The sequence below is a fragment of the Rhinolophus sinicus genome, linkage group LG16 (genome assembly GCF_036562045.2).
Source record: "Rhinolophus sinicus isolate RSC01 linkage group LG16, ASM3656204v1, whole genome shotgun sequence".
Classification (NCBI taxonomy): Eukaryota; Metazoa; Chordata; class Mammalia; order Chiroptera; family Rhinolophidae; genus Rhinolophus; species Rhinolophus sinicus.
In genome coordinates, this window is record NC_133765.1 from 25,975,135 (window position 1) to 26,028,583 (window position 53,449).

The 53,449-nt window shown below is 41.5% G+C and overlaps 1 protein-coding gene across 9 annotated transcripts; it reads right to left on the bottom strand.

The window, feature by feature from the left end:
- Positions 1-3,836: 3,836 nt before the first annotated feature.
- GIT2 (GIT ArfGAP 2) lies at positions 3,837-51,470 on the bottom strand. 9 transcript variants are annotated; one of them, XM_019757451.2, is made up of 20 exons: positions 51,255-51,461; positions 47,059-47,192; positions 45,345-45,457; positions 44,612-44,717; positions 42,953-43,039; positions 42,686-42,816; positions 40,904-40,998; positions 33,677-33,722; positions 32,515-32,566; positions 29,076-29,148; positions 28,727-28,824; positions 27,828-27,939; positions 25,244-25,386; positions 23,101-23,250; positions 19,146-19,394; positions 17,412-17,501; positions 13,289-13,371; positions 12,489-12,674; positions 7,769-7,832; positions 3,837-7,262 (listed from the first exon to the last, which is right to left on the bottom strand). In XM_019757451.2, the coding sequence occupies exons 1-20, from the start codon at positions 51,304-51,306 to the stop codon at positions 7,050-7,052; spliced, it is 2,277 nt and encodes a 758-aa protein (XP_019613010.2). In that variant the 5' UTR covers positions 51,307-51,461; the 3' UTR covers positions 3,837-7,049. The 9 variants fall into 9 exon arrangements, with proteins under 9 accessions (XP_019613010.2, XP_019613011.2, XP_074177670.1 ...); XM_019757452.2 differs by having other exon boundaries at positions 32,515-32,563; positions 51,255-51,446; XM_074321569.1 differs by having other exon boundaries at positions 23,146-23,250; positions 51,255-51,446.
- Between the last annotated feature and the right edge of the window lie 1,979 nt (positions 51,471-53,449).

Consider the following 53,449-nt stretch of genomic DNA (forward strand, 5'->3'; position numbering starts at 1 on the left):
ACCGTGTTTCCCTGAAAATAAGACCTAACTGGAAAATAAACTCTACCATGATTTTTCAGGATTTCCCCTGAACATAAGCCATAATGTGTCTTTTGGAGCAAAACTTAATATAAGACCTGGTCTTATTTTCAGGGAAACACAGTATATGCACCAAAAGGCAATTTTCATAGCAGGTGTTTTCATAAAACCCAATACCTAAAAATAACTCAAATACTCAACAATAAAATATTAGATAAATCAATCGTGTTGTATACATTCAATGGGTACTACACGACATGAAAAACATAGTACTAGCTAGAGGTAGGTGCATCAACTTAGTTGCATCTCATGATGTTGAGAGAAGGTTCCATTTACATGTTTAAAAACAAAGCTCTTACGTAGGGGTGTGTGTATAGGTGTTGACCCAAAAGCAAGGAAGTAATTAATACTAAAATCTAGAAGGAGGGATCCAAAGGACCGGGGTGGTGGGTACACAGGTGACCCCTGTATGGATGTGTCAGACACATTTCTGCATTGAGAGTTCACCAGTGGGGGCAGAATTGGAGGGGGTGAAGAGCAAGGGCTGTGGCCCAGGCTGGCACCCGACCACTCAGAGGCCAGGTGACCCCTCTTGGGGCCCTGTGATTCGTCTGTGAAATGTACAGAACGGTGATGTGTGGGTGTGGTGAGATAAATATAGAAAGCTCAAAGCTCAAATGGACCTATTCTTCCTGTCAAGAGGGTGCCACCCCACCCCCAGGAAATAACCTGCCTACATGGAAAGACCCTTGTCTCTGTCCTTGGACTTGGGCAGGATTTGCATCTTGTATTAATCGATAGAAAGCAGCAGGTCAGACTCAGGCCACACCCCTCAATGAGTCAGGCTCCCACCCTCAGTGAGGGGAGCTCTCCCCCTACTCTGAGGATGGGATGGGTCCCTCCTATGCTGTACCCTGAAGGGAGCCCTCCTGCTTCTAGCAGCAGGCACAGGGCTGCTCCTTCCAGAATGGCCAATTTGGGGTGAGGCAATGTGCCACGTGGAATCTGTGAAGTCCCCAAATCACTCAAACAGTTGAACTGGGCAACGTCCTCCACTCATAGATCAGTCTTATTGAGCAGTGGTTGCCAAGTGTCTCAGTTTGAAACAGAGAAGATGAGGAATATTTGTGGCAAAGATAAGGAACTGGAAGACAAACACAACTTGGCCACCCAAGAACCCCCCCCATCCCGCAAGGCGGACAGAGGGCCACACAGAGACCAGCATCCCAGCCTTCCTGCTCTGACACACCAAGTCTGCTCCACGTCTCCCTCCCACCTTACCTCTGCTGAGGTTGCGGCCATGGCCATTCCTCACCCTCTGCTGCTTCCACAAGTTCTGCAGTCTGCCACGTTCCTCCAGCCCTTCTCATCCTGGATGGTCCCCTGTGCCAGTGGAGTGCTGTGGTTAAGAGCACAGGCCCTGTGATCTAACTTTCCTACCACCACTAACTGGGCTCTAAGGGCTGAGCCTCAGTTTCCTCATCTGCAAAATGGGGGTAGTTTCAGTTGCTCCTTTATGAAGCTGTACTTAGCCCAGTAGTGCTAAGAAAGTGAGGGTAGAGAAGTATTGAAAGAATGAGGTCTTGGGAAGGAGAGGGCTGGAAGATGTGGTACCAAGGCTGGCTAAGAGCCCAACCTTATATCCCAGGGTGCGGGTGGCGTGGTCCACATCGGATTGCAAAACTTCCCTGTCCATAACGTGTCCTGGGGCTCATGAGGAAAAACAAGACCTGGGGGAGGAGATGGGGCTTATAGGACTGAGCCAAGAGAGGAGGTAAAGGAAAATTACTTGGGGGTTCTGAAAGGGAAGGGGAAGGGAGAGCTGGCAAAAGGGAAGGGCAGGACACAGAGCGGTCCCAGCTACAAGGGCTGGGATGGAGGGGGTTGGCGGGGAAAGCCTGAGAGAGAAGGGGGAAGATGAGGCCCGAGAAGAGAAGGTGATGGGAAGAGGTGAGGCGTGAGAAGAGGGACTTTGGAGGAGGAGATGTGGGTCCTCGGAGAGAAGCTGCATTTGGAAGAAATGGGGCTGAGATAGTTTGGGGACCTGGGAAGACAGTGCAGTCAGGAAGCTGTGCGAGCAAATGCCTGGGTATGGGAAAGGGAAGATGGTGGTGGGGCAGGATGAAGCAAGGGTTCCCAAAGCCTCGCCTGTTCCCAGCGGCTCCTCCCCTGGGGACCTGCTCTGCAGAGAGCTGACGCATTACCCCTGTAAAGTGGTGAAGCAATCTGACCCACCTTGTGTGGGTCTAGCTTCTGGCTAGATGGCTGGCAGAGATGGGGACCATGAAGTCTCCTCTGCCTGGCATCCATGGGCCACAGGGACCGGCTCCGGGACGATCTTGCACGCCAGGCTGCTGGGCAGTGGGTCAGCCTCAGATGCTCACTGCGCTGTCCCTGTGTTGAGGCCGCCCCTGCTCAGCCCTGGGCGCCAGAGGACAGGAAAGTGCTCTTAAGGTACCTGGGAGCCAGAGGACGGTCCTTCCAGTTGGTCACTCAACAAATGCTGGAGGGGTTCTGGTGCTTGGGGCTCAAAGATGAGACACAACCTCCACTCAAGGGCCACAAGCAGACTGTGCCCCATTTTTTCAATAAAGCCACGTATTCACAGTCTCATGTCACCCACTGGCCCCACTCTGATCTAGAGCTTCAGCGGAATGTAGCCGCCCCAAGGCTTCATCTCCACATGAGGCCACATTCTCTGGGATGCCTCGTCACAGACCCCGTTGGGGTCACCCATGCTGGAATCACTGTAACTGCCATGCTCCCCTCTTCCCTCGATGTGGGCCTTCACCTCCTCATCTGTCCAATAGGAATGCCTCCTGCTTCAGAGAGTTGTCGTGAGGATTACAGGAGTTCAGCCATACAAAGAACCCAGCACAGTACCTTGGAGCAGAGTAAAATAGCTGATAAATGTGAGCTGTAATTAGAATCATTATAAAAACAAGTTTACAAACAGAAAGGCAAGGAGCTGCGTGGTAGGGAAGGAGGCCCTGAAAATGGTCTACAGCAATGCTTCTGGGAGTGTGGTCGCAACCAGCGACCATCCCCGTGGGACCCCATTAGAAATGCAACTCCCAGGCCCCAGCCTGGAGCTGCTGAATCAGAGATGCACCCGAGGCTGTTTCAGCGGCCCTCCAGGCCTGGATGCGGGCTCACCGGAGAACCCCTGCCCTGGGGGTGCTTCTGGGTGTGAGCCGATGGCTCTGCTCTGCTGGTTCTGGATCCTCAGACAAGCTGGATCACACAGTGAGGGGACTCCACCTTTCCCAGACTTCTCCCGTGGAAAGACACCTGTGATGACCAGGTCCTGCCCGACCCCTTCTTCTGTTTGGGAGAAGAGCCCCAAGTCACCAGCCCCGAGATGACAACTGTTGGGGTCTGAGTTTGGCCCTGATGAACCCAGGTATAAATCTATATTCCACAGTTCCCCATGCGAACCTGCACAATAGGTTTTGCTCTGAAATTAAAAGGAGACCGGTGGCCTGTAAGAGACTGAACTAACTCCAGGACCAGACCACCTGGGAAGAGGTGAGAGCACCTGTGCTTGGCTGGCTTTCATTGAATTTGAAAAATTAAACTTAAGGAGTAAATACATCGTGACAAGATACCTGGCACTGATACCCTGATGCAGGATTTCTTGTAATAAAGCACAGAGGATGAAAAAGTCATCATTCCTGGAAACTGATAAAACGTCCAGAGCACAAGCATATTCAATACTGTCTCATTAAAGACGGGGTTATGTTGGGAGAACTTTCTCAGAACTTGGACAGAGTTATGTGGGGGCATCAACTAACTGATGGAAACACAGCATTACCACAGACACTTACAGAGCCTGTTTATTGCATAACTAGCAGGCACAAATTCCAAAACGATTTTACAACGCTTAAAGGGTTGTACAATAATTAATTACAGGAATAGAATGTACAATAAAAACAAAAAATAAGTACAGAACAATGGGTGACATGGCTAAAACACATCTGAATAAAAGGCATTTCATTTTTCCTATGCAGCATTTTCTTTTGTAAAAACAAGGGAGACCTTCCACCGGGACAAGGAAAGAATGAAAACGGTTTGGAAAACTCACAGCTGCTGTGAGGACAAACACATGCCAGTCTCACTCTCGGTTCCGCAGTGTGAATCTCTAGAGGAATTGGATAACAGCTCCTGAGTTGTGCGTTTCCAGTTCCAATTACGTGAAATGCTGTATTTGATCTTTGGGCCTGATTCATTGTTCTTTGGCAAATAAGAACTATTTGCATTTGAGGCAGAAGATGACTTCAGTTGAAGGAGCTTAGGGGTGGAGCTGTCTCCTCTTCAGCAAGTGCCAGTTTTGTAAAGTGCACCTCTGTCCTATCAGCTTGGGGAGGGGGAGGGGGATTTGAGAATAAAGGGTAACAAAATGACATTACAGAACACAGACATTAGTGCAAGGCTATGGAACCCCTGTGCAAAAGGCGGTGAACAACCGTTCAGACAAGGTGCGATCTGCCAACAGGACCAGAGAACATCTGGCACCGATCTCAGATGAGGCCGAGGAAACGTGCAGGGCACTTCAGGAGAAGGAAGACTTGCAGCCCTCCTCTCACCGCACGTCACTCCCCCGGGAACTTCTTTCCGGAGTTTTGGCACTGGATTAACAGAGCAAACTTCTGTGGTGTTCTTAGACCTGGAAATGCTTTCTTCGTCCCCATGTTCCTTGACTTTCTCTAGGGGCACAGAAGCAATGTCCTCCATCACAGGTCTTTGAGTGTTCAAGTGAAGACGCCACTTCACCCACTGCAGAGACTCATTACTCAGAAGCCCGTCCTCCCTGGGAGGCCAAAGGCACCAGCGCAACACTGCTGCTGGGCCTTTTCGGAGGACCCCACGTGGGCTCAACAGGAGGGTGGGTGTTTGCGAGAAAGAGGAGGGACAGCTAAATACATGTCGCGTGCAGAAAAGGTTATCAGATGGTGCTGGAACTTAAGGTAAGACGTCCTGTGAGAAGGCATCCCCTCAGCAGCCGACAGGAGCACGGCACTTAGGGTTGTACAGACAATCAAGTGGATGAGTCGTGTGGAGATGTGGACCCTTTCCCCACGCGACTCAGTGTAGCAAAACCCAGCAAAAGCATTCACACACAGTGACTCAGGAAACCAAACACCATCGTCGTGTTCCTCTCATGACAGCTTACGGTCAAGCTATAAAGGTGACTGTAAATAGAACAGTTCTGTGAAAATACAGGCTTATTTAGCATGGATTTAGGCAACTCTGATTATTTTGATTCCTTCACGTGTGTAAATGAGCAAAGTGGGACAGAACATATGGGTAAAACAAGGACTAACAGCAACTTAACAAAGGTAGGGAGGCCACGTTACAGGTAAGGCTCAGAGGCTAAACCAGGTGTGACGAGGGAAGCCAGGCCCTCACACTGCAGTTTATAGGGTCCCGGGGAGGAGGCTATGAGCTGGTAACCTCGAGGCCACAGCTCACCCACATGTGCGCTGTGAAGATGTTTAGATCGGTTGCCAATATTTATACACAGAGAGATGGCACAAAAAACATCCAGATTCCCGGTGTCTCTTGAGAAATGAAAGCTCTGGCAATGCCAGGCCCACTTTTGCACGTGGCAGCATGAGTGGAGCTGGGGAGCTGCTGTGCCCACGGGGTGTGCCATGGGCGCCCTCACTGTCCTCACCCCCCCTCTGCACTTGGCTCACTTCATTCCCCTTCATCTCTACTGCGTGGCCCCTCTGGCCTAGGTCCGGGTCTGAGCCACACCCACGCAACATGGCTGCAAGAAGCAGGGAGAGGAATATGCATTAGCATTCAGAACCAGAAAGGTCTTTTGAGCAACTCAGAAAACAATCTCAGTATGTTCCAGGACTTAAACATGTATGCTTTCGGATAGCTGGTGGGCAGCTAGAACCGCCTCTCTAAGGCATTCTCGAAAGTTGATGTCTAATTTTTAAGTACCAGTGAGGTAATGGAAGAGAAACAAACTCAGATGATTGTATAAATCTTACCTTATAAGAAGTGCTTAAAGGTGACGCGCTCTGCAGAGCAGGTCGTGTGAGAAAGCCTAAAATGGCTACAGAAGTTAACTGCGTTTTGGATGAGAGGTACAATACAAGGTCAGGGAGTAGATGATTTCTCTTCCACGGTTTGCGGCAGTGAGAGCAGAATGGGGTGGTACAGACTGAGTTACGGCCTGGCAGGCTGACGCTCCTCTTTGCTGCACGTCAGGAATGAAACATCTAGTTTCCTGTGTAAGGCAGAGCCGTGGCCTGACTGCGTCATAACGTGCTGGTCCTCCTACCTGGACGTGACCAAATGACACGTGCATGGAGGGTGAGCGCATGGTTACCAGACGCCACGGAGACTTCAGGATGACAGTAAAATACAGAGACAGAGGATCAAGATAGAAAAATTACAGAACATCTAACGTGATAAGAAGAAATGGAGTTAAAAGAAATGGAGCGATGCATCGTTTCCTTCCAAGAGAGATCGTTACACTATTTTTAGAAAGTGGCAAAGTCCTGTCTCTACATCCACGCTTGGAGATCCTCCAAACTTAGAGAGTCTTACAATAGGGTGGAAAATTTGCTTATTGCACAATGCTTGGTAGGGAACAGATAATATTGATTTCTTTTTTTTTTTAACCCAACTGTCTCAAGAAAATGTTTCACTAAAAATCTCATTTATAGTTTTAACCACAGGCAGGGAGTTTTAAGGGCTGGAAAAGTTCTAACAAACTTGAAACGAGGAAGCTATGCTTTCGGATGTCTATGATCTTTAACTCAATAGTCACTGACAGCACGACAGGACATCAGAAAGAAAGCTGGCAAACAGGCACAAAATAAGGCAAGTGGGTTAAATTAATAGTTGAAAATTTGTTAGAAAACATGCAAAAATAATACTGAGTTTTTTTTAAAAAAAGTTTTAAACTTTCATTAAATGTTTGCTTCTATAAAAATCGGAAGAGTTCCATGTCTAAATTTGAAACCGGACTTGGAAAAGCCTAGAAAATAGAAGGGCCAGCACTCCGCTGTTCAGTTGTTGTTCTCTTTGGTGGTGATGGTGACCAGCTGTTTGGCGGCCTTGGCGATGTCATACGCACACTGGATGACCTGCTGCGTGACCAGCTGGATGTCCGTGGGCGGGCCTGAGTCCCCCGGGAGGGTCTTCTTGCATTCTGACTGAAGTCGATAGGCACTGGACGTCAGTAAGGGAAGGGAAGTCCTCACCATGTCAGACTTGGGTTTCTAAACAGAAAACACAGCCGTTCGCCAAGAACTGCAGGGTAGACATCCAAGAGCAGGGACAAGCATTCTTCTGAAAACAAGCTATTCCATAGACAGCAGTTTTTTTGCACTTTTTCACAGGGGGTGCTCAGAACACCCCAAGCATTGCCAACCCCGGTGTGAGAGATGCTGAAGGACTCTGCCTCAGAGGTCAAAGTGCACGCAGTGTCATTTTAGTCATCTGTGCTATTCTGAGGCAGGTTTTGAAAAATATTAATCCACTACGGTGAAATATTCCAGAAAAAAATTTGTTTTATTAATGCTTTGCTATTTTAGCACAGGGCTCAGGCATTCTTATAAAACCAATATTCATGTAGAACAAAAATATTTCAATGCCCTATATCACCGTTTGCATATTTAAGACTCTTTTTGTGCTACAAAAAGATTAATATGATGTAAAGGTCAAAACGAAATTTCTTGCAGTTCATTTAAAAGGATCTGAACCAAGTAAGTAGGGAGTGACTTACTTTGGGGAATAATGCTGCCATTTCTGTAACAGCTATGTGTATCCTCTCTGAGCATGGAATATAACTGCAAGAATAGAGAAGAGGTTATTTAAAGACAGTAAAAATAATTCAGAGAACACTCAGGGGCTAGCACAGGTTCCATTTATTTCCCTTAACGAAGGGGTTAAGGCACAGCCAGCTGCTGTGGATCCCGCACAAATAGAAGAAGGCACTAGGTTTTAAAGCAGGGTCCCCATACTTTTTTGAAAGTTCATTCAATCTGATAAAATCAGTCTCCAGGTAAGAAGCATAGGCAGCATATACTACTAGCCAGGTGAGGCCATAAAACAGTTAATCTATGAAGATATTCACACCTCCTTAAGTTGATCTTTTATTTCTCATGTTTCATCTTCCCAATTTCTTGAAAGTGAAACAGGGATTTCCATGCAAAAGGCCACGGAAGTTAAAAATAAAGAAGTTACAAATATTCCTTAGAATTGGCGCGTACACCTCAACACCCATGTCTTAACCAAGTGACACTTCTAATCTGCTTCCATTCAATGCATTTGAATTATTGAGATGTCAAAAGCTTTACTTCAGATAAAGAGGAAACACTGAGGTCGGCTTCACATACTTGTTCAGACACTTACCCACTTTCTCATGAAATCACCCTGACTTTGTTTGTAATAAAATGCTGTGAGCAGTCATCACTCTGCTTGGTGACAAGCTCCAAGAAGACAAGCACATTAAGTCTACCTGTCCTCGTCCTTTCTTCCAGGCCACAGGGCCTCTTAAGGGCCTGAGATGACACCATGAGAGCTGAGGCTGCAGGAGCGCTGGCCGCACGCCAGGCTCCCTCCTCAGTGCTTTGCAGAGACCCCCCGTCATCCTCCCAACAGCCCTATGAGGTTGGCACTATTATCTCACCCATTTTTCACATGAGTGGGAGCGAGCTGAGATCAACCCTGGCCCTCCAGCGCCTGAGCCCGGGACCCTCTCTGCCACACCACAGGCCTCGCCTGGCACCAGAGAGGCAACTGATTCACCTCTTTTTTACAGCAAGCCTCTTTCCACTGATGACTGGTGATTCTGACTTCTTAAGGGATAAGAATTGAAAGAAGTGAGACTTTGGTTTCATTCTTGATTCTTATTCTTAGCATTATGACAAGCAACACGGGGGCTAGTTCCCTGGACCTTAAAAATGTTAGGTTTCTGCCCTGAGTAGTACGTGTTACAAGGCGCAGAGACAAAGACAAATTGAAGATGGTATTAGTGACAGTTCTTAGATACCACATTGCCACCAGACCTGGGTTCTGCTTCTAGGAGAACTGACCCACACAGCCCAGCAGGGAATCAGACATGGCAAAAGCACTTTTAGGAGCCTGTTTGTAGCATGTTGGGAAATATGGTGTGAATACACAGTTTGGGCTTGACACGAGAACCCATGTGGTGTGTTTTAAAATTTCCCTTGTAAGATACAAAACCAATGCTGTTTGGCATCCATCCTAGCATGTAAAGCCCTCAAGTGACACACTACCCCCATATTTTATGTCATGAAGTTGGCTTCTGCTTAAAGATTGTCATCAGCAACCTCTGTACTTCATCTTTGTAAGAAATCTAGTATCAAAACTACTTTAATAAAGATTGCCTACATTTTAATGAAACCATTACATTTCAAGAAAATGGTTTACATGATCTCAAAATGCCTTCAAACAGGAAATCCTGACTTTTACTTTTGTTAGCAATTAGAACTATATACCATGTAATAACAAAAATGCCAATGCATGAGTTACTTAACTTGCAAACACGAAGGGGAAACAACCCATGTGGTCACACAGATGCTCAGAGAAAAAGGCAATGTCCACAGCAACCATTGTTATCAGACAAAAGTGTTTCTAAACAGTATGTCCATTAATATCACAGTAACTGAGAACCACACCTAAGAGTTTTATGTTTTGCTGGGTAGGGTTTTCATTTTGACCCAGAAATATAACTCCCCCTGCTCCATAGAGAAGACATTTTTCCTAAGGACAGCTCTCAAAAGCTCACTATAAGATATTTGAGGAAGTCCTCAATAAGCCACAAAAGAAAGCATGTAATTTAATGAGAAAGTCTTCCTCCTCTTCCAGAGAGAGTTCATGTTCACAACTTTCGAGTATCTTTCCTCAAAAATGCTTTTGTGCATAATATGTAGTAATCCCGAATTGTGTAATTGTGTGCGAGTGTGCGCACGCATGCATGAGAGAGAGAAAAAGAGAGAGAGAGAGAGAGAGAGAGAGAGAGAGAGAGAGAGAGAGAGAACAAGGCTGGAGGCCCAGGGGATGGGACCAGGCTTAGGCAAGGTCAGGGGCTGGGGGAGCTTGCTTGGCCCAGAGGACCAGGACCAAACCTTAATGTGCACACATGAGCTACTGGTCTACTTAGGATGGACGGACGTAAGCGATGGCTCAACAAGAGGGAAAGACATGGGTTTAATTTGTACAACGCAAGGTCATAAATGGAAGCGTCTTGGATAGGTAAGTAACCGGAGAGTTTACCAAAACATTGAACAATTTGTAAAATATAAATTCTCTAGACCAATTCTGGTTTAAAGTAAAAGAATGAGCTAATGAGTCAAATCGCTGCATCACTGTCTCACGGTCTTCAAAAAAAACAATCAGATCATGGCACTTATTGAATTTGTACATTAAAAAAAAAAAAAACAGGGCCGGCCCGGTGGCTCAGGCGGTTAGAGCTCCATGCTCCTAACTCCGAAGGTTGCTGGCTGGATTCCCACATGGGCCAGTGGGCTCTCAACCACAAGGCTGCCGGTTCAACTCCTCGAGTCCCGCAAGGGATGGTGGGCTCTGCCCCCTGCAACTAAGATTGAACACGGCACCTTGAGCTGAGCTGCCGCTGAGCTCCTGGATGGCTCAGTTGGTTGGAGCGCGTCCTCTCAACCACAAGGTTGCGGGTTCAACTCCTGCAAGGGATGGTGGGCTGTGCCCCCTGCAACTAGCAACAGCAACTGGACCTGGAGCTGAGCTGCGCCCTCCACAACTACGACTGAAAGGACAACAACTTGAAGCTGAACAGCACCCTCCACAACTGAGATTGAAAGGACAACTTGACTTGGAAAAAAGGCCTGAAAGTACACACTGTTCCCCAATAAAGTCCTGTTCCCCTTCCCCAATAAAAAATCTTAAAAAAAAAAACTTCCCCTATTGTACCAAGCACCATATTGCAATCTTTGAAGCTAGAAATGGCCTCAGGGCAGATATTTATATTTTTGACAACTATCGAAGAGAGCAATGCAACATAAGCACTTTTTTTTTTTAGTTTGAAATGTAAGCATAGCACTTGTAGGGGAAATGGAAAGTGAAGCATGTTGTTCAATGGAGGGAGAGAGCACCAGGAAACGAGTTCATCTGGTACTGAGATCATTTTAAAGACTGTACTTGAAAGCCATGCCACATTTTGCTTTAGTAATAAGATAATGAAGTTGCTTGTTGCCAAGGCTGTGGTGGCTGAGGGAAGGAACCTGTAGCCTGTGAGGCATGAAAAGCGTGCGATACAGAGGATGCCTAAGAAGGAAGATAAACAGCTTATAATTTTCATGGAAGGAGGCCAAGAAATTATGCAGGTTCCTCTTTTTCTCTGAGGATCCTCCAGCAGTCCAGCCATGAAGACTAACTCTTATCCTTCAATAAACACTGACTCTTCCTCTCCTACCGGGTGGGACATAATGACACTGGGAGAAGTCTTAGCTGGATAAAAAAAAGGGAAAAGGGCAGGAAAAGGGAAGGTTAGCACGGCAGTGTCAGGAACTCAGAGAACACAAAAGACACTGAGACACCTTTACGTGGAAGAAGACAACAGAGAGGAGAAAGAAGGAGCAGCACTGTGGTCCCTGAACAACTCGTTTGTGCAAGGCACAGAGAGAATTCTTCACAGAGGACCCTAACCTTTGCTGACCTAACGAAAAGAATGAGATTGTTCTTCGGTTTTGACAGAACTCTGTCATTTTCTTAAACTCAGTGGGGTGATGTTACACAGTGTTTTATCCATGTGTCTAGATCAGGCCGGCCATGTGAAACTGGGACGTCACCCAGAACAGTTAACAACTTACCAGAAGTTCTCAGAGGACCAAAGGATGAATTAGAATTAGAGTTTGTAAGAAGGAACTCTGCCGACAATATGGTTCTGCTCAGAGTGAGCAGATGCTTCTGTTGCGGGCAGCCTTATCTGGGTGGTGATTTGATCAACTTTGACTTGTAAACGGCTTGTTTCTTAGACTTTTACACACACACACACAAACACACGCACACACACACAGGAGACAGGTAAGAAACCAGGTTCATCTCAGGATAGCTTTTATGTCAGCAGACTTATTCCTAGCTGAGGAGAGCACAGGGAGCTGCAGTGGTGGGAAGAGTCAAGTGCAAGTTCTCAGGTAGCTTCTTCCCCCTCTCCATCTAGAATTAGGAATATCACCACCCCAGCTGTGCTGGAATTTTATTCCTAAAGGCATTTATTTTCAGAGCACTTCATAACAAGATGAAACCTGAAAATACCATGTAAGAAAAAAACTCCCACATTTACAAATTTGTTCTTAAGCCTGTTACATAACCCTGAATTTTTCAAAAACCTTTAAAATCAGCACATTAAAAAAAAAAAAAAATTCCCTGATCGTAACTGGATGAGCATGTCTTCCAGAGCATGCCCACGCGTTCTCCCAGGCAGGATGTTCAAGCCCCCTTACCTGTCATGTTTATTTTCTTGGGCTGCTCTTAAGAGCTCCTGTATGTTTTTGGTGATCTGTTCAGTTTTCCGGATGACGTCCTCGGTGCTGGGGAGAACAGGGCTTGGGGCTGTGTGGGGTTCTGCCACATCTGCTGCGCTGTCACCTTGCCACAGCACACTCCTCTGCCTTCCCTTCCTGCTTGACCTGTGAACATTGAAGAAGTGGTGAAATGCAGCAGGAGCTTATCAGCTGCTTCTCTGTGCTTAGGAGCCACTGCCTGTGCATCTGCTGAATGCACGAGCAGGTTGCTTTTGTGGTTTCCTTTATCCTGTCTGGCAGGAGCCTCACGGTGAGGGCGTTTCTTCAACAGGTAGCCACAGCTCATAAGGAGGCTGTTTTATTCTACCGTGGGGCTGGAAATTATGAGTCTTGCAGAAAAGGTAAAGATGGGGAAAGGGAGGGAGTAACTAGAATGGGGAGGGTGTGTCGTTTTAAACGCATCCCTAGTTAAATCAGGTCCTTGGGGTACAAATGCAGACTATAACCTAACATAGACTTAATACATACAGAGACTCAGACATGTGTATAACATGCAGCTAAAAGAAAACGAAAAAAAAGGCCCTGTGGCAATAATGTGATATGAGAACCGGGGTGTGAACTGTGTACTCTGTGACCTTATGCCTCAATATTTTAAGACCTTCCGGGTCTGAAAGCAGTGAAAAGGGGTGCAGGCGATGAACTGCATCTCCTGACCACGGCCTGCTGGGTCTCCGGTTTAGGGGCCCGACCCCCGGGACACATCCTTCCTGCAGATGTACCCCATGTCATCTGGGTCTGTGTCATTAGGAGTGTTGTCATAGTCACTTTCAGGTGTGCTGTTCTGCTTCTCCAGCCTGGATGCCTACAAGAGACAAAAGGCGAGCCCGTTAGTTGGGAGGACGAGACCCTTCTTGGGGCCTCCCCGGAGTCATTACCTGTTAGGCTACATAGCCTTCACGCCCCAGACCTCATTTGGGACAGGAGCCAACCCTTTATTGAAAATTTAGTAAAAGATGACCAGTGGATCCAGAAATGGCTTCTTTCCTTCTTTGCACCATTTTCTTCTTAGTTCAGTGGCTACTCCATGAACAGATTCTTGGTACAAACGAACACAGACACACAAGGCAACACACCCACATTCAGTTCTCTAAGGAACATGAGTTGAACTAGAATGACAACCATTGAAACAGAAAACATGCCAGCACTTACATACCCATAGGCCTCCAGCACTGGAAACTATGTGTGGATTATCTAGTCTAAGGCCAGAAGAGAAAAGGAAGGGCCCATGAGAAACCGACCTACCCAAGGCCAGAGTCAGTAGAACCGGACCATGAACCCAGGTCTCCCGTCTCCTGCTATCTTCAATATTTCTTGCCTCGGGCTAAAGATCCCCACTGCTCAAAACACGCATGGCTCTCTAAGAACAACCCTCAGAGATGGTTTGTATCAGCCACACGAGAAAACCAGTGTTGTTCATCTATTGCCACATGTTGTTTGTGAATCAAATGGATTAACCCAGTGTGACACTTGGTTTCCAGCCACTTTTATCTGTTTCCCAAAACATCGAATGCTTAAAATACAAAGATTTGGTACAACTGTGGAGATTCAAAAATGGGACACAGATTCAACACAGCAATTCTAAGAATGTTTCGAGCAAATGGTGGCACTGCTAAGTTTAGGGCCTTCCAGGACAAAATTTGAAGAGGACCACATTCCTTTGAAGGCGGCTATGTTAGTTCTGGAGTGTTTAAGAAAAACAATATTCCTTCAGCATTTATTTTATCCATAATGTTTGAGAATTTCTTTACCTAGAACAGCAATCAGTCGAAGCTGATTTAAACCAAAACTGACCTACTGTAAAATCCAAATATAAGCTATTTCCAGCTCTATGCCTTCAATTTAATCTAAGTTAATCAAACATGTAACTAAGGAATTTTACTGAGGCTACAATAAAATGTAGCTAAAGATACAGCTATACAGTTGACTCTTGAACAATGCAGGTGTGAACTGCACAGGTCCACTTACACGAAAATTTTTTCAATTGACCCAAACAGTTCAAAACCATGTTGTTTAATTGGTGATTGGACATCTTCACATGCAAAGGGCACACTGAAGTTATAAATGGATTTTCGAATGCTGGGGTGTTGGTGCCCCTAACCCCTGTGTTGTTTGAGTGTCAACTGTAAATGAAGAGCCTCGTTTAAACATATGGAGACCCTATAACCTCATTTAAAAGAGTGTCTACTTCAGAGCAAGTCCGTTTAAGGAAGTCTACAAAAAGTCTAATATTTGCTCCTTACTGGTAATGCTGTCTGGCCCCCTGGAGGCCCTATGTGGACAGGCAAGGCAGCCAGCCCCCGATGGGAAAGATGCCTTGTTCACGTCACATTTTGCTCACTAGCTCCATGGCCCCTCTCAGGGCAAATGCTCTTTGTCTGCTGAGGTCTTTTCCATTCCCCCCCAAAGTGCTCTATTTGGTCCTAGCCACTCTAACACAAAACATTTACACTGGGCTCCTAAAATTCACTATGAAGTTTACTCATTCAAATTCATCTGGCAAACGATTAAAAGTGTTAGCTTGGAGCCATATGAAAAGTCTGTAAAGCTAAGTTCCACAAAACCTGCTACAACTTTTAAGATCCCTTTGTTTATATCTCCTACCAGCAAGCAGTTGTACTTCACTTGCTGCCTTATTTTGACCTGGCCATAGGAAATCAAATCAGTTATTGGCTGCTGGAAGTCTAGATGGAAGACCAAAGGCAGGCACTATATCCAGTGCACACAGGCTCTTCCAGAAGTGATCTCAAAACAAAAACCTATCTCACCTTTCGCAGGGAAAGTTTGACTAATCTTTAAATTTCTTTTCCTTTAATCTTTATATATACATTCACACACACATGGATGAGTGTATGTTTGCGTGTACATGCACACACACATATATACATAAATGTAGAAAAAAACTTCCATTTTAGCAAATATTCTGGAAAATTCATCCAGAGTTGCTCCAGGGAAAAATAAAGAATATAGCATTAAGCCCAGAAAAATCCTACATTTTTATAATGGGTCTTTTTGCCTTCCTTCATGTAAATTTGATAATTACAAATCAAATGCATCACCCCCACAATGATCAAAAGTACCACGTTTCATTCAAACGTTTTAGAAGAGTAACTCATACATCTAATAGAAGTACTCAGGAGATGTTTCTCAAGTGCTGAAAACAATGTATAGCAGTAACCACCCCGGAAATCAGTTACTTACGCATTAAGTCCAATTTTCATTGTTGTCAAACGAAAACATGTACAGGATTTCAAATTAGCCAGCATTTAATTTTGTGACAATTACTGTAAACATGCAGAGCTAAGATCTATTAGTTAAAAGTGCTGCTCTCTCAAAGCTGTTAATAGAAAAATCACCTTATAGCTGGTGCTGGTTCAGTTTATTTAATAGATTTGCAGTTTTTTCTGAATAGATGTTACAAAACCCTAAACTCATAAATGATGTTGTCAGGGACAATCAGAATTATCAACTTTAATGACTTAATTGCTAATCTTGTATAAAACTGTTTCAGCAAGCAGTCCTTGCAATGATTCTCAAAAGTACCTCTCCCCAAATTTATTTTAAACAAATTTCACAGTAGATAAAAGAAGTTTACTTCACTCTTATTAACAAAATTTCAAATGAGGTATTTCACTTCTGTTAACTGTCCCTTATTTTAACTAAAATATTGTAATAAAAACACTGCAGTTCCGTATCAGAACTGCTCAAAAAACTAAGTATCATAAATCGAGAATTCTTTTTAATAGACTTCGAAAGTATAGAAAGGAACCCCCAGAGGGCCTCGATGAGCCACATGGCACTGGCAGTGGGAGAGAACGATTCTCCATCATTCTACTGACATGGAGGGAACGGACAAAGGCCCAATGCGAACCCCAGCACATCTGCAAAGGTGGTCCCTCACCCACCGCCATGTTACTTCCTCTCACCTTAGCTGCGCTCTCATTCTGTTTAAAAAAAAAGAATGAGCTGGGACCTGAGTTGCAGGTCTTCAAACTTGCTGTGACTTTCCCAGCTTGCCGTCATACACTCTTCATGCATGAAAGTGTTTTTTAAACTGACAGTGGTTTGGGGAGCCGGGATGTCACCTAAGTCCCTAGGGCCCTTTCCCTGACTTACCAAAAGGCTGGGTATAGAGGAGGTGCTTAATAAATACTTGTTACCTGGCTACTCTACAAGGAGCTTACCTGAATCACATACTGTTACTAGGAATACAAGTTATATATCAGAAGGTTGGATCTGATCAGCTAATAAAGTGAACAGCTTCATACTAACAACCGCCTGCACCTCCAATGCTGCTATGTGCGGCAATGCTGCTGTGTGATGCAAAACGGCAAAACCTTGGTTTGTCAAGTACGGGGAGGTAAAAAAAAAAAATTTAAAAACATGACGTCTTACTTAGTGGTTCAGCTCATCCAAATATGCTAGTTTTAATCTGATAACTGAAGCGCTGAACAAATTTGACAGATTTCCCATTACAATATTTAACCAGCAGCCAGCTAATTTTCTGATTGTTTAAAAAGACAGTGTATGCTCAGAATAAATGTTACAGGGTGAATTGTGAACTTGGTTAAACAGTACATGAAAATGAGTAATGTGGAGTTAGACAAAAGGAAGGCCGCCTCCTATAGACATGCGTGCGTGCGTGAGTGCATGCATGCACGTGTGTGAGTGTGTGTGTGTATGTTCCGTGCACGCTGCTGTTCTGTGAGACACCAGGAGGGAAGCACTGCCTCATGCGGGACAGGGACAGAGGGCAGTTAGGGAGGGACAGGAGGGCCAGAAGCACAAAGCGCTCAGGGGCACCGCCCCTCCTGCAGAGAGCAGACCGTTCAGAATGTACTTAACCCTTCGGGTGCTTTCATCCCTCGACCAGGAAAGTGTGGAGGGGAAGGAAGGCAGGGATGAAGAGGAGGTCACAAGCGCACTCCTCCCGATCTGGAAGGGGAAAAAGAAACACACTCGGGAAAATACAAACAAACAAAACCCCTACCACCTACCCTGGCTTCAGCCCATATTTCCCAGCAAAAGAATCCTGAAAAGCTACTCACTCTGCGAGATTAGTGCTGATATTTCTGTGACAGGTGGGCTCACTGCCACGCTAGCCGATGACAGATGCCCAGAGATGTTTAATCCCTTAGAGAAATGCCTTCCATAAATTACTCAGAATTTAGAAGGCTATTTTTCTATAAGGGAAAAGATAATAAATACCTAGCATAATTTGTCAAATTTGCCAATAGACATTTTTTAATAAACAGACTTAGACAAATATTTGTTTTTTAATCAGGACAGATAATATGAAAGGAGAAATTATATGAATGATTAAAAGTTGGTATAGGTTATCAATCTACTTTTTAGTATAGATATAGAACTTTTGCAATAATATGACACTCTTACATTGTAAATGTTTCTAAAATAAAAAAGTACACTGTGAAAACTAACAAAAGTTGCTTTTCCTACAGTTTTTCAGTTATACAAAAATAAAATTCTTAATTTAGTTCAATGACATTCCCGTTACACCAAATGTCTCAAATCAATTGCTTGAATGTTTAGCCCAAACAACTTAAAAAGTTGAAGTAATGTACTCCCACTTACAATATAACAACACTAATTTTACCCCACTAAAGCTTGACAAAATTAAACTAGGGTTTAATTTACTAGACCATATCCTTTACTTTGCATTTACTCTGAGAATTTTTTGGAAATCCTCTAAAATTTGACTGAAAAAAATAACAACTTCAACATTCAAAAAGATAAATATTACTCTCTGAAAAAACATCACATAAGTTCAAAATGTCTGTAACATCTTGTCAAAACAGGTTTGAGAAATAAATTAATCCAAAAGAAACATGATACTTGAAAACCTCACAACACAGTACTTCTTCCACCATAAAATAATATTGTTAGCAGCCTGTTACAGAACACAATCTTTGGAATACAACACTTGTAAAATCAATGTAGTTATACCTCATTTCTAGGACAAGACACAGCAACTCTTTCTGCATGAAAGGTGGGGGGGTGGGATGCAGAAGCTAAGCAGCACGTTGAGCACACGTGCAGAGGCTATGGAGGCCCGGAGGTTTCTAGACCTATCCTGCATGCCCAGGCCACAGATGCCATCTGATCAACTGAGAGGAGCGGAGAACGCACCTTGAATTCTAAGGGCTCCAGTTCGTAACGGGGCACATACCTGTCTACCTTGAGGAAGACGGCACTTACTTCTGCTGGTGACCTTGACAATTTGTTTTTATTTTTGGAGGTGGGGAAGGAAGTTTATTTTAAAAAAGTTCTGATACTGGCTGGCTGGGAAAGATATTATGGATACAGGGGAGAAAAAGAGGAGGGGGGCTAAGTAAGAGCCAGAATCGCCAGGCTTGTTGGAAAACTTCTGGCCAGTGGCCCTGTGTGCTTGTGGAAACAGTGCAAACATCTGCAGACACATTAAGGCAGCAAACACAGGGACAATGCTCGTAGCCCAGTTTGGCAAAGCAGAGACGTGGGGATCTGCAGGTTCAGAAGAGGAAACGCGGGAGTCAGGATGGACAGAGTGTGAACAGCGGAGGTGCCAGTGGTGTTACTTACGTGTGCGGGGAAAGGCTGGAGTCTCGTCCTGCTCTCTTCGGGATGGTTCACTTCTCCCATTGGGAGATACGGTTTCTGACCCGATCCCGTCTCGTACATGGACATGGGCCTACTGCCTCGGGCAGACGGACGTCGCTTTAAGGAAGAGTGGTTGGAAGTGTCTGTGTACTCAGAACCAGTTTGCACCTGATATATATTGGTTGTGGCCTGTTTCCTGAGGTTCGAATTTTCACTCTGGAGTGTTTGAAGCTGAAAGAAATGTTTGGCAGTGGGACTGTGTTTTTCTACAGCAAGCAGAAAAAAGCAAACACCAAATAAACGCATACAACTACCAGCTTAAAACAATACGAACAAATAACAGCTAGATGGGTTCAAAGTAAAAGGCAACTATAAACAAGAACTCTTTCTTCTAGAACGAATGAAACACTATCAACTCACTTCGCCACGTAAGCATATTAAGTAGCTTAATTTCTGAATGTGGAAACGTTGCAGTTTGGATTTTTAAAAAAGGAAATGTTTAACCACTTAAAAATTGGTCCTGGCGGTCCTGGGAAATATTTGCAGGCAAGCTGGACTCTGGATTATTCTAAAGCTGTTTCTAGCAAGAGCTTGAGATCATTAAGACATCACTTAGGTAACTTGCTTTTCAAATGAGCCCTGAGCAATTTGCAAATGCCAAAAATGCCAGCAGACACCATGGAAGCAGCACAAAGATAACCAGAGTCGCTTTGCAAAGCAAGAAACACAGTGAAGTTCAGTTTATGAAAAATCAAACCAATGACTGCTTCCCAAAAAGCCAACAAGAAAAATTATGGTCAACAAGTTTTTATTACATAATACTCTTGATGTTCCAAACAATTTAGCACTTTTATAAAAATAGAGGGAACCGAATCATGGTATGCTTGCTATATTAACATATCACGAAGAAAACTGGAGACCTATTGAACTATGTTAACATCTTCATCGAAACGCTCCACGTAGCACGCTCACTTCCCTCTGGTGATGGATCAGCTTTCAGCCAGGGCTGGAATATGTGGCCTCTCTCTCCTCTGGCTTTGTCACCCCAAACCGCGACCATGATGGCGTTAGCTTTAAACACTCTAATCTACCTGGCACCACCCCGATTTTAGTTAGAGGCTGTCACTTGGAGACCCTGAATGCTCTTTCCATTCCTCACATGCAGGCTGCTTGATGGTGTCTGATGAATTAGAGTTAAAGGATCAGCAAAGCATTGTGTTACTCTTTGGCATCTGGCATTTTAACACAATTAATTGGGTCCAGTCTGCAGTGTCCTTCCCCTTGGTGCTCCTTCATCTTCCATGACATGTTATAAGCTGGGTGTGGTTCAGCTGTCTGTCTACTCTTTGACAGAGATTGTAAAATCTGACCAAATTCCCCACCAGGGTCAGGGCTTAAGTCCGCAAGCAACTGTATTTGCACCAGAAGATCATTACTTTTTCAATAGCAAACCCATTCAGTGTTAGGAGTTACTTTCAATTTTTATTTAGGAAGCACCGATCTGTGAAAAATACACCAATAGTAGCTGCTCCTCTTCATTAATTAGCATCTTTTCCAAGCAACTGTTAAAATGTGAAAGATCAGATACAAATCATGCTACTTTGTCAAACTATATATATATATATAAAAACTTTACCTAACTTTGACATAAAATCAATACATCTTTGCTAAATAAACATATTCTGCATACTTTATATTAATAGTGCCAAACTTTTGTGAAAGCCTGACTTGCTGCCCCTGCCACAGAAATACCCTCATTCTCGGTTTTCTCAGTGATCCAAGGAATGACAGATTGCTTCCACACCACAAAGGCTTTCAGAATATAACTTATATCTGCAACTCCCTTTGCAAAGAAGGAACAGCTGCAACGTGACAAGCAGCCACTGAAAATTCCTACATTCCAGGACACAGACAGGCGTAAGGTGCCTGTCAAAACTATGTATTAGGGAATCCATATCCTAAAGTGAAATGGTCAAGGGACAAAGAATGAGGAGCATAACTGACACATGCCTGTCAATGAAGGATTGGGGTGTCTGGTCACGTGCTTATCTGTCTATGTAAAAACCTTCTCTAACAGCTTTTTAGACAAGATCTTGAAATCTGAAACTTTGTCTTAACACTTCTCATGCCTCTGAAACATCCAGCCTAGATTTTGCTTGTATGTGTTTTGATGAGTACAAGCTCTTGGTCTCAATTTTAAAAAATTTTAGTATTCTGTATTTAGAGAGATGTCCTCAGATAAAAATGGATGATGCTTATCTTAATAAGAATCAGACTGCACTTTTTTGTTTGGAAGGAGTATAACAGGAAATAAAAAGGTAACTCAATAATTTCAGAAATCAAAAGCATTTCTAAGAATTGAGGAGCTAATCTATTAGCAATGGCAAATAATTTCACTCTGCATTTCTTAAAGAAGCTCAAGACATTTGCGTTCAGAGACCGTAGGTTATCTCTGGTGATTTCTATAAGCACTATAAAGGAACATTACAAAAAAAAGTGATGCTTAGCAAGTTGATTGACAGTAGCAAACTCAGAATGTTTCGAAAAAGGCACCTCCACAGAATGATTAGTTCCATTAATGGGTCAAACCATAATTCATTCAACAAAAGATATTTCAGAAAAGACAGAGGAAGTGCAACAAGCCCTGTATGTTATGGCAAAAGGGCTCTTGGTCTGTCTTGCTCACAGGTGCACGCCAGCCCTAGACAGGGCCAGCGTGGCCCAGGATAAGTGTTTGATTAAAATTGGATTAATCCTCAGGCATTCTTGTCCCCTTCTATTATAAGTAGTGGAGCCATTTATCTCAGAAGGTATCAAAAAATGATGTAGAATTCAACACCAAAAGAACCCAAGACCAAGCCCCAGGCCAGGGTGCGGTGTAGAGTACTTCCCTAAGAAGTAGAGAAGCACGGACCTCTTTTCAGCTCTATGGCCTTCCTTTAGGAAGTGTCACTGAAAAGGGCCCAGGTACCAATGAAATGCACCATGTCCACTGTTCTCGGTAATAAAGCATTACTCTGCAAATGACAGTATGAAGACACGGCTACATACTTTGTTCTGTTTCTGTTTAAGGGAAGTGTACAAAACCTCATTCTATAGAGAACTGACTATTGAGAGCATTACCCACAAAGTCTTGGGCAGAATTCAGAATTTTTTGACTTCCTTTTCTTAGCAAGCTCATGAATAACCCCCATCTTAAGCAAATTCTGTGCTATTAGCCCCACTCCTTTCAGGGATTAATATATTCACATATCCCTGGCTATCTCAAAAAGCAGTGGATGAGAAAATGCTGAGCAAATGGGATTGTTTCTTATTAGCACATAATTCTCACTAGTGCAAACAAAATGCTTTCTTATATTTATTGCGAACCTGCTTTGTGGCAGGCCCTGCTCCAGGATCTGAGGATGTCATAAATTAGTGGTAAGTACTGATGGAAAATAAAGCGGGGATATGGGATAGGGTTGCCAGGGCAGGGGTGAGTAACAACTTGTAAGAGTGAAGAGGGAGAGCACCCCTTGCATGGCGTGGGACTTGGAATGCTGATAAGCATCCACCTGTCCAGGGCTGTCACCTTTGCCGTCTTCACGGTGTGATTATTCTTTAGAAGGAGCAGTAGGAAGAATCACACCCCTGGAGTGACATCCAAGACCCCAGGAAACACAGGACAGTGCAAGTGTTCCCGTAACTGATACCCACGCTTACTAGGTTGTATGTTGCTTCTACTCGGGAAGCTTTCTGGATTTCCTTCTAATCCAAGCTACTTCATCTGAAATATCCAAATACATAGTGCTTCCAAAAAGACAGCTTGGCCCAAAGATGTTTAAGTCTGTTCCAATCACTGTTTTTCTTCCCTCTGACCACAAGCATCGTGCCTGGGATTCTTCCTTATACTATGGGGTTAAAGAGTCAACCATCCTGGCATTTATGAGCATGTTACCTTTTTCTGCATAATTCTCAGCTCGTCACTCAAGTTGTTATTCACCTTCATTAGCTGTTGTATCTTGGCCTCAGAAGCCACTAGAGCGTTTTTGACCTCCATAAATTCCTGCACAGTGACTGGTCCATCTGATAAATCTGAATCTAGGCTCTAAAAATAAATTGGGGAAAATGTTCACAATCTGAGACGATGATAACATTCAAGACTAAAAGCTAAAGAATTTCAAATTCTGACCATGCCGGCTGGATTGCAAAGTTAATCAAACCAAATCAAGGCTTCTGAGGATAATGCAAAAATAAAACATAAAGGTGGGGTTACTATAATATTTGAAAATGTTTGAAGTCAATATTTTCTAACCAATAGGCAGCGGGGCTACAAATCTACTCTTGACAATGACTCTCTAAGTGCATTTATATTGTCTTGTCTGCCTAGCTCTTGCTCATTCATTTTTCTTTTTTATTCCTTCTTTCATTAATTCTTTCATTCCAAGAGATTTTTATTGAGCATCAGGCAGTGTTCTAGGGGCTTGAGATATATAAGAAATAGATAAATGTTCCTGTTCTATGCCATTTACACCCAACAGAGATTCTGGGGGTAAATAAAAATTAGTAACTATATAACTACATAGTATGATAGAAGGTGGTAAGTACTGTAGAAAATAGACCAAATGGAGCAGGGTAAGGGGCTGGGGCGCTGAAGAAGGGCTGAAGGTGGGTGCAGTTTGATCAGACAGAGGGGATAAGCCTTTGGATAGGTGAAACGTAAGCAGTAGCCTAGGAGGTGAGGACATTAGTCAAACAGCTGTCTGGAGGGAGAATGTTCCAGCCAACAGCAGAGCTCAGCTAGAGGGAGCGGGTGTGCAGGGCGGAGGGGAGTAGGAGGCCCGTCAGCCCACAGAGGACCCTGCCTTGTAGGGTCCGGTCAGCACTTTCCCTTTCACCTAGTGAACCCAGAGCTTCTGGGGAGACTGGGCAGGGGCGTTTCAGACAAGTAGCTCTTGCAGTCCCCTCCACACTCCCTGCATCTGCCAATGGCACCACCATTCTCACAGTCATGTGAGCTGGAAATCTCCAGACACAGCTTCTGTAAGTCTATCTCCCCACTTCAAACATCCAACTTATTGCCAGGACCTGTCTATTCTATCTTCCTGCTCATCCATTCTCAAACATTAGCTGAGCCCTTCTGTGGGCCAAGTTGGGGCCAAGGTCCTGGGGATTCAGCAGTGGGCCGACCAGCCAGACCTCCGCTGCCCTCTCCTCAGGCTCACACTCTGCTGCAGTGACCTCTCTCCCATCCGGACCCTCCCAGCCCAAGTCCTGACGCGGCCTGGGCCAGCTCTACCCTAACTGGGTTCCCTTCCCCTACTCTCTGACCCTCCAGAACACTCCTCCCAAAACAGAGGACCCCAATTGGCCGACCATCGCCTCCTGCCCTGGGCTCTGCACTGCCCGCTGAGGTCCACACTCTTCAGTCTGGCATCATGTTCCTCCACAGTGTGACCCGTGCCCTTTTCTGCAGCTTTGAGTTCCACTCCTTTTAGGCTGTCTCTACACAGGGCCCCCTTGTTTCACTTTCTCTCTGCCTAGACCACCCTTCCCAGCCTCCCACATGCCTAAACCCAGGCATCCTTTAAGACACCCATTAAGAACCATCCTATTTACAAAGCTTCCCGATACTCCTCCTCACCAAGTTGTCTCCTCTCACCCCCAAACCCCTCTCTGTTTGTGCTTCTTATGACACATAGCACTGTGTACTTTTTATTGCAGTTCTCTCTCCTATTAGGCAGTGACAGCCTCACAGGAATGGGACTAGACCTCACTCAGGAGAGTACTATCCAGAGAAGTCACTCGGTAAGTATTTGTTGAAAGAATATAAAACACACCAGTCTCTTCTCACAAGTTTTATAAAGTCGCAATTGCAGCTGGGCTGTGATTCAGTAACTGACTTGGGGACAAAGGACCTCCTCTTTTAAAACTATCTACCTTGTTAGACCTTTGCTTGGCTCAAGCTCCTGGGAAACCCAACGTTACCTCCACAGCAGTTTTCACAGGCCTAGCCCGCGAGGGACTTACAAATAAGGCAACTGTGCAGGAAAAGAGATTCTACAAAGCAGCCCTGTCTCCCTTGCGGTGTGTCCCCTCACCTTCTGCCTGTGTGCCTTGCTGGCAGCGGCCTCCAGATCGGCGTCTTCGTCCGAGGCCACGCTGTCGTAGTCCGGCTGGTCATTGTCTTCACTCTCGATGCTGTGCTGGTTACTGATCGCTTTCAGTACGAGCTCCACATTGTCTATCAACAGAAGCAAAGAACTTGACTGTGGGCTTAAAAAAAACAACCCACCCCCATGCTCCCCACAACTATCGGGAGGATTTTTGAGTGTAGTCATTCAAAAGACTGAAAGAGAATGACAGAAATGGCAGTGCTATGGTCACACCAATATGGGGATAACAGAGCAAGTTATCAGTCAGACACACAGCCTACTATAAGCTGCACAGAGAATTTGAAGCATCCCTCTGAGCTACTGGCCAAATGTGGGCAAATTAATTAGATGGTTTAGGAAAGAGCTGCTCCGGTTAAGGAGGCAGGTTCTCATGTTTCTAATCATTCCATGAGATAGCGTATAGCTCCAAATCCTGAAGATAAAGCTGTGCTAATGCAAGATTAACTACCGTTCTATTGTAACTGTAACTTGTTTACAAGGTGATGTCACATTAAAATAGAAAGGAAATCATTAAAGTTTAGCCTAGAAATGAGGTGTTCAAAGAACAGGCACACTGCTATTTAGTCAGCTGAATGCCAGTGAGAGACAGGAAAACATAAGAGTGACCTAGTGGACACACACACGTGCCTAAGAGAAAGGTATGGTCTATAGGGGAGCAGGGATGACTCTACAGGCTCTAACATATTTTGAATAAGAGATTTCACAAATTAGCCAGGTTTCCCCAATTTCTTTCAGGAATTTTAATTTGTATCACTCATAGCCATTGCTACATGTTCTATCTCCTTCCAGTCTTTCTCTTCAGCATGCACATACACTCATTATTTGCAGTAGGAGTGGTCTGTAAAGTGGCTGTGAAGACTGAATTAGCAAACATTGAACCACTGTGCTAAGTGGAAACACAGGTTTAGGCTCCTGTGAGCCTCTGGTCCCAACATTTTGTCAATTGATGAATGTATAATCTTGTTTTACGCGTACATGTGCTTCTGTCTAAAGACGCTTTGATATATATTGTTGATTCACTCACAGTGAGCTCATGGCCAACAGTATTGGCACATCACAGCCTTCCTGTTTGGTAACCCTACACAGCACTTCAGCACTACACTTGGGGGCCATTTTAAACAGTGAAATCACTAATAAAAAGCACACAAATGGGAACAATATGGCACTAAACAAACATGGAAAAGACACTTGTTTACAATTTAAGAGTTGAAACAAAAGGCAGAGCATTGCCTCGTTCAATTTCAGCTGGGAATGTGTATTTTGGGTGACTCAAATTTTCTACCGCTCTGCACATGTCCACAAATTACCATGAAAGAGCTGTGAGGACTGATTTTGGGGTTACAAATACATTTTAGCGAACAGGTGACTTTGCAAATGTGGAATGGGTGAATAATGAAGACTGACTGTATACCTGTACTTACATGTGGCATAGTCTCTTGTACATATGTATGTATATAAAAGTTTTTCTTACAAAACTGGGACTATACTAAACTAAACCTTCTAAAAAACGAATATATTACTTTATACTATGTCACTACATATTCCTGAAAAATAAGTCTGCGCACTATTCAAATTTGTGACTAATCGTTGCTCTATTATTATTTGCTTCCAATGTTTTCAGTGTTCTATATATAATGCATATAAAATCATCTCTGATTATTTCCCCTCAATTAACATCTAGAAATGGAACTACCATACATGTACATTTTGAGACTCCAAATTTATGAAAGAACCCCTATCATTGCACCTTCAACAAAATTTAATAAACTTTTTTAGAACTTATTTATTCCTGGTTGAACCAGTAAAACCCACAAATTATTGTCAGTTAATGATTATTTACTGTGTTTGGGAAATGTGATGCTGACTGAAAACCTAATTTTATGATAGTGTTTAAATGTGTTACAATTTAAAAATGTCTGAATTCTGTAATTAGAAAATCACCAATGAGGATACAGTATTGGGGCTGAGGAGGAAGTGTATTCCTGAGCATGGAGACAGGACCCCGAGCTACTGAACTAGATTCAACAGGGCACCTCAGAAATAGGTACTTGATGCTCTTCTTATTTTAAACTACAATAACTCTTACTAGACGTCTAAAGTCTATAGTAATACATTTTAAATATTTATAACTAGTCTTGTAGGTGAGCAACAGCAGGTGAGCTGTACTTTCAATCAAGAGGGTTTATTTTCTTAGGTAATTTAACAAGATCTAAAGCGACTTTTGGGTTAATTGCACGATGCAATTTTATAGGGAAGACAGGTGACCCAAGAGGCAAAAATCATATATAAGATAAATGTGAATAGCAGTTAATAACACTGAAATATTTATAATTCACCAGGGCTCAAAGAGGTAAACTTTTCATCACAACATATTACCAATAAAACTTATAGGGCTTTAACTAAGTTGTGCCTTGATGACTGCCTTAATTATTTTATAACTTTGAATCTAACACTTGTATGACTTTTACAAGGCCAAAGAAGTGAACATTTAGAGGTGGGAAACAGTTACCTTTTGAACTAGAGAGAGGACTGCCTTGCTGTCTCCTCTTGGCATCGCTGAGAATGTCGATAACCAGTGTGGCAAACTCATGGGCGTTAAACCGAGCTAATTTCTGTCTGCCCTGAAGGTGAAAAAATAATTGGAAATACTCCCAAGTGTAAAAACATACATAAATATTCACATAAAACTAGTTGGACTATTGTTAGACTTCAGCAAAGACCTTTCAGCATGATTAAGCCATAATTAAACCAAACATTAATACTTTCCTTGCAAACAGTTTAAAACCATTTTCCTAAGAGAACTATATAACATGTAAGTTCTTACAATGCATATTTATTTTGGGGAACAAAAAGAAAATGGTTCTACTTAATGTTTTTTTTCTAATATCAATTCAGTTTTGAAGTAGACCTCGAAATGAAAAATAAGGAATTCCCATGTGAAAGCTGTACTTAATTTTGAGGTTTCTGAAACCAGTTAACAAAATTACTTTTCTGAAGTTTGCAGCAACTTCAACTCTTATCTGCAGCATGAGAAAGCCCATCTTGCCACATCCTTAACAGCTTACGAGTTTCCTTTATTATAATATATACTTTATTAATTTGATTGAGGAAACTTTCATTAATGTCTTTAGGCTGCTTTCTTTGATTACTAATGAAGTTAAAACTTCTCTTTACATTTGAAAGCCAGTTACATTTCCTCTGTGAAATGTTTTATGTTCTCACCCAGTCATTGATTCACATCTATCACTTTTGTTATCAATTTGTGAGTTGTGTGTGTGTATATAAAGAATATTAACGTTTGAATCAATCAAAAAAATTTTAAATGCCTGTCCTGGGAAAAGAAAATACCAAGATATCAGCTATTCTCAAAAGGTCACTACTAGTTACTTTGCAGACTCAGCCACTTGCCTGGTTCCGTGTCGATGAGTACTCGGGATTGACCGGAAGGAAGGGAACGACAGTTGTTTCAGTCACCAGGGCGCTGTGGTTTTGCGTGGCAAGCCAGACTAGCCAGAGGAAAGAGCCAGAGATAGAATCTCATCACCACGGGTGCCCACTGCCCCTCTGAGAGCCGCGGCCCCCGCCTTACTAGGGAAACTCGGGAAAGCACACTTTGAAGCCAACATACACAAAAGTAAATGTCCACACACGTGTTACCAGGACAGTAGAAATTGGGCAAGTAAAACACTGAGGCTGGCAGCGTGTCACTGCCCACTGATAACAGAAGCTTATTAGATAAAGCCACATGTCAAGTCACCTGCATCAGTCTCTCGCCTGTCAACTTCATCGTACACATCCATGGCAAGTTCTTCAAACAAATGATTACTTAGCTGAAAGTAAAAAAATATCAGGAACACAAGGGACAAGGATTAACACCAGCAGAATGAGCGGGGACTGTGACTTATTCACCCTTTTATTTCCAGTGTCTGATCCAAAGCCAGTGCTTAGTAAATACCCACTGCTACGCAGACAATCACATTTCCATCATAGTACAGATGCTCTAGGAGTCCCTGCCTCCCACAGCAGCCTCACTGCTCTATGTGACGCAGGTAAGAGGCATCGAAAGTGCCTATCTCACACACAGGTGCCAGGTCTCTACTCTTCGTGTGCTATCACCCTTTCAGTCTCCTCTTCTGCTCTTGGGAATGTTTGCCAGTTCCCCCAGCTATAAGGGATCTGAAATCCTTGGCAGGATAAAGACACCAAAGCATGCTACTTGGAGAGGACTGAACATGCCACTGGACAGAAACATCACCCATCACCCAGACGGAAGCCTGTTTGCTGTCCTCCTCAGTAGTGGCTTTCCAATCCCCAGAAGAACTGAGTGTCCTCAACAATGGACAGCCTGCATGTTCAGTATGCTGTGCAGGGACAGCCAAGGAAACAACCCCCGCACAGACTAGGTGCTCGCCTGGCAGCAACGGGGACGGGCAGGACAGTTCAGGTCCTTCCTCAACCCAGACGAGGCTAAACCGTCGGGTGGTTCCAGCTCTCTCTCCATTTTCCTCAGAAAACGCACCCTGACGCTTGGCAGCTGTTACTGTGTAGTTGACTGCTTCCCCATTCCGTGAGGACAGATGCTAGATTTGTTCTATTCCCTACTGTGTTCCACCATGTGCACACAGTATCTAGCGCTGAGATGGCGCTCAGTACATATCCACTCACACACTGACCACAAGGTGTTTTATGCAGCAATTTTAAATGCTGGCTACATGAACCTCATGGGAACTTGTTAAAATGGGCACAACACATTGTTGGGCGACAAAAAGCAGGATATAAAATTCTATAATTATGATTGCACTTCTGTTAAAAAAAAAAAGAGGCATCGAAAAGAAGAATTAGAATATATCAAAATATTGAGCCTGAATCCATTAAGAATATAGTGAATAAGGATGATTCCAAATTTTCTCCCGTGTGGTTACACTACACTTATAACTAAAAATAAACTCTGACAGTCTTATTGCTACATAAGGTAACGAAGGACTGGAAACTTGGACTTGCATCGTAAATGTCTAGTCTCTTTCCTCTTAGGGGTTATAAGCTGATGCTATTATCACTAACAACAAATACAATAGCAATACTGATTGAGGGCTTACATTCCAGGCACTGTGCTAATATCATCATATAAAATACTCACAACACCTCTGTGAAGATAGGAATTACAATTATCCCACTTTACAGACAAGGAAATTGAAGCACAGAAGTTAGTAGCTTACCTAAAGTCACAAAGCCAATAAATGATGGATCTGAGATCCAAGTTTAAGTCTCTCAGAAAGTTAACATTTGCTAAATAAAAGAACACATTAGTCTTATTAAATTTCTCCCAGCTTTTCATTAGGGAGGGAGGGCGGGAGGGAGAGAGGGAGGAAGAAAGGAAAGAAGGGAAGGAGGGTGGCAGAGATGGAGGGAGTGAGGGAGATATAGTAGGATCAGTACTGAATTGGCACTGGTAAGAGCTGTGAGTATATGTTCCTTCTCACTTGTGCCAAGGAGACCATGGGGTAGGATCAGTAACAGTGGCAGCTCACCTTCACCGAGCATGTCTGATTTGTGACCCCTGATCTGCATCTCCCTTCCTAGGAGAGGACACCAAGGCTCAGAGACGCTGAGAAGCTTGTCAGAGCTGAGCTCTGTACCTGACCAGTCTGACCCAGAGCCCAAGTTCTGGAAGGCTGTACTCAGCTGTGTTCCAGAGATTTATCTGGTGCCTGCCATATACTAGAGATTAGTATAGCTATAACCTCAGCTTCAATGTAGCTTTCAGCCTAGCAAATATAGGATAGTCAAAGGGAGCTTGGGTTTATCTATAATGTTGGAATTATTTAAAATAAAAATTAGCTTACATACTGTAAGTAATTAAAAGGAAATCACAGAATATTAGTGTCATCTGACTCCAAAGTTTATCATCATAATTACCTTACTGTATGATCTCCTTAATTTAAGAAAGGCGATAAAACACACAGACACACAAAACCGTAGATATAGAACACAGAGACACCAAACAAATTGCATAAAATATATTTATTTCATATTACAGTTAAATACTAGTAGTGATAAATTCATTTTCTGTAATATTTAGTACTTAATATTATATGTTGTTCTAGTAAAGGGTCTTCTGTGAAAAGGGGAATAAAGAGAAAATCATAAATTATGCGAGTTGCAATTTCAGTTGGGTTTTGGGAAAACTACTACCTACATTGTGAAGGTGGTCGTATTTCCGCTGCTTGAATGATGAACGGGATGGAAGCTGGAAAAGGGGAATGCTGCAGGCAGAGGAGGATTCCTGAAAGAGGCCTTGAAGGTGACAGCTCATGGCCTCAGAGTACTAACCCATGACGAAATATGTAAGCGTATACACACACACACACACACAATGGGAACCAGATGGGAAGGAGGACAAGAACGGAAAGATGAGAGTTGGATGATGCCCTTAAAGGTTATGCAAAGAAGAATCTCTTGGTTCTGATCCTGAGAGCAATGAGAACAGCTGAGGAGTGTAATCTGGTGGTGAAAACGGCTGGGGAAGCGCCCTGGTGAGGCTTCATTTGTGGGGACTAAACAAAGAGAAATCATTCCCAGAGAAGTGGATTCCTGACTAAGGCTGAGATGGGCAGGCTGGAAAGAAACAGTCAGATTAAAGTGATGTTTGCCCTGCAGAACTGGGCAAACTCTGAGCACATGCCCAGGGCAGGACCACCAGCTTTTAAAAGCATACATCTGCAAAGCTCTGATGAATGGCATGGGATATGCGTGGTAGTTATAATGGTGGCTGGATCCCAATGGCAGCAAGTGAATCTATGGTCCTCACCATGACAGCATCAGCTTTTATCCTTCTCTACCATCCTATAAGGTCTCAGGAAGTAATCTCAAGAAGTGTGTCCCATTTACTCATTTACATTGGAAGAAACAGGGAACTCTTACAAGGAGAAACAACTTCCTACTGTCAAAGGCACAGGCTTCACTTTTTAAAATGACAGAAAAATGGCATTATTTGAAGCAGAGCCAATAAACCGGATCTACTCAACTTAATAGCACTTCCCGTCTTCATCGCTACATACTACATGGTCTGCTTCTGATTTAACAATATCTAAGAGTATGAAACACAGTCATCTGATGCAACAGGCAATGAGCCCAGAATAAGAATTAGCAGGATACATTTCCCATACTGGAGTTCACTAGGAAAGAAAGATACTCACAGATTGAAGTTTCTTCTTAGCAGCTTTTGCCAATTCAGACAAATCCAGGCTGCTAAGAAAATGTACAAAACTAATAAGCAAATAAAATCATTTTTGTGAGCTCTGCAGAAGATTAAGATAGCCATGGGATCAAGATATTAATTACAGTTCATGGGCATGGTCTGAGCCAACAATTCTATAGCCCAATAGAATCCGTGAGGAAATTCTGAACAGCACAACTTGGTGAAAGTAACTGCTAGAAATACCATAATCATGTAACATGGTAAAATGAATAATCGTCACCTACTAACTAAAAGACAAAAACTATTAATGTTATTGCCAGGTTAATCCCCAGGTTCTTTGTGTGAAAAGTCAATTTTCGAAGTATTAAAAAAAGCACGATAGAATACAGAAAGGGCAGAACATGAAAAACTAGAATGGCAAGATTATATCTGGAACAGCAACTAATAATTTCATAATCTCTTGACAGTATTTGTGCAAAGGTAATTGGCTAAATTAACGGTTCATTCCGGCAGTCATGAACTCATCTGACCTTACAGACTAGGGATCGGCAGATTACAGCCCACTTTTTGTTCAGCCCATGAGCTAAGAATAGTGTTTACATTTTTCACTGGCTGGGGGAAAAAACAAAAGAAGAAGAATATTTCATAACTTGTGAAAATTATATTAAATGGAAATTTCAGTATCCAGAAATAAAATTTTATTGGAATTGGTATGCCCTTCATTTATATAGTGTCCACGGATGCTTTCATCGACAACAGTCGAGTTCAGTAGTTGTGACAGAGGCTGTATGGCCCACAAAGGCTAAAATATTTACTGTCTAGCCTTTAACAACAACAAAAGTTGCCGCTCAGTGTTACAAAGAATATACTCTCTTATAGTACAGAAATATTCTGTAATCTATAGACACAGTATACTGTCACAACTGGCTAAAACTGTGACAATATCACTGACTCCCATTTTCTTATGAGTAAACTTATGCTCTTTCAAACTTAAGTTTTATATGGTGGTTTACTTACAGCCGTCTTATTTCCAAATTGTATAGCCATAAAAGAGAAAAATGTATGGGCTTTGTTAAACACAAAATATAATATACTTAAATACTATACATCCAAGGAAATGTTAGTGACAGATAAAATTAATTGTATTTCAGTGGCCTTACCTGTCCGCCATTTGAGGTATTATAAAGTGCTGTCCATTTTTGTGATCTGAAACAGAAATCAGCCAAAGTTTTGTTCATATAAACATTGATAAGATTGGTAAAGGAACACCACATTTTCTCAATTTATGTTTTGCAATTAGTATCTTCCCATAATGATGAATTATGTAAGGAGACAGAAGTTGCCAGATTGGCTACAAATTCCCAAAGACCTGGCCAGTAGCAAGGATCATATCCTTGTTTTCTTCTAGTACAAACGTCCAGACATCACTAAGCAGAAAGTTTAACGCTCACCCTAATCCTTACGCTTTGTTCACCCCCAATATAACTGATGCTCTTAAACCATGGAAGGAACATTTAGGGGGCTGAATTAGCTCACAGCAGGCTTCCATAAACTCTTGTGACATGGGTGGAGCTTCCTTGAGCTTTAGCGGTTCACCTTCAAATAAATCAATTAGTATAAAAGTCAGGGCTGGGGCAGGTGGTCTTGGCAGATCCAGGCATGGGCTCCGTTTCCTACAATGCTGGCTGACTCAGTCCTAATCTAGTTTCTGGAGAACACTAGTCACACGCCAATGAGTAGAGCCACTATAAGCATTCACGTGTAGGTTTTTGTGTAAACATAAGTCTTTATTTCTCTTGGGTAAATATTTAGGAATGGGACTGCTGGGTTATAAATAATTGCATGTTTAACTTGGTAAGAAACTGCTAGACTTTTTTCCAGAGTAGCTCTATCATTTTGTTTTCCATCCAGCAATGTATGAGCGTTACAGTTGCTCCCCCTCTTCCAGCGCTTGAATTATCTTTTTTTTTTAAAAATTTTTTTAGTAATTCTAACAGGTATGTGGTGGTATCTCATTGTGGTTTTAATATGCACTTCTCTAATGGCTAATGGTACTCAGCTTCTCTCTTCATGTGCTTATTTATTTGCCATTTGTATATCGTCTTTGCCCAGTTATTACTTGTTTGTTTGCTTACTGTTGAGTTTTAAATATTTAGATATAAATACTCTGGATTCAAGTCCTTTGTTAGATATGTCATTTCCAAGTATTTTCTCCCAGTCTGTGACTGTCTTTTCACTATCTTAACTAGTTTTTTTGAAGGGCAAAAGTTTTAAATTTTGACAGAGTCCAATTTATCAGTATTTTCTTTTACAGCTTATGCTTTTGGTGTTACATCCAAGTACTTTACCTAATCCAAGACCACAAAGATTTTCTCCCAGGTTTTCTAGTTTTAATAGTTTTATGTTTAATAGTTTTATGTTTTATATTTAGATCTATGATCCATTTTGAGTTTATTTTTATAGAAGGTGTGAGGTTTAGGTTGAGGTTCATTTTTCTGCATATGGAAGTCTAGTTGTTCAAACACTATATATTGAAAAGACTATCGTTCCTAGATTGAATTGCCTGTGTCAAAAATCAATTGAACATATTTGTGTGGTTTTATTTCTGGATTTTCTATACTGTTTCATTGATCTTTATCTCTTCACCATAACCACACTGTTTTGAGTACAGTAGAGCTTTATAGCAAATCTTAAAATTCGGTGGTGTGATTCCTCCCATTTGTCTGCTGCAAAACTATCTTGGCTATTCTATTTCCTTTACATTTCCAAGTAAATTTTAGAATCAGCACGTCAATGTGTACAATAAATCCTTGAATTGCATTAAATTTACAAATTAACTTGCAGAGAATTGACATGTTAACTATACTGAGTCTTCCAATCCATACCCACAGTATATCTCTCTCCTTATTCAAGTCCTCCTTGCTTGCTTTCATTGACATTTTATAGTTTTCAGTATATATACCCAATACATATTTTGTTAGATTTATACCTAAGCATTTAATTTGGAGCTACTGTAAATGGTATTGTTTTTCTAATTTCAGTTTCTAGTTGTTCACTGCTAGTCTACAGAACTATGATTGATTTCTGGTTGTCCACTTTGTATTCTGCAACCTTGCTAAACTCACTTATTAGTTCTAGAAACTTTATTGTAGATCCCTTGGAATTTTCTACACAGAAATCATCCCATTTATGAATAAGGGACAGTTGTTTCTTTCCAATCTGTATACCTTTTATTTATTTTCTTGCCTTATGGCACTGGTTAGGATTTCTAGTGCAGTGTTGAATAAGTCTGATCTTTGGGCTAAAGCATTCAATTTTCATCATTAAGGATGATGATAGCTGTAGGTTTTCCATAGATACTCTTTTATCAGGTTAAGAAGTCCCTTCTATTCCTAGTTTGCTATGTTTTTTCTTCTTTTTTAATCATGAAAAATAGTGAATTTTTCTAAATGCTTTCTCTGCATTAACTGATAAGATTACATAGTTTTCATTTTTTAGTCTGTTAATGTGATGGATTACAATTACAATAACTAATTTTCAAATATTTAATCAATCATGCAAACCTGTAAATTCTACTTGATTATGTTGTATTCTTCTCTTTATATATTGTTGGATTCAATCTGCTAACATTTTGTTGAGGATTTTGGTGTCTATGTTCACAAGGGCTATTCTTCGGTGCTGTCTTCGCTGGATTTAGTATCAGAATAATGATGGCCTCACAAAATGACTTGAGAAGGTTTCCTCCCTTTCTAGTTTCTAAAACAATATCATGCAGGATTGATGTTTTTGTTCTTCAAATGGTTGGTAGAATAATCTCATTTTATGTGCAAAACTTGAAATGTGAATTCCAAACAGTTAACAATATGCATTAAGAATAATTGCAAAGCCAGCAAACCATGTGAGTCATAGACTGTATTTACTGCATTGCTATATAGCAACACTACTTCAGCTTGTTTACAGTATTCATCAGTGAAGTCATCTGGGCTGGGATTTTCTTTAACAGCATTTTTTTTTTAAGTACAAATTCTTTAAAATGTAGAATTACATATTTTCAATATCTCTTCTGAGGTCGGTGTTGGTAGTCTGTGACTTTCAAGGAATTGGTTCATTTTATCTAAGTTGTCTAATTTATGTGCATAGAGTTACTTATAGTGTTTATTACCCTTTACTGCCTGTGGGATTTGTAGTGATATCCCACTTTGCATATTCTTTCCTTTTTTCTTTGTCAGTATGGCTAGACATTTATCAATTTTATTGATCTTTTTGAGGAATCAGCTTTGGGTTTCATTGATTTCTAACTGTTCTCTTTTTTCAATTTCATTGATTTCTGCTCTTTATTATTTCCTGCCTTCTGCTTACTTTGGGTTTATTTTGCTCTTTTTCTAGTTTCTTGAGGGGGAAGCATAAAGATTTTAGACCTTTATTCTTTTCCAATGTAAGAATTTATCCTCTTAACACCCATGGATTATTTAGAAGTATGTTTTTTTAATTTTCAAGCATTTGGGTACTTTCTAGTTATAGCCAGCTTAATTCCATTATGGTCAGAGAATACACTTTGTAGAATTTTAATTCTTTTAGATTTGCTGAAGTTTGTTTTATGACCCAGGGTATGGTCTATCTCAGTGAATGTTCGATGTGTACTTGAAAGGAATGATGTTGTTGGGTAGAGTATACTAAATGTCAACTAAATGCAGTTGGTTGACAGTATGGTTTCAGTTCAATATCCTTGCTGATTTCTATCTATCAGTTCTATTTATTAATAAATGAAGACTGTTGAGCCTCCAACAATAATTTTGGATTCGACCTTCTCTCCTTTTACTCTCAAAGTTTGCTTCATGTATTTTGAAGCTCTGTTGCTGGATGTGAACACATTTTGGATTGTTATGTCTTCTTGGTGAATTGGTCCTTTTATCAACATGTTATGTCTCTCTCTATCCTTAATAATCTTCCTTGTTCTGAAGTCCATTTTGTTTGATATTAACATAGCCACTCTAGCTTTTTTCACTTATTGTTTGCATGGTATACATTTTTATACCTTTTTGCTTTTAACTTAAGTACGTCATTACATTTAAAATTGGTTTCTTATACACTGCATATAGTTACTGTGTGTTTTTTGTTTTAAATACATTCTGATCATCTCTGCTTTTAATTGGTATGTTTAGATTATTAACATTTAACGCAATTACTGATATGTTTGGACTTAAGTCTGACTTTATTTAGTTTCTGTTTGGGCCTCAGTGTTTTTTGTTCCTCTCTCTCCCCTTTCCTCTCTTTTTTTGAATCTTTTGAATCAAAATATCTTTTGATTATTTGAGTAATTTTTAATATTCCATTTTAATTTATCTCTAGAGTTTTCAACCATATATCATTATAGTTTATTTTTCATGTGGTTGTGCTAGGAATTATAATATACATAAGTTTTTACAGTCAACTTAGAAATAACATATTACCATTTTAAGAATGCAATCTTATCTCCTAATTTTCTCCCCCCTTTTATGTTGTTGTCAAATGTATTACATTGACATATGCTGAAAATCCCACCAGACAATGTTATAACTCTTGTTTTAAACTGTCATACATATGTTAAAGAACTTAAGAGGAAAACACAGTCTGTTATATTTATCCAGATACTTATCATTATTGTTGTTCTGTTTTCATTCCTGAGGTTTCAAGGTTCCCCTCCAGTTTCATTTCCCCTCCATGCAAAGAATTCTTTAGCATGTTTCTTAGAGCAATTAATTCTCTCATTTTCCTTCATCTTAAAATGTCTTTATTTTGCTTTCATTCCTGAAGGTTATTTTCACAGAAAATGGAGTTCTAGGTTGATAATTCTTTTCTTTCAACACTTTAAAAATATTGTTCTACTTCCTTTTCATCTCCATGGTTTCTAATAAGAAATCAAGTCATTCAAATCATTATTTATCTATATGTTATGTGTCATTTTTTTCCTTGGCTGCTTTCAAGATGTTTTCTTTTTCTTTGGTTTTCAGCAGTTTGATTTTGATGTGTTTGAATGAGAATTTCTTTGAGTTTATTCTGTTTGCGATTCACTGAACTTCTTGAATCTATAAGTTTGTCTTTTGCCAAATTTGGAATTTTTAGCCAGTATGTCTTCAAATACTTTTTCTGCTCCACACTCTTTCTGAGCTCTTTCTGAGAATCTGATGCTACAAACGTGAACTTTTGATACTGTCCCATAGGTCCCTGACGCTCTGTCCAGTTCTTTTCCTCCCACTTTTTTTTCTTTCTCTCTATTGCTGGATAATTTCTAGTGATCTATTTTCAATCCATTTGCTCTTTTCTTTGTCATCTCCAATCTACTTATAAGAAGCTCATCCAGTGAGTTTTAAAATTTTAGTTATTGTATTTTTCAGTTCTAATATTTCTCTTTGGTTCTTTTCTATATGTTCTGTTTCTCTGCTGAGACTTTCTATATTTCTATTTGTTTCAAGAAGGTTCATAATTCTTAGAGTATGATTTTATTGTCTGCTTTAAAATCTTTGTTTGATAATTCCAACCACTGTGTCGTCTGGCATCTGTTAACTACCTTTTCCCTTGCAAGTCTTCGGGATTTTCCTAGTTCTTCATATATCAAGTAACGTTGGGTGGTATCCTGGACATTTTGAATATTATGTTGTGAGACTCTGAGTCTTCCTTAAATTCTATGGAGAATGTTAATATTTTTGTTTTAGCAGGCAAGTGACCAGGTTAGGTTCTGCCTACTAGGCCAAGTGGTGAGAGAACAGAAAAATAAAAACAATCAGGACTCCCCCACCTCACCCCACCCCGCTCTTGGTCAGAGATTTAGGCACCTGCACTGCCACTGCTGTTGCCACTACTGCAGCCACAGGATGGCTTAGGGACTAGAATAGGGGGAAAAGGAAGAAGGGGTAAAAAAAAAACCCAAACAAACCCAGGGGAATTTCCCTACTCTCTGTCTTGTAGGAGTTCCATTTCCTACTCCTTGGACCAGATGGAGAAAGAAGGTTTCTTTGCATCTGTTATGTAGTTCCAGGTTTCAGGCTGTCGTGGAGGCCATCTCAGAAATAAAATAAACAGGACACGCACCACCAGATTGATGGTACTTTGAGTTCCCTAACCCACCAGCTAGAGTGCTTAGATAGCTACGCCATTCATTTGGTCCAGGGGTTTTCATTGTATTCAGGAGAGACAGGGTGGAGTGTGCTTACTCCATCTCACCAGGAACTGGAACCACACCAGGGGCTCTTAACTCTCCACAAGGGTGGAGAACCACTGTATACATGTATGTGGACAGCCTACATCAGGGGTCAGCAAACTTTTTCTGTAAAGGGCCAGATAGGGAATATTTTAGGCTTTGTGACTATATGGTCTCTGTCACAACTACTCATCCTATTTAACTCTGCCACTGTAGTGCAAAAATAGCCATAGACAATATAGAATGGGCGTGGCTATCTTGTGATAAAACTTTAGTTAAAAAATAGGTGATGGGGGGGCTGGCCCCGTGGCTCAGGCAGTTAGAGCTCCATGCTCCTAACTCCGAAGGCTGCCAGTTCGATTCCCACATGGCCCAGTGGGCTCTCAACCACAAGGTTGCCAGTTCAATTCCTCGAGTCCCGCAAGGGATGGTGGGCAGCGCCCCCTGCAACTAAGATTGAACACGGCACCTTGAGCTGAGCTGCCTACCAGATGGCTCAGTTGGTTGGAGCGCGGGCTCTCAACCACAAGGTTGCCAGTTCGATTCCTCGAGTCCCGCAAGGGATGGTGGGCTGTACCCCCTGCAACTAGCAATGGCAACTGGAGCTGAGCTGCGCCCTCCACAACTAAGACTGAAAGGACAACAACTTGACTTGGGAAAAAAAAAAAAAAGTCCCGGAAGTGCACACTGTTCCCCAATAAAGTCCTGTTCCCCTTCCCCAATAAAATCTTAAAAAAAAAAAATAGGTGATAGGCTGGATTTTGCCCATGGACCATGGTTTGCCAACCCCAAGTCTACCTCACAAATAAAGGTGGCTAATGGCAAAGTTCACTTTTGGACTTTTTTCCATTCCTTAGATAGCAGAATTCTTCAAATAACTACAGAAGTGGTTGTTTTGCTCTTCCATTCCTTGTCCCCCTATGTGCAAGAACTGTGGTCCACATTCAGTTTTGGTTCGATGTTTGGATGCTTGAAACAGTCACTACTCTAGAGCCAAAATAAAGTTTTAAAAACTAGAATTTGAGGAGATTTGACCGACATTGTCTACATACAACTGAAAATGCTGTAGTTATCATTTCAAACAGAAATTCTTATTTGCAATTTTCTTAAGGATATGTTCAAGCAGAGGTCATAAGTAATAGTGTCCCAACTTGTTTTCCCAGAGACTGACTGACTGGAGGTGTGGAGAGGCCCCTGTCCTTTCACTCACCTGGTTTCCTGCCACAGAGATAGAAGGCTAGTCTGTCAGTCAGCTCATACTGTATTTCTACAAGGCGTTCTGCCAGCTCATGGTGCCCTCCTTGCCTAGCAAGAGAAAACAAAGTACCATTTATACCACTCACCAGACACTGGCTCTAGAATAGAAAAGTACAGAGATGTCTCCTGAGACACGTGAGTGATTGATCAAACATGACTTCTTAGAATAATCAACCTTTTTGTGTGAGGTAAACTGTTAACGTCTATTTTGACTCCCACCTTTATAAACTGTTTTCACAATCTGAACTACTCCCTCTCCTTTATTAATTTACAAGACAGAATACTTAGTAATAAATTCAAGGACTCATAAGAGGGATAAAGAATAACTTCATCTAATGAAGTAGAAAATAAAATTAATAAGTGGTGTAGGGTAAAGAGTCTCAAAAATTAACTAGAGTGCTTTAAAAAATATACAGATGTCCAGGCCCCACCCTTGGAAATTCCACGTCAGTAAGGATGGGATGAGTGTGGACATCAGTATTCTAAACAAGGTCCTTCCTTTAGATGCTTCTGATGACCAGTCTGAATCTCCCTGAGAGTTTAACAACCACTTCAAGGGAGAGATAGACCAACCTATCCACACCCATAGCTACTTTCACCTCCTTATCTTCAATTTCCATAACAGAAAACATTAAGTTTGCCTCCCTTCATTCGTGAAATAAATATTTCAGCTTTTTAAAATTCTTTTATTAAGAAGTCACATAAATAAATTACATTGAGAGACTATTATATGCAAGGCACACATGAAAAAATTCCAAGGTAAGAGATGGTAAGCATCATTTACTGAGGGCTCTCTTCTTAAAAGACAAAGACTAGTTTCTGTCAGTTTCTCTTCCTTCCATTTAAAGCACTACAAAATATTCTCCAGCCTACCACCCATCTCTGATTTCTGTGATGCCCATCTTTTTTTTTCTCATTTTTTAACATCTGTGAAATCAGGAGTATCCTACAATTGATAGTACATCATCATTTAATTGCCCAAGCTTTTTTCTTTTTTAGTGGCTATCCAGTTATCCATTTTGGCAATGAATTCCACATTAGCTTGCCTCATTTAACTCTTTCATGCATTTATGAATCATCTCCTCCACGGGACAGTAAATTCTAGGAGGGCAGTTTTGTCATTTCACCCATTTTATTTTCTGCAGAGCATAGTATAGTACTTTGCAGTTAATAAAGTTAATTTGGAAAAAGAAGGAAAGATAGTCCATCCTCTGTCATTTAAATGATATTCAAGACTAACCTATGGATTTATTTATTCACTTTTCAGCATTTCACAAATTTTTTAAACAACAAAAAATGTAAAGAATTTTATGCGAGCACTTAGATGTCTACTACCTAAAACCTACAATTAACATTTTACTCTATTTGTTTAATCATATATCTATCTATCCATATGGATTTGTTTTAAGTTTAAGCAATGACTAAAAGTATCAAAAAATTGAGGAGTGGGTTCTGCCATTCTTGATACTTGGACTCTGTGTCTCAAATCCCACAGTGCTATAAAGGATTACATGAAAGACTGGAAGCTAAGCTCACTGGTTAATGGTTCTACCTTGCCTGACTTTGCTAGGTTCTGAGCTCATATGCGTTTACAATGTCATCTGCAAAATAACCAAATGTAAATCTTTAAAGAGGTTAAATGTTAAGCATATGCAATTTAGCCATTTAACAATGAATCATACACAACACAAATAAGCCCAAATAGAGATAAGTGACAAGAATCTAGGTCTCTTACCTTGCATAATCAACAGGAGTTTTACCATTGGAATCTTGTGTGCCTGGGTCTGCTCCATATACTGCCAATAATTCTGCCTGTAAAATCTGCCCTGCTTTGGAGGCAACATGGAGTGGGGTATTTCCTTTTTCCTAAGGATCATTAATAGAAAGTAGACCAAAAAAGAAAGAAAGAAGGAAAAAACAAGCAAAGAAAATAAACAAAAGACTACATGAACACAACCCACTCAGTTTCAAATTAATATGTGGATAATCCCTGCTTTCTTACGGGATGGAAAAAGCTGGCTTGTGCTCCTAAAGATAACAGCCTCAAACAGGTTTCAAGATTCCCTGTTCTCACGCTTGAATGGAGTTGCTGAAAAACACAAACAAAAAAGTATATTGTGAAAAGTGTGAAGAGTGATATCCTAGAGCAGCTGGCAGACCATTTTAATGCACTATTTTAGTAACACATAATCTTTCTTTAGGTAAGTAAGTCAGATGAAGCAATCTCTCCCTTGTTGGTCACAACCAGCCTTGGGCACTAAGGCAGGGTCAGGCCCATTTTATGGATAAGGAAACTGAACCTGCCCAAACGCAGGACCTATCTAAGTAGCACAATTAGACCTTGAGGGAGAGGCAGGATAAGGAGGTGGCTGAGGTTGGCTCTGAACTCTAACAGACCTGAATTTCAAACCATACACCCTTCAAGCTGTGTGACCTCGAGGGAGTTCTTTAAGCCATCTGAACCTCACTTTCCTCATCTCTAAAATGGGGATGATAATGACAACTATTCACAGGGTTACTATAAGGAGTCAATGATATAATAAAGTGCCTAGCATGGAGCCTGGTACATAGAAAATGCTCCAAGTATACAGCTGCTACTACGACTATTATTATTTGTTGTTGTTGTTGAACCTAGGGCTTTAGGACTTCATATCCTCCACTGTGCAAACTGCGGGGTTCTGCCTTGTACCGCACCCTCTCCACACCGCTACTCTTGGCCTTGTGTCCAGTGCTTTAATGAAGTCTTTCCGGGTGGGAAATAGGCCTGTGGTATACCAAACTCTGTACCACTGCAGAAACGTGATTATATATTCAGAAGATGAGCTGCCTTCCTTCAAGTTTAACCTAGAATTGTAGAAAATGCAATAACCCTCTCCACAGGAATGAAGAAATCTACCCTAACATCTGTATCTAAGTCTTCCTTTAAGTTTATTTATTTTATTTTTTAAAAATGTGGTAAAAAACACGTACTACATCTTATTAATTAACAGAAGTAACAAGAACGGAAATAACAAGAAACAAAGAAATATACATTTCTACGCCAAGTTTCAAATTCTGAACTGTGAGTGCCCATGCTGTGTGAGCATTTGCCAAAGGCAGTGCTTTGAACATAAAGATGCATATTTCTTGGAGCATCTTTCAAAAACATGCAAAGGCCCACATAAAAAAAAACCATCTACTCATTTTACAAATATAATAAACCATCCCATGTACTACAGCTTTGAGTCACACCCTGCTTCCTGAAGATCCTACTCAGTATGCAATCTAGAAACCTGAAGAAACCCCACAAACTTTCTAGTCCCTTCTAGAAACAAACCCTGAGATGGCTCCTATTTCAAAATAAAATAAACAGAAAAACGTACAGAATGTAATTTTCAAACCATATCTGAAAAACACAAATAGTTTTCTAGATATTTATTTTCCCTCTTTGCCCACACCTCTACTAACATGAATGGCTGCCATGTGAAGTAAGGTTCGAGACAAAACCAATTGCAAAAAAAACAAAACAAAACAAAACAAAACAAAAATGCTGTTACGATTTAGTGAATAGAAAGCAGTTTTTGTTTTGTTTTTCTTTTCTTCCTTTGAAAGTTTTTTTTCCAAACAAAACAATATGCGGTTTCATCCAGCAATTTTAGAGATTTTCAAACGTGTGACCCACCTTACTAAGATCTTTGGCAGTGACACTATCGTCATCCCGGCAGGGCAAGCGATGGACAAATGCTAACATCTGATACTTGGCTCTGATGAATTCTGCTTTATTAGGACTGGTTGGAAAACAAAAAGAAAACAGTTCACTTGCAGTTCAGATACAACATTCCCCATTCTTTAGAGTGTAAAAAGAAGAGGAAGTGACCCACATCCCCCATTCAAGAATAAAATGAACAATACTGAAAAAGTTTCAGCAGTGGGTAAGACCTGAAGTCTGAAAACATGTATTAGTCATTATAATGCCCAGAACTGCAGAATACCAGCTTGGTACAGCATCTTTCTTCTCTGTGTAATTTTCTTAACTGACCTAGCAACGTTGTGAGGAAGGAGCATTTCATCCCATCTTATATTTGAGGCATCAGGCAGCGTGGAGCCCAAAGCCTAGATTTCTGGTCTGACAGCCTCTTGTTTGAATGCCTAAGATTAAATCTGATTACATCAACAACTTCCAAGTCTTAGTCTCAAACTGGAGAAACCACTGACTTGTGCTGGGGAACCATGCAAAAGAGATGGTCCGGTGCCCAGCCTTGTTCTGCATTTCCAATAGAAACCAGCTCAATGAACAATTGGGGTAACCACCTCCTGTGCTGCCCTTGTGGAGGCTGGTCAAAAACAGCTGCACTCCTTTCAGTGGGCCCCATGTGTTATAAAGAAATAAAGGTATTTATAAACATTCCACTCACTGTACTTTATCCTGTGGATTAGCTTTACGTCTTCCGCTCATAAGAGAGGCAGGGTCCAGCAAAGAATGCTCCCATATAGAATTAGCACCATTGTTATACAAGGTTTCAACCATCTAAAACCAAGCAGTATAAAATCATATTTTAATGTCTTTCCACAAATATTCAGTGGGAATCAGTAACTGAGCTAGGAAAACCAAGCCCCATTATAAACACTAGCCTAACTGGGATATCACGCACATCAATTTCTGATTTTAGAATGAGAAAGATGAACCTGTACCGAGAATTCAGGTTTGACTAGTAGGACAGCTAAATACCTACATGGGTTTGAATATATTGTGCTTATAGATTATGAAGGAAGAATACTTCGACACTTTAGGGCAGGGTTTCCCAAGACTGATTATCCAAATACTATTTGTAAGATTCTTGACAATCCATGCACTATCCACTTAATATTTTTCTTTAAAAACACTCACTTTTAAAAAAAACTTTTACTAGCAATTATGGTTTTTATGTGCTAGTTATAGTTTTCTTATATATATTAAAATAATGCAACCACTAAAATAAATATTTGAGTATTATCTACATCTGTCTTGAGTACTACTCACTGGTGGTTCATGTGCCATTCTTTGGGAATTGTTATTTTAGGGTCAACCCTGGCATTTTAAACTACTCATCTCTGGACTTGATTCATATCCTATAATAAAATCTGTAAACACAGACTTGAGAGCAGTAAACACCCACTTTCACATGAGAATGAGCTATTAGAAATCTGTGAGCAAAAGTTAGTAATAAAGCAAATCTCCCAATTTCATTTCAAAGCATGACTTCTGACATGGCCCTATCTGTTTTTTACATTAGTGGAGATAGTGTCACATCAGAAACCCAAACCCACTTGCTCTGGTCCCTTGGTCCATATAGACATGTTGAAGGGATGTGTCGTGCAGCTGCCATAGATTTAGTAAAATATGTACTCAAGACAAATGAAGGAGAAACACATGCTTAATTCTTAGTTCCAACAGAACTTGAAGAATGTGTATCCCAAAATAGAAGTAAAGGTGACATGACATTGAACCCCAAATAAAACAACCCACTTAACACCTAGCAGAGTGTTAGGCAATCAATCAAAAGATATTAATTGAATTTGGTCTCTAACTAGTAACAAGAACTTTAAGAAAACTTAAATCAGATGTTTCAGAAACTTCTGAGAATTCCCAGTTCATGCTTCTATCAAAGCAGGAAAAAATGTTCTAAAAATATTAGCAAATACTCAGGAATAAGTACATTAATGAACAAGCTTCTAAGGCAGTAGCTTTCAGAAACATTCATCGTGGTATGTGGAAAAGATAGACTGTTTGAAAACAATTTCTGGAGACATTCTAGAAAGTCAGCATTGAAACAGTACCAAGAAATTTTAATGACTATTTATGTATCTGTCTTTCTATAATTGATCTATTGGGACAAGATTTACATTAGGAAGGAACAAAATCTTAAATGATGACTTCAATACACACACACACACACACACAGACACACACACACACACAGACACACACACACAGACACACACACAGCACTGTTGGGCACAGAACCTCTATTCAGTTATGACTCAAACATTTTTGTACGATTTAAGTAGAGTAGGAGAAATTTTAGTTGCTAAAACAATGAGCCCTAAAAACTTAAATTACAAACCATAAGAAGAATTCTCATCCTTTACCTGAAGCAATGTTGGAGGCCACGGTGTGTGTTTAAGATGCCTTACTTGAGAGATATGGCGCCCTAGACTCCGATGGACACTGCAGCACTCGTCACATATAAAAGTTCCCCTATTTACTGATGCCCAGGAAGGATCTGGAAGGAAGAATGAAATCTCAGAGGCGAGGATACAAGTTGGATATTTTACTTCCAGATGGCAAAAGATGACTGAAGCATAGTTCAAAAAAAAAAAAAAAAAGGACATGTTTGCTGTTTTAGTATTAGTAGGCTACCATCAACATATCAAGCCGGTGAGTTTGTCTGATGATCCCACCTATCCTGGCTGACTGGGTACAATGTTCATTGAAACCAAAACATGAGTTGAAATCCTAACTAAGCAGTTAGCTACTTTCTGGTTCATGGCCACAGTATGAAACTCTAATGGGATCTACCATCTCAGATATATGTTCCTTCATTCAACATGAAAGAAGCAAATTGAGAGAATACAGATGAATCATTTTAAAGCCATCTTCACAAACGGCAAGGTAATATAATTGTGACAGTGAATAATCCACACAGCACTTTCTGAGGAGTGAAAAGACTGCTACAAATCTACGTGACTATCTGCTTAGCAGAAAACTGCGAGTGACAAAACTATAAAACTGTTCAGCTGCAATGGTTCTGGGGACGGACTGGGAAACCTCGCCCTCTCCACTGGGGGATGTTCTAGGATATTCATTAGTTGTTTTAAATAAAACTACTGAGTCCATCTTGCAACTGATCTGAAAGAACAGATCTATAATAACAGCAGCTTCACAGAAGCTGAGCTGTAAAATAAAAACAAGTAATATTTTTGGAGTGTGTATAATACTTTTTTTCCCATGAAGTCCCACAGAACTTCATAAGACATCCATTGAAACAAAGACTAATTCACACTGGGGAAGGAAACTGAATATTTAGAAGCCAAAAAAAAAAAAGACCTACATTTCATCAGACTCACAATGGGGGTGACAATAGGTGCTACTCAAGCTGCGTGATCTAAAGGTTATATTTAAAAATTCTTCAAGGTCCACAAAAATTTTTAAAATGCATGTGTACCATCTTTACCATTTTTAACAGTTTATTCAAACCCTTCCCAACCATAAAATGAAAAGTTATGGGATTGCAATCAAAGACAAATCCTAGGCGTCTAAGAGTGTGGTGGTTAAGAAGATTGGCTTTAGAGACAAGCAGTCCAGGGTTTGAACCCCAACTCTCCCACTTCTCGGACAGTGATTTCAGGCAAGTTATTTTTTTTGAGCAAGTTATCCTTACCGCAGATCAAATGGGAATAAGAATACATCTCAGGGTAATGAGGATATAAAAAGTGAGTAAAGTTGCTTGCATATAGTAAGTACTCAGAAATGTTAGCTGTTACAGATTAATTTCTAAGGCTCATTCAGATATTTTCAAGAGCCCACTAAAAAGTGACCACTGGAAAAAGTTTTTGATTGTTAATACTTAAAATGTTGAATGTTTCACATGAACACTATATTACTATAGTGAAAATCTCAGCAGTTTTCAGGTAATTAAACACAGAGTAGGATATATTTAAATTGAACTAGATTCATTTTTTTTAAGTGAAATATTTACTAAGATGTGATCATGGTTAAATGTTTGTCAGGAAATAAAACAGAAACAAAATAATTCAATGAAGTACAACTCTGTCAGTACTACTACATCCTTCTAAAAAGCAAAGATTGGCTTGTACATAACTGTTCTAAAGAATCTTACTTTGTGTCCTATATATATCAGAGTAGGGTACGTTGGCATATAATGTAAAAAGAAAAGTCTACATATAAATAATGCAGCCAACTATCCAAGTGTCATATCAACTAAAACACCAAATAAACCTTGAACAGTGAAAAAATAAACAAATAAAAAGCAAAGATCGGAAACATCAAGATGAAGGATACCTACAATGATACATAACATTACTTTTTGCAGTATGGTACCACTACTAATGACCAAAAAAACAAACAAAACCAGACTATTTTGAATCACAGCTTTAGTTTTCACATATCACTCAGATGATTCACAATGTTCTTGGAGAAAATTAAACAGGAACAAGACAGCAAGCATTTAACACACATTAAGCAAGGTTCTCAATTAATCACTTTAACATCATGGATCAGAATCCCATGGAACAAATATTAGAATGTTAACAACACAGTAAAATCCAAATCGAGTTTGTATGAATGATGTTGGGTGAGCACTCCCGTTTATCTGAATGTTTAATGCCAGGGATACTTAACCTGGGCCCCAGGAATACAATAAATGGGTTTTAAAAATGTCTGTGACCCCACTAAGAAATCTTAACATAAATTCCGTATGAAAGAGTAAGTACACATGCATTTTCTGGGGAGAGGACCTCAGCATTCATCAGACTCTCTAAAAGGTCCTTAATCCTAAAGGTAACTCTTTCACTAGGGCTTTGCAGAAAAAGCAGCATAAATTCCTAGCTGTTCAAGTTCACAGAACATTTCAAGGTAAACTAATTATACTCAAAACAGGAAGGAAGTGACTCAAGTCTCTGTAGATTAGGCATATGAGACAACTAAAATGATACAGTGGAAGAGAAAATGTTCTGAAATGCATAAAACACCGCCGAAGTGCCAGGTAGTATTTAGGCCACAGTTTTCCCTTGCCCCAGATATCATCCATTAAGCAGTAAAGAATACGATTTCCAAGAGGAAGTTTGAAGCTAGACTCACATGAATCAAACACACACAGACAGCTCAACTGAGAACAGGCAAGAAAATAAGGAAGTGGAACAAATAACGTTTTTAGAGAAAACGATGGAGTGTGTATAACCCACACTCAGTTGGTTTATAAAACTCCTCTTTCTAAACTCCTCCGCCCTCCTCTCTATCTTCAAAGGAAACTGGTAACCCCACTGGCACGATACAGGCCATGAAATAACCACATAAGGTTTGAGTTATCATAGTACTATTTAAAATCAGTCCACTTCCATATGACAAGACGAAGTTTAGCACAGTTGCAAAAACACGGCTGCTCAATGATTTCATTAAGATTGTTTATTGGTCGCTGTGGTGCCAAGAAAGCCATCTTACCTTTGAATTACTTCAAATTCAAAGCAGATAAATCTAAACACCGAAAAACAGCAGAGACCTGTCAATTCAATTCCAATTGCTAAGATGGACTTGAACTCTGAAATCTGAAAATTTTGCATGGGAGGAATGGTTTTAACCTTTCAATGCCCCCATATGCCCAAATATGTCTATTTGCCAAAGATTTTGTATTTGTTTCTTCGTTTTGTAAGTTGTAATTAATGCACGATTCAGAAATTCAACTGTAGCTTTAAGGGGCTGCAAAGGTTCTGTACTAAAGAACACAATACGAGGGGAAAAAAAATATTGAGATGAGATGATCCTAAGAATATTCATTCCATCTTCCTAACCACTAAGTGTGGTACTCCCCACCATCCACACTGGAAAAATGAGGAAATCAAGGCTCGGCCAAACGAAGTCATCAGCCCAAGGTCACCCAGAGGCAAAATGTAGTTTGAATTCACGCCGTTTAGATCGCCGAACTTGAGACATACATTGCACAAAAAAGCAGCACAGATTCCGAAGTGCCGGCTGCGTTTGCAAGACCCGCGACATCCTGGCGATTCTCCCCCGCGGAGTGGGAGCCCGAATGTCAGGAGTGAGGAAATCATCTACGGGTCCTTTGGCGCATCTGCGTGGAGGGAAGCGGCGAAAGCCGCCCACTCCGGGCAGGGCCCCCTCGCGGAGCGGGGCTCCAGGTAGCGGTGGGGGAGAGAGGAGGGTGACACCTGCAGCCTCTGGGGGCCGCAGTCAGGAGGACGCTTGCATTTTACTTCTGTAATTGACCTTCCCGCGGATTGCCCAAGCCTCTTCCTGTTGAAGTGGCCCCAGCCCCGAGCCCGCCGCCACCCAACTCGGCCTGGGACAGAGGAGACCACAGGGAAGAGAGGGACGAGAGGTACCGGAGGGCGGCGGCCCCCTGTCCGCCCGGCTCTGACAGGCCCGGACGGCTCCTGTCCCAAAGCCGCCCCGATTCCTTCTTGTCGCGACCTCGGGCATGGGGTGTGGGGCTTCGCCGCCGGGACCCGCCCGACCCAAGGGGGCGGTCCCCGGGCAGGGGTCCGGGTCAGGAGAGCTGAGGGGAGCGGGCCCGGCCAGTGCGACTCACCCGGCCCGTTGCAGTCAGCGCACACGTCGCTGCTCCGGAGCCGCTTCGACATGGCTCCCACCTCCTACCTGCCGGGTACCTGGGGCCCCGGGACAGCGAAGGCGACAGTGGCGGCGGCGGCGGCAGCGCTTCCGCTCTAACGGGTCCTCTCCGCGGGGCTGGCGGCGGCGCCTCTCCCTTCAGCGCCTCGCAGCCGGGGCGCAGCACGCACGCGCGGGGAGGCGCCTTTCGGCGTCCGGCAGTCATGTGACCGGAAAGGTACCGCTGCCTTATCTCCATCTTGAGTGAGGGCAGATATGTGCCCCAACATCTTATGTCATACTTACCAATCTAGAGTTTGGGTTTCCCTCCCTAGAAGAGATTCGCTTTGTCCCAACACTGATTAATACCAGCGCAAGCAGCAAAATCTAATGACCAGACTACGCAGTCACAACATGACTGAGGCAATTAATACTCAAGTCACACAGTATAATTTTGGCCAAGTTAATTCATGTATTCATTCCTTTATTCAACAAATGTTTATTGAGCACCTGCTATGTTCCACACACTGTTCCAGGCACTAGAGAAACAGCAGTGAACAAAGAGAGAAAAATCCTGTCCTTCTGGAGCCTACATTCTACTGCAATAGACCTACAATAAAATAAGTAAAATAAAAATATGTTAGATGCTTCTTTAGGCTGCAGTTTTAGTATCATCTGCAAAATGGAGATGTGTTATCTACCTCTACCCCTCAATTTGCTTTTGTATGGCCTGCTTCCTAAGAATGATTTTCACAATTTCAAAGGTTTGTGAAGAAGAAAAATAGGAAGAGAAAGAGGAAGAAGAATATTCAACAAAACTCATATATGACCTGCAAAGCTAAATATTTACTATCTAGATAAGGACAAATGGAATAATTTACAGAAAGGTGTGGTGTGCCTGTTTCAGAGTAAGTCCTCAATAATAACAGCTCCTGTTATTATTGGTATTTGGTATTACTATTATTTTATAATCACTTTTTTTGAGAATAGGAATAGATAAGATAGAGTAATTTATAGGACGTTGTGAGATAAATACAATGAGATTAGTTTAATCAGTGTGAAGGAGAGAAGAGATGTGGTCCTAATGCGAATGAATATTTATTGTGTGTGTGATGTGTGTCAACCCAGCATAAAAGAGTCAGGAGGCTTTGACTACAAATACACGACAAAGATTTATTCAAACGTATTAGGATTTGCAAATTGAAAATACTACCAGATAACACCCATAGTGTTCTGAAGAGAAAAGTTCATGGTTCTTATAAAAAAAAAATACATTCTTGCGAAGAATAAGTCCTGCATTCTTAGCTTCTGGATTGGTCTGAGATGGTGCTCTTCCATATGTTAGGTGGTCTGGATAATGGTTGTCAGGAGGTCTGGACATGTGAACATTCTTTCCTTCGTCCTTCAGAGGATTATCTATGCATAACTGAAAAGTTCAACGGTTTAAGTCCTTAGGTAAGTTAAAGTAAAATAAAATCTATTCCTTATGAGTCAGCTCACATGGTCCAAACCAATTTTGTCAGCTTGACTATACAGACTCCACTTTAAGTCAGCTTAGTTATACTGATTTCATCTTGTTTTCTTCACTTATTCTTCATATGTAAACACAACTATGAGCTCCATTCAGCAAATATTGGATGCGCATTATGGGCTAGGTACTGTTTTGACTTTTGGTACTCTGGTAAGCAGCCTTTGTGGAGCTTTCCAACCAATGAATAAGAGATGTTCAATAACCAAGAGACAATGACGAGGAAGAAGATTCAGTTGCACAAGACTCCTGAGAGGATAGAAAGTCCTGGAAGAGGTCTCAGAAGCTCTGGTCTTTTGTCCATCTCTCCATTTTGATAAACATGTGGTGTGGGCATAACCACGTAATTCCCACACATCCACAGAGCGTCTGGGTGCCATCCCAATGCTCCTGCATCCTATTTTGGTTTGCAGACTCACAAATCTGCTGGACTCAGCATGTGTAGAGAATGGATTAATCCAGGATTCTTGAGCAGCTGTTGTGGCAGGCATCTGAAAAGCTGGATGTGCACAAGCAAGGAAGGCAGAGGGTAAACTTTCAGGAGGCATTAAATAACTTCACCCAGCTATGTGGTCTAGTTGTAGACAGGTGTGCAGAAAGCTCAGGCTGGTGAGTAGCTGTAAATTGACTTGGTTCTTCATTGAATC

Coding starts and splice junctions, on each gene's coding strand:
- GIT2 (XM_019757451.2), bottom strand. CDS start 51,306: ATGTCGAAGCGGCTCCGGAGCAGCGACGTGTGCGCTGACTGCAACGGG. Junction 42,817..42,952: donor AAGCCAGCTTTTTCCATCCC/GTAAGAAAGCAG, acceptor AATGATCCTTAG/GAAAAAGGAAATACCCCACT. Junction 17,502..19,145: donor TCCAGCCTTTCCCCGCACAC/GTAAGTAACACC, acceptor TTCCCCTTCCAG/ATCGGGAGGAGTGCGCTTGT.